Source organism: Neomonachus schauinslandi, chromosome 2, assembly GCF_002201575.2.
Source record: "Neomonachus schauinslandi chromosome 2, ASM220157v2, whole genome shotgun sequence".
Classification (NCBI taxonomy): Eukaryota; Metazoa; Chordata; class Mammalia; order Carnivora; family Phocidae; genus Neomonachus; species Neomonachus schauinslandi.
In genome coordinates, this window is record NC_058404.1 from 82101011 (window position 1) to 82161958 (window position 60948).

General features: G+C 38.0%; 2 pseudogenes; one reads left to right on the top strand and one right to left on the bottom strand.

Annotated features, from left to right (window-relative positions):
* Positions 1 to 1361: 1361 nt before the first annotated feature.
* LOC110571248 lies at positions 1362 to 3125 on the bottom strand (annotated as a pseudogene).
* A 32139-nt stretch (positions 3126 to 35264) lies between these two features.
* LOC110571205 lies at positions 35265 to 36853 on the top strand (annotated as a pseudogene).
* The last annotated feature ends 24095 nt before the right edge of the window (positions 36854 to 60948 follow it).

The window sequence follows — 60948 nt, forward strand, 5'->3', positions numbered from 1 at the left end:
CATCTGGCCCTTTGCCAAAAGCTTGCTGACACTTACCTTATATAATAGGTTGAAATGCATCTGCACAATATTGCGTTGTTTAGCCCTTACACTTCATATTTTTAGCTAGTTAAGTGTTCAAAGTGTTGCCCTTTTTCCTAGTTTCCGAGATGGGAGAAATGGACATGAAGTTTTTGGATCAAGGCTCTGAACTTACGTTTTACTATCTGATGGGACGTTTTCCACTGGGGTTGAATCAAAAAATTTTGATCTGAGCGTATGGACAGTTTCTGATTATTTTAACACAAGTGTTGAAAGTGTGTGCCTACACAGAATGCCATGAGACCACTCCTAAGCCCGCTTGAATATAAATATAGAGGGTTACAGTGTTTTGCACATTTTTGTTGTCTGAAATCTTATAAGGCAGTAGATGAAGTATAATATGAATTGTTTTGGCATTACCAGCTTCACTGAAAGCCTTCATGCATCTACACATCTGTGTCTGCAGCAAGAAGGGATAATTGTTCTGCTCTGCTATTGCTGTTTATGAATCAGAAGAACAAAAAGGCAACAGAATAAACAAAGTGTCATGTTCATACAAATCCTGATTAGGGTAAAATCATCTGGCTGGCATTGCTTGCGTACAACATCATCAACGGGGCTGCCAGCTAGCGAGGGGAGCCTCACATTTCCCCTGTCTCGGGTCTTCAAAGTTTGTTTGAAGGTTTCACAAAAGCTAGACCTACCCAAAATAGTCAAGATCTAGTCTCTGAGTCTTTACCAGTATTAATCAACTTGTCTTTAAGAATTCTTGAAGTCCTGGGATATTTCAAAATAACTGCAGCATCCATGATAGGGTGCTTGCAAAAATGTACTTGATTAATATCCTAGAGCAGGGTTTCTCAACTTCAGGGCTATTGACATTTGGGGCCAGATAATTTCTTTGACTCCTGTATACTGTAAGATGTTTAGCAGCATCCCTGGCCTCTTCCCACTAGATGCCAGTAGCACTCTCCCAGTTGAGATAACATAAACTGTCTCCAGACATTGCCAAAGATACCCTGGTGGGGGCAAAATCATCCCCGAGTGAGAACCAGTATTTCAGAAGGTGGTTCCACAGTGTAATCCAAGGAGCTCTGAGGAACATTTGGTCCTGAGAACAAAACTACTGGCAGACCTCAGACATATAGGTTTCGTTCCAGACCACCACAATAAAGTGAATATTACAAAAAAGTGAGTTAAATGAATTTTTTGGTTTCCCAGTGCGTATAGTGTATAAATTTACACTATACTGTAGTCTATTAAAGGTGTAATAGCATTACATCTAAAAAGAAAAAGAAGCTACATACCTTAATTTAAAAATATTTTATTGTTAAAAACTATTAACTGTCATCTAAGCTTTCAGTGAGTCATAATCTTCTTGCTGGTGGAAGGTCTTGTCTCGATGCTGACGGCTGCTGACTGATCAGGATGGAGGCTGCTAAAAGTCAAGGTGGTTGTGACGATTTCTTAAAACAAGACAACAGTGAAATTTGCTGCACTGATTGGCTCTTCCCTTCCATGGGTGATTTCACTGGAGCATGTGATACAGTTGGATAGCGTTTTACCTACAGTAGAATTTCCTTCAATCTTCTCAAACCCTGTCGCTGCTATATCAACTAAGTTTATGGAATATTCTAAATCCTTTGTTGTCATCTCAACAATCTTCACATCATCTTCACCAGAAGTAGAGTCCATCTCAAGAAGTCCCCTTCTTTGCTCATCTATTAGAAGTAACTTCTCATTTGTTCAAGTTTTATCATGAGATCACAACAAATCAGTCCCAGCTTCAAGCTCTACTTCTTATTCTAGTTTTCTTGCTATTCCCACCATATCTGTGATTACTTCCTCTTCTGAAGTCTGGAACTCCTCAAAATCATGCATGAGGTTGGAATCAAATTCTTCCAAAATCCTTTTAAAATTGATATTTTGATCTCTTCCCATTAATCACAAATGTTCTTAATGGCATCTAGAATGGTGAATCCTTTCCAGAAGGGTTTTAATTTACTTTGCCCAGATCCATCAGAAAAATCACTATGTATGGCAGGTATAGCCTTATGAAATGTATTTCTTAAATGATAAGACTTGAAAGTCAGAATGTCTCCTTGATCCATGAGCTGCAGAATGGACGCTGTGTCAGCAGGCATGAAAATAATTTTCATCTTGTCCATGTCCATCAGGGCTCTTGAGGGACCAGATGCATTGTCAATGAGCAGTCATATTTTGAAAGGAATTCTTTTTCTGAGCAGTAGGTCTCAACAGCTTATAATATTCAGTAAATCATGTTATAAACAGATGCACTGTCATCCAGGCTTTGTTGTTCCATTGATAGAACACAGGCAGAGTAGAGTTAGCATAATTTTTAAGGGCCCTAGGGTTTTCAGAATGGTAGGTGAGCACTGGCTTCACCGAAAAGTCACCAGCTACATTAGCCCCTAACAAGAAAATCAGACTGTCTTTGAACTTTGAAGCTTTAAAGCCAGGCATTGACTTCTCCTTTCTAGCTGGAAAGTCCTAGATGGCATCTCCTTCCAATATAAGGCTGTTTTGTCTACATTGAAAATCTGTTGTTTAGTGTAGCCACCTTCATGAATTATCTTAGCTGGACCTTCTGGAGAACTTGCTGTAGCTTCTACATCTGCACTTGCTGATTCACCTTGCACTTTGATGTTTTGGAAATGGCTTCTTTCCTTAAACCTCATGAACCAACCTCTGCTAGCTTTAGGCTTTTCTTCTGCAGCTTTCTCACCTCTCTCAGCCCTCAAAGAATTGAGGAGTGTTAGGGCCTTGCTCTGGATTAGGTTTTGGCTTAAGAGAATGTTGTGACTGGTTTGATCTTCTATCCAGGCCACTCAAACTTTCTCCATATCAGCAATAAGGCTGTTTCACTTTCCTAGCATTCACATTCCCTAAGGTAGCACTTTTTATTTCCTTCAAGAACTTTTCCTTTGCACTCTCAATTTAGCTGTTTGACACAATAGGCCTAACTTTTGGGCCATCATGACTTTTGATGTGCCTTCCTCACTAAGTTTAATCATTTCTAGTTTTTGATCTGAAGTGAGGGATGTGCAACTAGTCCTCTTACTTGAACACTTAGAGACTATCATAAGGTTATTAATTGGCCTAACTTCAAGATTGTCATGTCTCAGGGAATAGGAAGGCCTGAGGAGAGGGAGAAAGATGGAGGAACAGCTGTTCACAGGAGCAGTCAGAACACACACACATTTACTGATTAAGTTCACTGCCTTATATGAGTGTGGGTCATGGCATCCCAAAATAATTACAACAGCAACAATAAAGATCATTGATCACAGATGACACTAAAAAGTATAATAATAATGAAAATGTTTGAAATATTTTGAGAATTACTGAAATGTGACACAGAGACATGAAATAAGCAGATGGCACTGGAAAGAATGGCACTGATAGGCTCGTTTAACACAAGGTTGCCACAAACCTTCAATTTGTAAAATATGCAATGTAAGCAAAGCACAATAAAATGAGATATGCCTGTAGCTTAAAAAGACTCAGAATCTGTGTTTAAGGACATAAAATAATTATCTAAAAAGTGAAATATCTAATTATGTATCCAGATTTCCAAAATAGTCCTTGGTTTGCTTATAATAAACAGGAAAACAGAATCTTTGGTGGATCTCTCACCTGTTTTGTTTCACATGCTTTGTGGATGCAAGGACTGCACCTTCAAACTAGTGTCCTTGTCTCCATCATCCCCCATCCATTCATTCATTCAACAGATGTTGATTGAATACCTCCTGAGGGGTTGGACAGGCTCACTGCTAGGTGATGAGGCCCAGAACTCACAGAGTTACCTTTTGATTACACAGCCCCAGTCTCTGGTTAGAAACTATTCATGGCCTCCCTCAGCCTAGAAAATAAGTTAAAAACTCAAACTAAAATAAGGCATTCATAGTGTTCTCTGTCATTTACTTCCCAACACCTATTCCATCTCTATCCATCTAAGTTAGCATTTCTCAATTCTGGCTGCACATTAGACTATCTTAGGGAGATTTTTTAAAATACCAAGGCTGAAGCCAGACCAGTTAATCAAACCTCTGTTCTTGAGCATCAGCTTTTTAAGAGAGCTCCCTGGGAGGGTCCAACATGGAAACAGGATTGAGACCTTATGATCTATGCCACATACAGTGAACTCATTTCTTCTTGCCAATAATTGTTTAGAAATGGGCATATGGCAGGGCATCCTAATGAGCTATGAGGAGAAGTCTATATATGTGGGAACATGATTCTAGGAAAATTTCCCTCACTCAAAGTACTGGTCATGGAGGAGATTAACTTTTTGGCCCCCAGATGCTGTTAGATCTGGATATCTTGCCCAGAACTGCTATAGCCTTTTTATTTCAAACCTGAGGATGAAGTCAACACAGGGAAGAAGAAAGAGACAAGAGACTTCATTACACAAAGGCTTAGTAAATATACCCAAAGCCCAATTCCTCAGAATTTCTTTTTATTAGATAATAAACTGTCTTTTAAAAAATCCAATTTTAGTTCTCTGTCACTTGCAACCAAAGCATCCTAACTTATACAGCGTTCCAGGATCTGCTCAATCCTCCCTGTCCCATCCTCTAAAACAGTCCTTTTGTCCACACAGGCCCTACTGATGCTATAATCACTCCTAACTATTTGCCATCCCTGATGATATCTCCATAATTTTACTAATATTTTCTCTCTCAGTGGAAGAACATTTTTTTTTTCACTTCTGGTATTGTACTATAACCCTATTAGTTAGGGTAGACTAAGCTTCTGTTTTAAACAGACTCAAAATATATAATTGCTAAAATTCCTTAGAGGTTTACTTCTTATGTACTTAATAGTCCAAAGATGTAATAAGTCAAAAAACCAGATTTCCACGTTGAGAATCTACCATTCCTGGAGTCTTGACATTTTTACTTGTTTGCAGCCTACAGAAAGATAAAGAGAGAGCTCATAGATGGAAAACACCCACTTCTGAAAAGCTGTGGCTCAGAAAGAGCATGTATCCCTTCTGCTCGTGTTACACTGAGAAAAATTGATCTTTTGGCTACATGTAATAGTAAAGGAAAGTGGGAATATGGCTCTGCTCTGTGCCAAGGAAGAAAGGAAACAGGGTTTTTGTGAACAGCTAGTAGTCTCACCCACAAAAACCCATGTCAAGTCTCAACTTTCCCATCACCCAGCCAGACAGGATCTCTATCTATGGTCCTGTGCAGACTGGGAGGTAGTATTTAGCTGTGCTGGAATCATGAATGATCTTTCCACCCAGTTCGCTTTTTTCTCCAACCAGATGGTAATTTCTTTGAGAATAGCAGTTGTTTTTACATTCTTGCCTGTCTACAGCATCTAGCTTGGAAGCTTTATTCTGGAACGACAATCCTCAAACTTGAGGTGCGTCAGAATCCCCTGGGGTGGTTGTTATAGCGTGGGCTGCTAAGCCCCACCCGTAGAATTTCTGTTGCAGTTGGTCGAGGATAGGGCCTACAAATCTGCATTTCTAACAAGTTCCTGGGTGATTTTGGAAAACTTGATCTAGACTATACTGGTTATTGTTTTACAATTAACAAACAGTAAGGGGCACACTTCTGAATTTGTAGGATAGGATGGAGGCCCAGAAGTTAGACTTACTACCACCTTTTTTTTTTTAAAGATTTATTTATTTATTAGAGAGCAAGAATGAGAGAGAGTACATGAGAGGGGGAGGGTTAGAGGGAGAAGCAGGCTCCTTGCTGAGCTGGGAGCCCCATGCGGGACTCGATCCAGGGACTCCAGGATCATGACCTGAGCCGAAGGCAGTCGCTTAACCAACTGAGCCACCCAGGTGCCCCTTACTACCACCTTTTTAAACAGTACAAACTCCTCTCTCCTGCGTGTCCCTCTTGTTTGCACTTGTCTCTGAACCACCTTTTTGGAGCAGAGAAACCTGAGTAGATAACTTTTTGCCTTGTTTCTTTTCTTTCTTTCTTTCTTTTTTTAAGCATAGATGGATTAAAAAAAAGAAAAAACAGAAGAAATTTTAAAATCCATTTTGAAAAGTGACTTCAGTTAAAAGGTGTTAATTGCATTTTAAAAATCTTCAAATTTGTCTTAGGGAAAAGAAGAGAACATACTAGCAAATTTATGATAAAAAGAATTCTTTGGGTCATTGTTATTTGTCATGATAACTGTAAGATTCCCAATAAGGAAAACAATATGTCCTTTGAAGTGACAGAGAATTTTGGTTATATTTTAAAAATTAATTTTTTTAAGTACAAACTCATTACAGTTTTATTCCACACAATAATGAATTACCTTTTGAAAATTAATTGTATCACCAGATGCATAATTTTCTCTTAAAAATAATAAAGGCATTTATTTTGACAAAACATTTCTAAGATTCTAACAAATTAACTGTCTTACTTAGATTTTCTGGAAAATACTGAGTAAAATAATAAAAGATTTATGGGTCATATGAGTTGCTATGTCACAAGAAATTATGATAGAAGATTGTCCACTTGAGTCATTTAAAATTGAACCAGATCTGGAAGAAAAGAGTACTATATAGCATCAGTGAGAAAGAGGTGCAAATGAGACATGCTGATCTGACTTGTCCTTCTAGAATTGGGGTAACACTTCACCCTAAGCTGGGTTTACCAAGACTCAACCTAATATTTGCTTATGGCATGTATAAAATTATGGAAAGCCTAAAATGAAGGGAGCTCCAAAGGAGTGACCATATTGGAAGAGAGAAAATATAACTCTTTTCCCTAACAATGAAAACTGCTTATGAAGCTTTAGTACTAGGTGCAGAAAACCCAGAATTGCTGAACACTGGCAACAAGTTCAAAGCAGCTTTCATGTTAAAGTAGATTAATTAAGGCAACCACTATAACATAGTGTAATTAGAAGGGCTAACTTACCTTTTTTTTTTTTTTTAACTGTATCTAAGAAGCTCTATTTAGGCTATACTGGTGTCCACTCTGAGGGATGGAGCTTTAAGTTAAGCAGAGCATGGAATAGAATAGCTGGCAGTAGAGAGTAAAGCCTGAGGGAAGTGCTTTTTTGGGGCAAGTAACTTTGATAAAGAGTGTGATGTAAGTCAAATTCCTAGCAAGTGAAGCCATAGTTTGGACCCCAAACAATGTAGCCTGAGATGGTAGAGGCCAAGAGACCCCTGAAAGTAGGATGGGAAGATATGCCATCTAAAATGCAACACTTTTGGGGCATCTGGAGGGCTCAGTCGGTTGAGCATCTGACTCTTGATCTCAGCTCAAGTTTTGATCTCACAGTTGTGAGTTTGAACCCTGAGTTGGGCTCTGCACTGGGCATGGAGCCTCCTACCTAAAAAAATTAAATAAAAAAATAAAATACAACACTTTTGAGAGTGAAAGAGGGTGCTATTTATAATCTCACCAGGACAATAGACACAAACTGGGACTGTGTCTACAGAACTTGGGGTTCTCACTAACAAGTTAAAAAGAATGCTGGATATACTGTGAGAGACTATGATAGTTGAAAGAAATTTGGGCAAATCTTAGTTCACTGGGCTGGCTGGAAGTCTAGTGATCATACCTCCCAAATTATGTGGACCAGTTTTGAATCTTGATTTTTTTAAAAGACTGTATTTATTCATTTGAGAGAGAGAGAGAGCATGATCAGGGGGGAGGGGCAGAGGGAGGGGGAGAAGCAGACTCCACACTAAGCAGGGAGCCTGACACTGGGCTCGATCCCAGGACCCGGAGACCATGACCTGAGTTGAAGGTAGATGCTTAACCAACTGAACCACCCAGGTGCCCCATTGATGTTTTAGATTTTTAAATCAACATTATTATTTCTCCCATATTATTAAAACTTTCAAGCATGTCTTGATCAAACAATGTGTGAGAGATCAGACTGCATGAGGGTCAGCATGGTCTCAGTACTCAGACAGACCTCAATAAGAAGAATGGTCCTAGTATTTTCTAGCTGTATGATCTATCCCAACCCATTTCCCTGTCTGTAAAATAGGGACAGGAATAACTATTTGTTCAGCTGTTGTAATGATTGAATTAGATGGTGTACACAAGTATGTGGCCTGGTGCTTGACATGCACTCAATAACTCTAATAGTTCCCATGCTTTAGAATCTTTTTATTTTTCATTAAAGTGTGGTTGACACATAATGTTACATTAGTGTCAGGTATACAGCATAGTGACTCAATGACTTTCTACGTTATGCTCCATTCTCTACAAGTGTAGCTACCATCTGTCACCACACTATGCTGTTACAATACCATTGGCCATATTCCCCATGCTGTATCTTTCATTCCCTTGTGGAATCTTTCAAACCTAAACAAGACACAAAAATATTTTATCAGTTTCTTTGTCCTAATTATTCATTTATTCAATAGATATTTATTAAGCCCCTGGTACATGATAAAGAAGACCCTGTTTGGCACCAACCTTAAGAAAACAAAACCATCCTGGCCTCAAACTCACAGAGATTTCAGAATAGTAATAAGATGAACAGTGAGGAAACAGAATATCAAATAAGGAAACAATCATATGTAAAATTTCAGCTGGGATTTCCATTACTTATCCTGTACCTGTGAGTGTAGGATTTGACTGAGTCTTGGAGAATGAGACAGATTTCCCAGTTCCTGAGAAAATTTCTGTGTTAAAAAGATCACTTTGACTGAAGTTTCAGAACACAATGGAGGGATATCATTAGAGTGGCTGTGTGTGAGTCATCCATTTAATAGCGTGTCACATTTGCTTAAGAAAGAGATGATTCTGTTTTTTCCTCCAGAAAATAAGGTGATCACACTACCAACCTTATAGCCTGCTTATGAGATAGCAGCTTGTTTGGGGTTCATTAGACAAAAGAAGCAGATTTATGTCTTTGATATTTGTTGGGTAGATGGTCAAATAGATCTTATCATGCACATTCACATTTAAAGCAAATTTTCTACTTAGAATACCGTTACTTTATCATCATGTGCTATTTATTCAAAGGTAAAAATTGTAACAGCAGAGGAAAAAAATTAGGCATAGAAGTTTAAAAACAGTATTTTTCTAGCCAATAAATATATTGCCCTGCTGTATGCAGACTATATGAATATTACATGGGCTAGATTTTCAGAGAAACTTCATGTCTCAGACTTGCCTTCGGAACAAGTTCTCATGAAATTGTTTTGAATGTAGATTCTCCTTAGCAACTCTCTCTAGTAAACTCTCAATGATTTCATAATTTTGAAAATGGTTTACTAGAACTCCATATTCAGAAATGGGGGGACAGGGTTGTCTTCAACCTCATTTGCACTTCACCTCTTAACATTTAAACACATGAATGAAGACCCTTTGTGGCCAATGCCGAGACTGTGGAGTGTGGAGATCTTGGGCAGACCCAGCAGCTGGTGAAGAGGACAGGGCAGAGCGCATGGCAGTGCCCAACAGGAACGCACGTGACAGTGTGGCGTCCACTTACCTGCGTTCTGCTAAGCATCTACTGTGTACACCACCCATCAGCAAAATATTCAAAAAAGAAATGGACCCCAAAGCAGTTGATGTTTTATCAAATATTTCAGAAAAGAAAATGCATACCATGGTGCTATGTATCCTTTCTCAATCTGCCTCATGTCAGACCCTGACAGTCAAGGAAGATTCTGAGAAACTGTTCTTTTCCTGTACTTCCTACTCTTGCTCAGTTGCATAAGATTCTGGACATCATGTGACTTGAAAGTCTTGCAAATTATGCTTCTTATTTTATTTTTTTAAAGATTTTATTTATTTATTTGAGAGGGAGAAGGAGAAGCAGACTTCCCGTTGAGCAGGGAGCCCAATGTGGGGCTCAATCCCAGGACCCTGGGATCATGATCTGAGCCAAAGGCAGACTCTTAACTGTCTGAGCCACCCAGGCACCCAGCTTCTTATTTTAAAGACCTTTATAGCCTATGGTTTTTTTAAACATGAGAGAGAAATAGACCTGGGTTTGAACTCTCCACTCACTAACTGTTTGACTCTGGGCAAGATATGTAACATTTTAACCTTCCATCTGTTTCTCAAGCAGCTAAAAGTGAAGAAAGACAGCTATTTCATGGTGTTGTTGAAAGAATTAAATGAGATAATGTAAGGAAGATTCTTTGCCATAAGGTGCTCTAGAAATGAATAATAATAAAAATAATAAATTGGACCTTAATAATTTAAGTGTTAGATAACAGATTTTTATCATTAAAAATTGCCACAGCATAACTTCTGAATCAGAATATAGCCACCAATTGACTTCATTCAAGGAGACAGACTACAGGCTGCATTTCTACTTTGTTCACTACTGAATCCTGAGTGACTAATGCCATGTTCAGAACATATTATATGCTTAATAAGTTATTGTAGGAGAATTAATAAATGAATTTCCCAAGCTGAAAGATACCCTCTTGTTTTATAACTAAGCAGAATTAGTTCATGTAACAAACTCCTGATCAATACGCCAAGCAAGAGAATTAATTAGAAAGAGATTCTAGTAGTCAGAAGCTATAATGTTTCCTCAAAAGACATGCCATAATATTTAGTTGTATGGATCTTTAGTTTAGACAAGGATAGATGGGATGATCGATAATTTATAACTGTAAATCTCTGTTCTAATGTGTATCATCTATTTGCTAGCTTAAATATGAATACGATTCCTCTGATCTCTTTCTACATTTAGGTCAACTGGTTAGTGATATTACACTCATAAAAGAAACAACAATGTCTGTTTCTCATATTTGGATCATTGTACCCAGTTGTGTTTGTAGTATATTGCCTTGCAGGCCTGTCCTGCATGCAGAGCTTTCTGGATAGTGATTAGAATGTGTCCAGTCCTGCAATGGAAGTCATCATAAGTTCTGTGGTGGACTCCACTTTGTACCCTCATCTCACTTCAATATGGAGGGTTCCCATGAACTTCAAAGACCATTCCACGTGTAGAAAAACTCTGATGAAGTGGAACAAAACCTTAGTGTATGTTTGAAGTTTGTAGGAATATTAATGAGAAGAGGTCATGATTATTACTATGTTAAAAAGGAGGGGGGGAGAAAGTTAGCATCTTGCTGTAGTCACATATGTTTCTTCATTATCTGTCACAGACAAATTCACCCAAGATATACAAGGACAAATAAATACAACTCAGTAAGTATCTTCTAGATTTATTTATGGTGAAAAACACTACATGTTTGATAACCATTCTTTAATTAGGGCGATAAGTTTGTAACTTTCCTTGGTTTCACATCTAAAGCACATTTGTTTTCCATTATGAAATAGTTTGTAAAAAGCACTGCACCAGAAATTTAACTGTAAGCAAAATATGCTTTCACCTTTGTCCAGCACTGTTTGTTAAAGCATGTCTCACAGGCAATTGTACCCTTATTTCCAGAGCATACAAAGGAGGACCGCCTCCCCTCTAATGTCACCTAAGCCTTCTGTGGAGGAAATATAGAGAGTAATATAAGATCTACGAGAACCTATGATAAACTGAGAACACAGACATCACCAAACAGATTCTTGAAGTAGCAAATAATGGTAAGGAGAGCATATATATTGGACACACTTGACCCCATATGTTGTTGCACTGATTGGAAATACTAATAGCACAAAATATAGCCCAACCATTTTTTAGCAGAATGGGTATGGATATGCATAATGACATGGGTAAAGCAGTTTCTTATTTCAAATAGGTTTTTATCTCAGGGCTCTGAGGTGGTGCAGCGAAGACAGATCAGTGTGCTTAACATGAGCCTTTGGAGCAAGCCCACAGGGCACAGTGAGGATGGTGCACTGAAAGGCATTTGGAACTGAGATGAAAGTAGGAAGACCTGGGGTCCACTCTCGGGTCTATCACCTCCTACTCTGTACTCCTGGACAGGTTATTTAACCCCTCTGAGTATTGCACAGTTTGGTTTCAGAGACAGAATATAAATGAAAGTGCATTAGAAACAATATGAATATTATGTCAACCAAGACACTTTGTCCTTTAACAGCAACCCATAAGTTTTCTCATAGATGTGTAATTTTATCCTAGATAGTTAAATCTTATCCTTTAAAGAATTAGAAAGACAATCTAGGGCATAACTTGAACTTTTGTTAGCATGATTGTTAGCAGAAGTGTTCAATTTGAAATTTTGTGAGATATATGTATGCTTTTTGGAATTAAATTTTCCAGAAAGAAAACACACAATTGAAACTTATATTTACATGATAACAGACATTTAGAAGACAAATGGAACTTAGGTGATAAAGAAGGAAAAAAATAATGAGAAATAAAAAGAAACCAAATAATCATTAAACATCGGCTATGTAAAAGGTGATGGAGTCAAAGAGATTCAGGTTCAAATCCTTTTCTGCCATTTTTATCTTTTTAAATTTAGGCAACTCAATATAAACATAGCCTTAGTATCTACCTTTGTGAGAATTCAATCAGATGTTACATGAGAAGTGCTTAGTACAGTAGCTATTACATAGTAAACATTCAATAAATAAAATTGCTATTATTATCATAATTCTTACTGTTAGTCTGCGTAGTTTTAAACAATAAGTGCTCAGTGAGTATTGACTGACCATGATGATTACCAAATGTAATATAATAAGATCTATATAAAAATAAAGTTGAATAATGGTATTACCAAAATGGCAAGCTGACCTAGCAGAAAGGAAAAAATTAAAAGATCAAGTAATCTACTGTTGAGTAGATGGCAGAAAAGAAAACACTAGGAAAGTAGATTGGGTACCAATCAGTTTAGATGAAGTAAGAATTTTCAAGAATGTCTGTAGTTACACCTTTCAAAATTTTGTTCTATTTATTCTTTATGAAAATAGGAGCTAAAATTCCCATTACCTTTAATATAAAAAAATCTTTAAATTTAGAATTTTTACTTTATAAGATGTTTTTATGCATTATCTCTTGGAAATAAATGATTAATCCATGTTCATTAACATGGTATTATATAATATTTATTTACACATAAATAAATATAAAGCAATTTTTATATGCCAAACATTTATTATAATATCCTGATTCCCTCCAAGTTATACTATACTTCAATCAATTTACATTCATATCTTAGAAGTGTGCATGGAACTAAATTATTGTTTGTTAAATTTTTTGCCACAAAATATAAAGGCCTTTGATGTTTTTGTTTTTTTGGATGACCCCTAAGTCTCTGACTTAGGTACAATTTAGAGAGTTCAGAAGTGGTCTTTTGGTTTCAAGATGATATAAAGAGCACAGTGCCATCTCCTTCCTTATAGAAAACTCAAGATACGATAGAAAACATTTCTCAAGTGACTACAGAGTCACCTTAAAGAAAAAGGATAAATCTTAAAGAACTGGGAACATTGAGGAGACCATAGGCCAAGTCTCTACTACAGAATGGCAGCATCAAGGGAAATTTGTCCTGAACATGGCAGAAGAAGAGTTAAAAAGAGGCTGAGGAGCAATTAAAAAGGGATGGGTTGGAGAACCACAGTGGTATCAGCCAAGCCATTTTGCCCCTAAAGGTACTGACACCTCTGTAGAGTGAGAAACTGCAACAGGAATATCTGTCTTCCAGTGGTCGAAGTGCATAAGGCAAGTTGCAGAGCAGTGGCCTGGCGGTTGATAACACTACAAAGGAACAGTTGCAGTTTAGCGCAGAAAAACACCCACAAAGCTCTTCATTATGCAGCATATCTCTCATCAGGTCCTCTCCTGCATCAAAAAATAGCAAAGAACCAAAGCTCTTACAGGTAGTTTCTTTTACCACTCCTCCCAGAGAGGCTGGTTAAGGAGAAGGAGCTGCCTATGTAGCAGAAAACTTCAGTCACAAAGTTGAGGAGTCAAGAATAAACATATACTTTTCACTGATTTCAAGGAGAAAGCCATTTTTAATGTGTATGTGGTTTATCATTTATGACCAATACTGTAAAAGAAAGAAACAAACAGGAGAATTTACACCTCAGTTAATAGAGAATCCAAAATTGGACTTTAAATAAATATAAGTAATATTTTGGGGTAGGAAAAGGAAGATAACCTTGATCCAAGAAGGAAGAATTAACAGTTACAAAAGTGAAAATGTAATTGTTAAATTTGTAATTTAAAAACATGATAGACCAGATGAATAGCATCATGGATGTATCTGAATAACAAATTGCCAACTAGAATATCAAGCTGAAGAAGAAAAATAAATCAAGAAGCAATGATAATCAAATAAATTATTTGAACTAAGTGTTGTCTAAATAAGAATTGATAGCATAAAAAGGGAAAACCAACGGGGTTTGAAAAAGGGAGTAGAAAATAAAAGAAAAAGGTAAACATGTTAGGAATGTTTAATTTATTGTCTCATGGTTCTGGAGGCCAGAAGTCCATAATCAAAGTGGCCTGCAGGGCCATGCTTCCCTTGAAATCTGCAGGGAGAATCTTTTCTTGCCTCTTCCTAATTTCTGATGGTTGGCCAACAATTGCTGGAATTCTTTGACTTGCAGCTGCAGAGCTTTAATTTTTTCCTGTTGTCACACAGAGCCTCATGTGTCTGTTTCCTCTTCTTACAAGGATATCAGTTACAGCTTGGATTAAAGGCTCTCTCTACTCCAATGTGATCTCATCTTAAGTGTTTACACCTGCAATGGCCCTATTTCCAAATAAGGTAGTGTAGTTAGGAGTTCAACACATCTTGTTGGGGGACACAATTTAATCCATAACATACATATACCATGTTCATGGAATAGAAGAGTCAATATTGTTCAGATCAATTTTCCCTAAATTGATCTATAGATCTAATGCAATTCCAATAAAAATCGAAGTAGCTTTTTTTTTAAAAAAAGAAAGTAACAACTTGAATCTAATACAGAAATGCAAAGGAACTAGAATTTACAAACAATATTGAAAAAGAATAGTCAGAAGACCTACACTGCATGGTTTCTAGACCTAGGATAAAGCTGCAGTAATCAAGACAGTATGGTTTTGGTGAAAGGGCAAACAAGTAGATCAATAGAACAGAATACAGAACACAGTATTTATTTATTTATCCAATAAATACTGGGTGAAATTATTTTTGACAAGGCTACCAAAGCAAGTCAATGAAAAAAGGTAAATTTCAACAAATGGTACTGGAACACCTGGATATTCATGTGGAAAAGTAACTTTATGCTTTCCTCATACCATACACAAAATGAAGGTAAATTTCAACAAATGGTACTGGAACACCTGGATATTTACATGGAAAAGTAACTTTATCCTTTCCTCATACCATACACAAAATTAATTCTAAAAGGATCACAAACTTAAATGTAAGAGCTAGAACTGTAATGACCTTGGGAATCAGTGAAAATTTCTTTAAAAAAATACAGAAAGCACTACATATACAAGATATTACTTTCATGGCATTGGGAATCAGTGAAAACGTCCTAAAAAAATACAGAAAACACTAAATATACAAGATAAAATTGTTAAATTTAAGTTCATCAAAATTTAAAACTTTTGGTTATTAAAAGAAACCACAAAAACCACTGAGTGGGAGAAAATATTTACAACACATGTCTGACAGAAGACTTGTAGCCAGAACATATAAAGAACTAAACTTGACAATAAAAAGGCAGAAAAAAAACAAACACATTTTTTTTAAAAAATGGGATAAAACAAAGTATTTTATTTATTTATTTTTTTAATTTATTTTTTATTTGAGTATAGTTGACACACAACATTACATTACTTTCAGGTACACAACATAGTGGTTCTACAAGTTTAAACATTATGCTCTGCTTACCACAGGTGTAGCTAACATCTGTCACCATACAGCACTATTACAATGTCATTGACCTTATTCCTTATGCTGTGCCTTTTATTCCCATCCAACTCTTTACTTAAGTTCTGTATACTTCACTGTAGGTAAATTATACCTTAGTTTAAAAAAAATAAAGTAGGGCTAGAAAAAATAACATAAAAGAATTCTGATATTAAGAAAGATCACTGGTGACCTTAGGCAGAATAGTTTCTGGAACACATTAACAAAGCATTCTTTACTAGACTGTGGCTCAAGTGAAAGCAATACAAAGAGCTCTGAGATAACAGGATGGATATTGTTCAAATGCTGATGGACAGGAGAGAAGATAAGGAGATTCTTTGGCATGAGATCTTGCCAAATTTGTCAAACAGCATCACAGTATGGAAATGAAAGAGGGTGACATTCCCTCCAAAATTAACTACCTGCTGAACAGTTTTGATCTGGAGGAGAATTTATCGGCAGCAGAAGCTTCATGATGGTCACCATCACCATCATAGCAGTTCTTACAATCTCGTGGTCAATCTTACATGTCTTGAGTACGTCTGGGTTTTTCAGAGTCCAGCCTCCAGGAACAATAGGATTTCTCTGAACACATGGGATCATAACTCCAACTGAGGACTTCAGGGAAAACCTACCCTGACAGCAATCCCACAGTGTGGTCTGGCACTCTTGGTAGGCAGGTAAAATAAGCACTTAGGTACTTCAAGGCTTGGTTCATTCATCTGTTTGTTCACTTATTCAACAAGCAATCATGTGCCAGGCACTCTGTCTGGATGCAGCAATAAATGAGTATCTAGGAACATGCTATTCAGAAGAAGAGCAAGGTAGCTGGTTTGCAAATTGTGAGCCAAGGACTGGTGATCTCTGTAGGCCTAGAGAAGAGTAGAGGTTGGGTCTGAAGGGAATGAGATGAAATACATGCATTGAAATGAATTCCAGGAGTTTATGAAAGAAGTAGCTTTCCCTTCTATTTGTTTTCCTTTCTTGTCTCCATCAATTCCCAGATCCTATCACCAGTCGGAGTCAGCATTATCCACCACTGCCCGTTCCACCGACAACTAATGTTACATTATGATACAACTCAGTCTTGGAGCTCTGATGGGAGCCGTAGGGTGCAGATTTAGGTTAGATATTCTGATAGAGAAGAGGACTGCTACGGGGCAGGACTCACGCACTGAGAAGTGGGGTAAGGAGAGAAAATTATGATAACAACAGGTAGTAGCTTGAGATTTTCCCTTTCCTCCCCTTCTCCTTTTCTACAGTTATTTCCCATACAATTCCATTACTTCCCCCAAGCTTTCTAGGGTGAAGCACAGCAGGAGCAAGAACTGGACAAAAAGGAGCAGGAGTCTGAGCCTGGGGCAGAAACGTGAGAGTAACATTAGTGGGGCCAGCTCTGGCCATGGGCCTATATCACGGGCAGGGCTAGCAGTCATCAACAGGGTTGGTGGCAGGATTGACAGGCCAAGAGAAAGGCATGAGGTAAAGGAGTGGCAGATAGAAAAGAGGTGTCCCAGAAGACACCACTGGGATACCATTGGAAAAGTGAGCCCTTAACTGGGGTATGGACATGACAGTATATACATGTGTATGGCATGTATGTGCATGGTGATTCTAACATAATGTTCATAATATGGGGTATTCTTGTACAGGCAGGCAGCAATGAAGGTTTTGATTATTTTTGTTTTTCTCTTTTTACACACAATAGAACAGCTCTCACAGACTGATTGGCATTAGATCACATAGCTTGGACATGGCTTGATAGCCTTTAAAATCAGTCTATTTCTTTTGGGCTTAAGACTAAGCCACTTTTAATGGTTGAGGTTTCATATTCAATAGAGTTTTACCTAAAACTATTTGCAAATAATTTTTTAACTTAATGAAAATATAGTTTCCAAGTGTTTTTTAAACTTATGCAAGCTCTCTCTCTCTTTTTCCCTCCCTCCCTCTCTCCCCTTCTGTCTCCCCTTCCCCTCATAACTCCTTTCTTTACCATCTGTAAAGAACAATAATTACACATATATATGTTAATGGACAACAGAGAGAAGGATCCATATTTTTTTAACTCTATAGGAAAAATCTTACAATTATTTAGTCATCTTTTCATAAATTTGTTCTTAATTTACATTGTGTACAAATCTGTGTCTATCTATCATGATCTATCATGATCAGAATTTGTACCTACCACCATATTGTGAGTTTCCTGGGGGCAGGAACTCTGCCTTCATCCTCAAATTCATCCCTCTATGAACAGCACCTCACCCATTCTTGAGTGGTATTCCTGAAATAGACAATGCAAGATTTGCAAGGGAAGATATATTCAAAAGAAGAAAAGAATGATATCTGTAGCCACTAGGGAAATGATGCAAATCAAAATGATGATGAGATATCACTAATATACCCCTAGCTCTCAGGCAATTCTCATGCTGCATAAATTCTGAGATTTTTATCCTCAAGGTGAAAGTGAGTGGGTAGGTGGACCTTTGGCCACCTCTTCCCCCTTCTCTTCTTCCTTATTCTTTCTCTTCTTCCTCTTCCTCTTTCTTCTCTTCCCCACCTTCCTTTTTCTCCCCCTCCTCATTCTTAGCATAATTATTTATTACCATCATTATCTTTACCAGAGGAATGAGAGGGTGGGGATTTTTCTACAACAGGCTAATTTACCTATGAGCCAAAGATTCAAAAAGAACTATAAAAAGTGGTATTATCTAGGTCTCTCCCTTTACCCTAATTAGGGATGAAAAGTTGCTGTATTACATGCTCCCAAAAGAGAATACCATTTCTATAATTAGGGATGCTGTCTCCTGTGAGCTGCCATGGTGGAAGAATCATTTTATACAAAGTCTTGGAGAAAATCTCTTGCCTGGTGAAGAAGTTCCACATTAGATATGTGAATCCAGTAAATGTATCTGTCAGCAAGAAGAGCAGTAAGAATTCTGTTTACATGTATTTTTATGTGCAGTCATTTTCAAAAATTAAGTTTTGCGCCCTAAGTATACTGTCTTAATACATGAATATTTCACAATCTGGAATATTTTCCAAATATTTTCGATTGGTGATACCACTTTTTTTTTTAACATTGTAACACCCATCTTCATTCTTCTCTGAGTGACCCAGGTTATAAACTTCAACAGTATTCAGGGTAGTTCTACTACATTTTTAAGTTTAATGTTTTATACTTTTTAATGGTTAAAATGTACCCTTGGTCTTGACAGGGAAAAAGTAATAAAAATATGAAACAGTTGAACTCAGGGAGGAAAAGTGCATCTCTTCTAAATGTGCAGGAGTTCCCTAAGTCAAGTTCAAAATTGCTCATTATTATATGCTTTGTCCATAAGAATATGATTCATCTATTGTGTTCAGTTCTCTTAGAAACCTTGTGCATTAGAGGAAACTTTTCAAAATCACTTTGGGAGAGATTCCTTTTGCTTTAAAATAATATCTTCAGGGACGCCTGGGTGGCTCAGATGGTTAAGGATCTGCCTTTGGCTCCGGTCATGATCCCAGGGTCCTGGGATCGAGCCCCGCATCGGGCTTTGTGCTCAGCAGGGAGCCTGCTTCTCCTCTCCCTCTGTCTGCCTGTCTGCCTACTTGTGATCTCTCTCTCTCTGTGTCAAGTAAATAAAATCTTTAAAAAATAATAATAATAATATCTTCATAGGTTTAAAACCTATTGGGTTAGGGAATATTAGTTTAGAGACATTTGTTTTATTTTAAAATTACATCCGGACATCTTGTAACTTTGACATATTTATTGACGGCCTCCTATGTGCTCCACAAAATATATTCAGTGAATGAATGATATTTTTTAGATAATTAAAAACACCTGCATATATTGAATGCCAGGCACTTGACATAAAATAACTCTTTATCATTACATCCTAACATTCTATTTATTCCCATTTTACAGACAGAAATACTCACAGTCAAAGAAGTTAAACAACTTGCCCAAGCTCCCATACCCAGGGTGAAGCAACTGGGTCTCAGGCTCAGGTCTGCATGACCCCAAAGACTTAATCCAAATTCGTCCAACTGCAAAGCCTGTGCATTTTAGGGATTGTCTGATTTTGTGATTACTCCCAATCCTTGTATGCTATGATTTTACTAAGTCCAGGGAGTATTTTTAATTTGTGGGGTTTTTCTTCTAATAAATTCCTGACATCAGCTTGTTGTCTTTGACTTGCCTCTTTCTCTAAAATATCAAGTAATTGAAAATAATCAGTTAATTAAATATTCCAGACTCATTAATCCACTTTTTAAGCATACTAAATAATAAAATAATTCACATGGGCTGGGGGTAGGGAGTGGGGAAAAGCGGAAACAAATAAAATTTGTTTAAAGACCAATTGCTTTTATTTCAACTCAGCAATGTTGGATTTTAAACCACAATATAGCTCTTTTGTCTGTTTAGGTGTTTCCTGGTTAGTTTTTTTTTTTTTCAAAATTTTTATTCTATTGTTTTTTGTTTTGTTTTGTTTTATGTTTTTTGTTTTATAAAACATAGGATTCATTAGTTCTTCCAGAGGTAGGCTTTTGCCATAATACCATGTGAAAATTATTTACTTACTGTTATTTTTTAAATTGGTTTTATGTCTGTTCAGGCCTTTAGATTGTAAGGTTTAGGAGATCTAAAAAAGTTACTTATTTTTGCATGAAGGATGAATTCTTGCAATAGGAAAAAGAATGTATCCCATTGGGATAAGGAATATAGGAAAGACAGACGTTCTGGGGAAAACTCAGACTGAATCAGTAAGCTGCTCCAAGATGATAAACAACTTCAAAATGGTGTCACCAAACCAGGTTGTTCCTGGCTGAGGCCATTTAACATTTCTTTTTAACTAGAAAAGTCTAGTAATCCCAAACAATATGTCTCAATAGATCTATGAATGTCACCAGTTTCATAATTTAAAAAAAAACAACAACAATGTGTTCTGGTGTTCATTTCTTTTTTTACTATCTGTGTTTATGTCTCATTAGGCCATACAGGAAATCCGCTACTTGTTTATATTGCTGTGCCTTGGGAAAAGACAAAGAGACAACATTTTTTTCTAAAGCTATTTCACATTTTTCAGCCTCTTATTATAACTCCCCCAAAATTATCTTTGTGAAGATTTTTTAAAAGTTCTGTCACTTCAAAAGAGTTGTCATTGACTCAATTTGAATCTCTTGTTAAAAATTGAATGGAAGGAACCAGACCCATATTGGAGAGCTTCACTTAATTTTGTAATAATTTTGGAAAATATTTTCCCTCTACACTTTATTCAGGAGAAAACCTACAGCTGGATCTCAGCAGAAATAAAGGAAAACCAAGAACAAATACTTTTGTGATTGATTAGATGCTAATTAAGCATCTTTCATCTAAGACATTGCCCTTCTTTTTCTGTTGTGCAGACTTGACTTCTTTTCTCGCTGCTTGAAAACTGCCACTTCCTGTCTCCTCCCTAATTTGCCTCTACTTGGCTGTAGTCATGTTAGCCTTTCACCAAACATAATACACAGCCGTATTCAGCACATGTATGCGTGTTTTCATGGGTTTCAGCATTTGCACATTTTTTTCAATTTTTCTTTATTTACTTTTGCATTTGACCCCCTTTACTGTATTTTAAACTTGGTGAAGAGAGAAACTTTGTCTTTTCTCGACCTTAAAAACTTGTCTATATATGGTATTCTCTTCATCCATTACTGATTGATTAAAAAAGAAAGAAAAATACTCCATATTCCTCAATTAACAGAAGTCAAGCAAGGAAAAGAACAACCCACCTTATCACAAAAGACTTTATAGTCACCTTTAATCACTTGATCAAATCTTTATTTTTTATCATGTTCGATAAGTGTTAGGGTAGTCTTCCAAGTGAGAAGTTCTATTAACTATCATAGGCCCATGTCATTTAGAGCAAATATAAAACTAAAATATAGAATTACATTAGAAATCCATAAAAATTCTAATTTCACACACACACACACACACAATGTGTAGTCAGTCATGGGAACTTATGTAATATAAATCCTGCTAAAACTTAGCTAGTTTGTTCATTTCAAGATGGATAATGTGTTAGCAATATAATAGAGGGATTTTGTGCCACATAAACCAAGAATTCAGAATGCAAACCATTGCACCCACAAGATGGGTTTGTTTTTATCTGAGCTTAGAAGAAAAGGACCTATGAAAACAAACCAATTTGCTTCCAATCCAAATTATCAACTGGAGATATTCTTCAACAAATACCAGAAACAGATGTGAATGCCTTTTCTCCATGACTGCAAGCCAGTAAATGATTTCTTGCCATTTTATCCCTTTATGATAAAACCTCAACCTCCCATCCACACCAGGAGAGAGGAAAACCCCAGAAGAAACATAATACTATTTGGCTCAATTTTTTTTCATCTTCCCTGTAGATACTGGATGAGTTACCAGGTCTCCCAACTGTGGATTCTGTACTGACAGTGTTTTTAGGATATTTCCTCATTAGAACATATTTTCTTCAATTTGCAAAACAAACTTGCTTTCTGAGTTTTGGAGAGATGACATTAAGCATCTTTCCACTTTTAAAAGGGAGTGGGTTCCTGTAGGAATGATTTGAAGTTTCAAAATGACTGAATTTTCTTTTGTGAGTGATTTATTGTTCTGGAGTTTGTATTTTCTAAGAGAAGCTAGTGTACTAGCTTTTGAACCTTTGGAAGCATGAGTTCAAATTTGGCCCATAGTAGGCAACGAGCAACAACGTTTGGCCTGGTCTCAAACTATTCTCCGGGTTTCTACATCATCATACCCCACGCACAACTCAATACCATTAACACAACTGAAAACATCTGCTGGACAAAAATCCCAGATTTGGGAAGAAAGGATAGCCAAATACTTTTAATACCTCACTATTAGAAAACCAAAACTTACCACTGATGCTCAAAAGCAAAGTCAGGAAACTTTGAGATTCACAAAGATTATAGGACCCTAGCCAAGGGGTTCTAGAATTCTTTATACAAATCTGGATTTTTTTTTTATGGTGCCATTCACTTATGCTTACAACTATTTGCCCATTTGGGTGGGCCCTCTCTGAAGCTAAATTTGTGGAGCCATATCTCCTCAAAAAGCACATAGGTGGTAGGTTTCAAACTGGTGCAAAATGTCTTAGGCCCTTATGAACATGGACACAACCACAGATGTTCTGGAATGTGGAAAAGAGATGTGTTTGAAAACACGCAGAGGATAGAATGATCATAGTTTAAAACTACATGAAATCATTCTCAACAACTTTCTTGTCTTGTTTTTAGAACCCTTTTCCTCCACATTCCCCATCCTTAAAAAAAAGACAGAAAAAGATGAAAATCTTTGGGCACTTAAATATCAAACCTAAAGTTATTTCCTGAGAGAGTATATTTTTGAAGTTTGACATTTGCCTTAAGTATGCAGTCAATTATCATATGGCAGACTATGAGGGCACCTCAACTCTCAGCTAAGCTGCTCATAATTATGCCCATTTTACAGACTATTTCACTTTATATTGTCTTATAATCCTATAACAGATACATATTCTAGTTTATGTGAAAGAAAACAATGGTCATCTTTCCTAGGAAAATGTTCTTACATGAATGCATAAGAACAAGTGTACATGGATGTATGTTTAGGACCAAGGGTAAAGTAGAAAAGAGGAGAGTTCAAACTTGTCAAGCAGTTTCACCTGAAGGAATATACCAGAAACCCATGTGTCAGGACATTAAAGTGATGGGCTGTTGTGTTTGAGAAACAAGCTGTGAGCAGAGGTGCAGAGGTCAGAGTGGGAAATGGTGGAAAGATGCCTCATACTACACCTGTGTACCCCATTCCTCCTGGTTAGGGTAACTGCAGAGTCCGGCAGCCATACCTTCTTTTTCACAGACACAATTCAGTCAGGAATCTGATCGGGAGCACAGAGCAAAAGTCGTGCTGTATCAACATCCGTCCCTTGGTGCAAACAAAGTAGGGAGAAACAGAGATAATGGAGGAACTGCAGCGAGTCAGCCCATCATCAAAGGGCCTCTGGACAAATTCCCACAGCTCCTCAGCAAGCCCGTGGATGACACTGAGCCAGGCCCCAAATTGTCTGCTGCTGAGTCTTGGGATGCCAAAAGAAGGGCAAAGCAGTCAGGTGATCACAGACTATAATTGAATAGTGGGCACATCCTGGCATCTTGGCAAAACTCTAATCATAAAATCCAAGGAATTTTAGAGCCAGGGGGATAAAAATTACCTACTCTTATCTTCCAACTTTTTACTCTAGGACACACAGTGGAGAAGGGACAAAACCAGCTGTGGAATCTGGTCCCCAGCTCCCAGTTCAGTGCTATTTCCCCTGCGTTATGGTGCTTGTGTGATTTAGTGGATACTGAATGGGTCAAGCCACTGGCAGGCCTGGCGAAGCCAATGGCTAGTGCAGGGTTGGCCTGACATAGCTCCGTGCCTTGAAGTTTCAAGTAAATGAAAGGCCCACAGCCCTAAATGTGTCATCTGCTTATTTCGGTTTCCTTTGTGTGGTGTTGGAATGTGCCTGATTTCCATAGCTTTAGGGAGCTGATAAAAACTATAGTTTAAAAAAGAAAAATATAGGGGTGCCTGGGTGGCTCAGTCATTAAGCGTCTGCCTTCAGCTCGGGTCATGAACCCAGGGTCCTGGGATCGAGCCCCACATCGGGCTCCCTGCTCGGCGGGAAGCCTGCTTCTCCCTCTCCCACTCCCCCTGCTTGCGTTCCCTCTCTCGCTATGTCTCTCTCTGTCAAATAAATAAATAAAATCTTTAAAAAAAATAAAAAAGAAAAAGAAAAAGAAAAAATATATATAGTGAAAGCTGAGTAAAGAAAAAGCCATTTTACAAAAATGGCTTCTCAAAAATTAATTTGCCAATTATGAGTTTTCTAAATAATCTTTACATACTTTCAGTTGGGCCTGAGTCAGCTTCAGACAGTTTTCACCTCCTTGTTATAAAGTAATGATGTCATGTAACAACATTTCTCTGAGTACTCTGTAATAATTCCTATTTACTCCACACTGGTGGTCAGGGCAACAACCAGTAGATGTATACCCCCCAAGATGCAAGAAAAGTGAAAGGAAAGAAATGTAAGAAAATAGTTTTGCAAAAAGCTAAATTTTCCCTGATTGCCAGCATCTTAACTCCCAGACAGCAAAATGTTGTTTCATCTAAGAAATGTAGAAAATAGTAGATAGTAGACTTGTTTCTAATGTTACATTTGGCAAAATTGAGTACTAATATTTCCATTTATTAGTAATTCCACCTACCTGATCTTCCATTTCCTTATTAATAAGTGCAATAATAATAATTTCCCTGTCAATCTCATAGAGGTGTTGTGAGGTCCAATTAAAATAATGAATATAAGAATAATGTAAATGAATTTAAGTTTTTAATATATGGTTGTCTATTATGGTTATGGCAACCAATTAATTGTGTACTATTAGGGGAAGGGGGAACGATAGAAATGTTCTAGTTGAGATGAATAGAAATATATTCTAGAATAGATTTAATTCCATTGGTAAGATAAATGCTGTTGGAATTTTTAATGGGGGGAGCATTTCAGTTAAAGTTCATCTGGAAAAGCTGCATGGAGGCTATGCAATCTGGGAATGTTTTGGCTTTGTCTCTAGAGGGAAGAGGGGGGTATGCTTCTCCAATGAGCAGAAACTCAAGTGTAACGACAAAGAGACAGAAATAAGCAAACTTACTCCGAAGAACGGTGAGGGACTGCCCAGCTGAAGGAGGAAATTTAATATCAGGAGAAGTGGGAGATAAATTTCAATACATTAGGTGAAACCAATTGCTGATGGGCAATGAAAGCCAAACTCAGGCATTGGCATTCACCCTGAAGAACATGAGTCATTGACAATTCCTCTGTCGGAGGGGAAAGGAGAGGCAAACGGAAGTGATGCTTATGCACATAATTATCACATAGGACATAAGGGCGGTCTCCTACAACATGAGTGTAAGTGAGGAAACCGTGGAGGTCTCCTGGGGTCTCACCTTTAGGAGACTGGATGAGAAACATATACAGCAAAAGTGTGAAGAGGAAGCAGATCTAAGAATTAACAGACTCGGGAATATAAAGGGGAATTTCAAAAAGAGCTTAAAACTATAGTTTAATGTGTGAGGATTTTTTAAAAGGTCACTAGAACTCTCATAGCTTTCTCAATATACGAATTCTCTGTCATACACAAGTCAAACTAACCAACTCTTAATATTCAACAATTTCTGTGTATTTGGCAATAAATGTATTCTCCAAAATACTATGTATTTACTCAGGTGAACAAACACAAAAACATTGCTAGTATCTTTCTCTCCAAAAGAATATTTAGAAAAGATACATAAATGAAAGACTAAATTGTAATTATCCCAAGTCTTTTCATCTCATTTAATCCTTTTTGTTTCAAGTAATGAGAAATAGCATGTACACCGGCAGAAACACTAAGTTGGGAAGCAGAAGACCTGACTTCCTGCTTTAGTTCTACACTAAGTAGCTGAGAGGGAATATCATTTAATCTTTCCATGTTAGTTTCCTCCTTTTTAAAATTATGAGGTTAAAATATGTTAATCTCTAAGGTTTATTTTTAAATTATGAGGTTAAACAAGTTAACCTCCAAGATTTCTTTTTTAGCCCTAACATGTCCCGACTATAATTTCTTAGTCCTATGACACTGTAGTGAGTTTTTGACTTCCTGGTTGAGGCTGTCATAGATAAAAGTATTTTGGGAAAAAAGAAATGAAGCAGTCTATAAAACTTTGAAAAATGGGGACTTTTTTTTTTTAGTTTTGTATAAAGCTGTTTTTACAGATTGGTTTCAACATTATTCAGGAGTTGAAACCAATGGAATTCACTCTGCTAAATAAAATAAAATGCTAAATCTCATTTGAATCTGTGGAGACGGATGATAAAGGGAAGAAAGAATATTTGAAATGAAATAAAGTACAGTTTGTAAAACCTAATCGTGAAAGCTATCGAGTTCTTGCTGCCACAAATTCTGTTTACAGAATATTTTCCATTAGGGATATATACATATAAGCATGTATATACACACATATATACACACAAATGTGCAGAAACTGAACAGAGTCAAAGTGTGTGTGTGTGAGAGAGAGAGAGAGAGAGTGTGTGATATGTGTGTATCACAGAAAATAAAGTTGAGCAGAGTACCTTTCATTCCTGGAGATATGAAGCCTATCAAACTTCTGGATAAAGAGAGAATTATGTTCACTAAAGGTTTCATTTTACTCAGAAAAATAAAGTCAGTTGTTTGCATATTGAAGGTATCAGAGTTGGGGGTCCAATTTCAAACTGATGGTTTACCTTGTTTTTAAGGAGAACTTAATATATTTCCCAAATTTAGACTCTTAAGAATGTTTTGAATGCTTCTTAGCCTGTGGGAAATTGTTCCAGGAGTATGACCTAATCAAAAGATGAGAGATTATAGTTGATAATAAACTAAATTAGAAGATGTGTTTCTGTTACTATTTGTTTGGCTGTTGTGGTGGTTAATTAAAGAAAGACAGAGCACCTTGAAATGCTTAACGTGGAGCCATAGTTTGTGGGAGCTAAAAAAAAAAAGTTAAATATCTAAATAAATTTATCACATTACTTTCATGACATTGGATGCCGTGAAACTTAAACTTGGGCTGTGCAACTTATACAGGCGAATTCGATTGGATTTAGAGGAAATGGCTGCAGGCATCTGTGAGAAATAGAGAAAAACAGTTTTTTTTTTTTTTTCTTAGCGAAAGTCTTGCATTCTTCAGCTCTGGCACGGTGAGTGCCAAAGGTCATAGATGTTCCAGGCTACTGATGACCCCCCGTGCTCCCGGCTGTGGGCTGGACCTAGGGCCCTCAGTAGGTCAGACGCAGCCTCAAACAAACCTATCTACCCATCCCAATGTGCAGAACAAATATTATCATCTCTATGTTCTATCCACAGAGGATTGGGAAGTACGGGTTCAGCCTCTACTTGAGAAATACACAGGACACCCTATAGGCCCGTGTTCAGAAGATAAGCATAAATTATCATAGTTCTACCTCTTTCTTAACACCTGAACATCTATTGGCATCAGGTAAATGCACATTTGGATTAGCTCTGAGGTCCCCACAGACACTAAGTGTCACCTAGTAATGGGACCAGCTGCTTTCATCACTTCACAGTACAGAAACAATAAACCCATCCCCGAATGCCTTTTGCAAATCTACACAAAGACATCGCATTGAGCAGGGTCTTGCAGCATTGAGCATAAAGCCTCCTATGAAATAGGAGTTAAGATGTACACGAAATCTTGCCTCATGTGCCACACGTGCTCCCGGAAAGCCATGACTCAGAATCCATCCCCGCTTGCTCTTTGTGAGGGCCTCACACCTCAGTCAGCTAATTGGAACTCTGATAGGGACTTGTTGGAGTAGCAGCTAGAAGGGTGAAGATCTGAGTTGTTTTCTAGTTGCGAGCTAGTATCCTGAGCATGTAGAACACTTATTAATAATGATTACATTACAAGAGCACATTTTCCATTTCTACATCAGAAAGATTTATGAAGCTGTGTGGTCATGCCTTGTAGCTGATGTTTCCAATACAGAATAATCTAATTTCCTAATGCAAATCACACTGATGTGACCTAGAGACATTTCTGTTGTGTCACAACAGCATTTAATTTGAACTGAAATTAGCCAGAATTACACCATGTTCCTGGCAAACAGTCTGATCCAAAAATATCACCATAGTAACATGTGTATTCTATCAACAAGTCCCCTTTCATAATGTTTAAGGTCTCATTCTATCAATAATTCTGAAATGCATGAAAAAAATCATCTTGGAACACCATCCTGTTGCTAGAAGGTATCTGTAACTCAATTTAAATGACATATAGGGTTTTTAAAAAATATATTTCCCTTTACTTAAAGAAACATTTAAGTGCTCATTAGGCCAGATCAACTTTGCAGATGTAATGAGAGCTTCCAGAGATGTTTTATATGACCAAGTGCTGAAATTCATTTTCTTTTTACTGTTTCTTTCATCACCTTCTAAGAAATTATATGTTCATTCCAAGGAGTTAGGTCTCAACTGACCATGGAAAGGTAATTTTTAAAAGTTTGCTTCTTTAAGCTAAGAGAAATCATAGAGGAAACACCGAAAGTTCATATTCTCAAAGAGGCTTTAGTTTTCACTTCAGCAATTGAAAGAGAAATCCCTTTTGATTATATATCTATGAAACTGTTAGAAACGGCCCTTCATAGGTTTAAGGCAGTTCCTTTCCACCCTTCATCAGCTAGGTTTGTTAAATGTTGATAGACGTAGCAATTTGGACAGGGACGTATCTGAAAAATGGTAATTAAATTTCAGTGTCCCAGGTTGATGTGTATGTGGTTAGAGAGGGGAACTACGGGTGAAGAGATAAGGGAGCAGATAGAAAAAGGGAGAGGGGAAAACATTTCAATGTCATTGATTGCTACCAATAAGCATTGTATAACAATTGAATTTTAAAGAAAAGAAAGGCTTTTTCTTCTGATTTTCCTGAAAAAAAAAAAAAGGAGTAAGAGTTATATAATGCCAAACACCAGTGCTTGTGCCTGAAAGATAAATAATGATGCTAGAGGACAGGAGAGCATTTCAAAAAAAAAGTTTCAAACATAATTTCAAGAAACTGGGAAAGGAACGGTTGCAAATTACCTTGGTAAAGGTTTGAAAGGCTCTCATCTGCAATAGTGGCCTATCGTGTGCAGATCATGTGTGAACACTTCAGTTTTTCTGTGTATAATAAGCTTCAGCTTGATACCATTAAAAATGAAAAAAAATGATTGTTTTGTATAAAAAAGATTGCATTTGATTAATCATGCTCAGGGGGCAGCATAGGAACAATGAACTCTTCAAGGATGTTGGCTTTATCTTTATGTTTTGTCACTGTCAGGAGATTAATGATCTAGAAAGCAAAGCAGTACGTGTAAAGTCATTTGTTTTTCAGTTTGACTTGAACTCTTTGACTGTATTGCAACTCTATGTTGGCATTTTCACTTATAACAACATACTTTGTGAGCTCAATGGCCTCATTTGAAATAACTTTTTGTTTGTTTCTCTCTGTGTTTGTTATCTTTCTGGTTGCTTGTATCTCATTCCATTAAGTTTATAGCAATGAGGACAGTGACCCATATTTTATTTCCTTTAGTAGAATTATTTTTTATTCTATGATAAACAGTCATTCATAACTTGTGGGAAATTTTGACATAGAGAGACAGGACCGTTTTTTGTTTAAACTATGACAACAGAAAGACTTTCTTGGGTATAATGTTTAATTAATAACTATGCTGTACTAAGTATTGTGCACATCAGTGGATAGACATGTGTGAGCAAAACAGACATGGTCCCTCCCCACTGAGACAGATGCCAGATAAATGCACAGCAACACTCCTAATGATAAATATCAGTAAGTGTCATAAACAGGGGTGGGGCTCAAGGATAAAAGGATGGGACATAAGTGGGGATCTAGGAAATCACCTAACCCTTAATCCAATCATTGAAGATGAGTCAAAGGTAGTCAGAGAAAGACAGTGGGTGCAATGGTAGCTGGGGAGGGGGAGATAGGGATGTGTACCGTAAAGACTTAGAGGAGAGCAGTGAGAGATGAGGTCAAAGAGAGGGGCAGGAGTCAGAACCAGAAGGGCCCTGCAGGCATTGATAAGAGGTTTGAATTTTATTCTAAGAGGGGCATGGCATTATTGGAGAATAGCGAGAGTGACATCATGTGATATGTTTTCAAAAAACTCACACTGGCTATCCTGAAAAATGGATTAGAAAGAAGCTTGAGTAAAGACAAGAAACCCAGCAAGAAGACTTCAGTCCAAGCAAGATATTAGGGTACCTTGATTGGAGACATGGCAGTGAAGATAGGGTGAGGTCAAATTATTTGAAATATATTTTGGGGTAAATCAACAGGATTTGATGAGACAATGAATCTTGGAAGAAAGAAGATCAAAGATTACCCTGAGATTGCTTGCAGTGGGAGGCAGCCTCCATGATGGCCAGTGATTTTCCCTACCTCCTGGTATCCACACTCTTGTGGGATTCCCTCCCACGTTGTAAGGGTCGGTCTGTGTGATCAGTAGAATAAAGCAGAAATGATGGCATGTGGCTTCCAAGGCAAGGTCGTAAAAGACATTGTAGCTTCTGCCTTTTCTCAGATCGCCTGATTTAGTGGAAGCAGCCCCATGAAGAGGCCCATGTAGCAAGAAACTGAGGCTTCTTGCCAACAGCCATCAAGGGATTAAGGCTTCTTGCTAAAACCCATGTGAGGGGAACAGCTCAGGAGGAAGTCTTCCCGGTCTAGTAGAATCTTCAAATGACTGTAGCCCCAGCCAATATCTTAACTGCAGTTTCATGACAGACCCAGAACCAGCTAGTTGAGCCACTTCTGTACTCCTTACCAACAGAAACTGTGAGATAACAAATTGTTTTTCTAAACCACTAAATTTTGTGGTAATTGGTTACACAGAAAAAGGTAAATAATGAATTTGTTTAAGTAATGGGTGCTACTATTTACTAAGCTGCTAAAGACCAGGAAAGGAATAGATTCGTAGGGAAAGATGAAGAGTTAGTTTTACACATGTGGAACTGTGTATGCCTTGAAATAGTCTATAGTTAATGCTATGTAGAGAACAGAATAAATGAATACGGAATTCAGAAATGTCATCTGAGCGAATGATATAAGTGTGGGAATAATAAGCTTATAGATGATAATTATTACCATAAGAATAGATGTGATCACCTAGGAAGAATAAGACTTATTAAAAGAGTATAGATTCCAGGAACCCCAATATTCAGATGTCTGTATATTTGCACCTCTTTTGTACCACTTTAGTCCATTTGACCTCCCTCTTATTCTGGCCACTGTCATGGTGGACTGGTTCCATGTGCTCTTCCGTAATCCTTCCATGGGTATAAACAGATAAGGCCTCTCATCAGCCCACACTGGAGTGTCTCTGCCGTGCTGCCGAAGGAGTCTCTCAGGAATCCTTCAGTACTCACGCAAGTTCACTCAGGAAGTCAACAGTTCCAAGTGTACTCTGGAAGTCCCTCCGATGGGAGATCAAGAGATAATAGACAAATGCTTCCCCTTCTTGTCCCCAAGTAGACAGTTCTGAGATACATTTCATGAGGCTCCTCAAAAGTTCCTGTAGGATTTCCGACTAATTTCCCAAAGTGGTGGACAACTCACTTTTGAATTGGTCCTCCTTCTTTATCTATTGTCCTCTCCTGTCTCTCAATCTCGCTTCCTGGGATCGCTGCCCAAATGAATTATCTGCCTGCAAGCTTGTATCTCCTTTCTGGGAAACCCAGTCTGGTCTGGGAGAAAAGGACCAGCTGAGCCAGTTCAGGAAATGTTAAAGAAGAGGTCCAAATGGCAGAGGAAAACCAGAAGATGAGTGCCATGAGGGATCAGCTGTATTGAATGGCACTTGGAGGACTAGTCCAATGAAGAGAATTGCACAACAGTTTATTTTCCTCAGATTTTCACATCATCTGGCCTTTGTGGCAGTCTCATGAGGTAGGTAAGATACATGTTATTTTTCTCAAGGTCCGGGTGAGATGAAAAGCTCGGTGATATATCTAAGCTCCTGTGTTAAGGGCCCACATGTTCTGACTCTAGGACGTTTACTTCACAAACCATTGCTTATACCATAGTCGCCGGAAACCAACTTCACTGAGTATTGAGTAAACTCCATCATTTATAAGAATTTAATTGCAGACACATGTTGGCAATCTATAAATAGTTCAAATTCTAGAAGTTCTCTGAGAAATTTTATATTGTAGAAAATTGGAGACAGTTTTAAAGGACTTAATTCTGACAAAATAATCATAAGGTGTTATAAACTGCAACTATTTTACAGCTACTAAAAAGTCCCCTATAAAAATTGTAGGAAAGCGGGCGCCTGGGTGGCTCAGTTGGTTAAGCGACTGCCTTCAGCTCAGGTCATGATCCCAGGGTCCTGGGATCGAGTCCCGCATCGGGCTCCCTGCTCTGTGGGGAGCCTGCTTCTCCCTCTCCCACTCCCCCTGCTTGTGTTCCCTCTCTCGCTGTGTCTCTCTCTGTCAAATAAATAAATAAAATCTTTAAAAAAAAAAAAAAAAAAATTGTAGGAAAGCAAAAGGAAAGACTTTTCAGATTCTTACTGAAGACTGAGCCACATCGACCTGAGATTTACTTCAATACTCCATTATTTGAGAAAATCTTTAAGCTAAGTAAATGAGTGGGCTAATTTGAAAATTTGGACTATAGTTGCTCACATAATTGTTGGGATTTGAGGATGCACAGTAAAAGATACCCCTTTTCCCTGTCTGAGTTCTGATCAATTGCCTAAATTCTGAATATTTGAAAGAGCAAATATCAATTGCCTAAATTCTGAATATTTGAAAGAGATGAAAACACCAACTTTATGTAATAGCTAGATTAGAGGACATGGCTTAGATATGCAGCCCTGGGTTTGTTTTTTTTTTTTTTTTTTTTGCCATTCAAAATTCCCACCACCCTGAATGTTGGGTCTTGTGAAAATATGCTAACACAATATCCAGAATTGCTACATTGGATTGTTTAGGTAGGGGAGAAAAGAGGAAATCCCGTGTATGTACAGGCTTTTAATCGATTTGCCTTCCCTATGAAGAAATGTTGGCTAATACACCAATCAGAGGGAGGAATGGCCAAGGAAGAACAGTGTGTAAGGGATGAGGCTAGGAACCAGGCATGCTACTCTATTGAGTAGCATTCCTTCCAGACCAACTTAATGACATCTAAGTATCCCAAGCTGGTCCTGGTCACCTGGAGCGCCATCTTGCAGTGAGAGGATTGGGTTAGAAGGGAACATGGGGCAGGATAGAGATAAGGTGGCATGAAAAATACTATCTAGCCTCTAAGGAAAGTACAATTTGGATGAACACAATTGCAGATGTAGAAACACATACAAGATGATCTGGAAGCCTCCTGGGAAGTACATATTTCATCTCCTACCAGCTGGCTAACCAGCAAGCCGAGTGTCCCAGGCTTTGCTTCCTTCATGTCAATAAACATTGCCTGAACGTGCTTACATCCAATACTTTTTGATACCACAAAACACATCAGCTTTAAAAAAACTATGTTTGCAAAGCTCATCTTTCAGACAATCATTTCTGATATTCCAAAACAGGCACTGATTTAATCCCTGCTCAACTTTTGATTTTCAGTGCAAGAACTTTTGTTTTTTAAAAAGAAGTTAAGTCTTTTACCTGATTCTGGAACCTACAGTGTTCCTTGCAACAAATGCAGTGTAAAATTACCATAAAAGGGGGTTAGAGATAAATACAAATACCTGAGAAATATTGGAACAAATAGCTGAAATAAAGAAAAGCATGGGAAAAAATCCAGTCTTCACTTTTTATAGTTAACAGTAAAGCCCATGATGAGTGAAGATAGTGTTGTTTTATCCATGCAATAAAACACAAGCAAGCAAAATATTTCTTCCCATAGAATTTACAGGGTTGTCCCTTAAATATCATGAGCAAAATTTCAATGTAATAATGATGGTCATCTTTGAGGCTAACAACATATTCAAGCTCCCCAAATTACCAATAATATTTAGTATACGCATCATAGTTTTACCTTTCCTTTCTCTGGCTACATTCTAAGACAACTGATGTAGATTGTGAAGATGATTTTAGTTAAAAGACTAGAAGGAAATACATACTTGGATGCCTAAAGGCGATCGAAGAAAAATGGCAGGATAAATCTCTAAACCAGTAAAAATTGTGATTATTGTTGAGAATCTATTCCTGGGACTTTTTCCTGCCTTTTGAATTTCAGTACTCTGAAATATAATCCGTGTATTTCAAGTCTGCCATAGCTCATTGATGAAAGAAAGGATTTCATAAATCTGTGTTAATTAACTACATTGTATTGAAACAAAAAACTTTCCATACACGTAAACACCCAAAGAGTTGTTTTTTAACTAGTGGTGGTTGAGGTGTGCTGCTCTCACTGCGCCTTTATATCCATTTTTATCCCCCCCCCCTTTTTTTCTCATCAGGGTTACACCCTGACAGCTGTTTTCTTGTGAGTATCTGACAGAGAAAAGCTATGCCTGTTGGGGTCTTACAATTGCTAGATAGTCTAATTAATAATTAGGAGTCAACAATGATGAGCAAGATTGTTTTAGTTACACCAGTTTGAAGAATACTTTGTGTATAAACTAAGCAATTCTTTCTGAATGTTCTATCTGACAGCTTGCATGCAATTTCAGTGCAGGGTCCTACAGAGTGTTTAGTGACTGAAGACCAGCTGAAGACCTAGCTCTATCCTTCGAGTTGGCATGCCCTGGGATCAAGAGAGGATGTAGGTAACACCGTCTTTGGGGTGATTCATGGTGGATGTTTTGAGGGCAGCTGTCCCGCAGCCTGCACGCCTCGGACTGCCTCCTGTGGAAGCCTGAACCGGCTGTCTTTCTCCCTTTGTCTCATAACCATGTCCACCAACGAGAATGCTAATTCACCAGCTGCCCGCCTTAACAGATTCAAGAACAAGGGGAAAGACAGTACAGAAATGAGGCGGCGCCAAATAGAAGTTAATGTGGAGCTGAGGAAAGCTAAGAAGGATAACCAGATGCTGAAAAGGAGAAACGTAAGCTCGTTTCCTGATGATGCTACCTCTCCACTACAGGAAAACCGCAACAACCAAGGCACTAAGTTGGTCTGTTGATGACATTGTCAAAGGCATAAATAGCAACAATTTGGAAAGCCAGCTCCAGGCTACTCAAGCTGCTAGGAAACTGCTTTCTAGGAAGAAACAGCCCCCCATAGACAACATAATCCGGGCTGGTTTGATTCCAAAATTTGTGTCCTTCTTGGGCAGAACTGATTGTAGTCCCATTCAGTTTGAATCTGCTTGGGCTCTCACTAACATTGCTTCTGGGACGTCAGAACAGACCAAGGCTGTGGTAGATGGAGGTGCTATCCCAGCATTCATTTCTCTGTTGGCATCTTCCCAGGCCCACATTAGTGAACAAGCTGTATGTGCTCTAGGAAACATTGCAAGTGATGGTTCAGTTTTTCGAGACTTGGTTATCAAGTATGGTGCAGTTGACCCACTATTGGCTCTCCTTGCAGTTCCTGATATGTCATCTTTAGCATGTGGTTACTTATGTAACCTTACTTGGACACTTTCAAACCTTTGTCACAACAAGAATCCTGCACCCCCATTAGAAGCTGTTGAGCAGATTCTTCCTACCTTAGTTCGTCTCCTGCATCATGATGATCCAGAAGTATTGGCAGATACCTGCTGGGCCATTTCTTACCTTAATGATGGTCCAAATGAACAGATTGAAATGGTTGTGAAAACAGGAGTTGTGCTCCAGCTTGTGAAGCTTCTAGGAGCTACTGAATTGCCCATTGTGACTCCTGTGCTAAGAGCCATAGGAAATATTGTTACTGGGACAGATGAACAGACTCAGGTTGTAATACATGCAGGAGCACTTGCTGTTTTTCCCAGCCTCCTAATGAACCCCAAAACTAATATTCAGAAGAAGCTACGTGGACAATGTCAAACATCACAGCTGGTCGCCAGGACCAGATACAGCAAGTTGTGAATCATGGATTAGTCCCATTCCTTGTTGATGTTCTCTCTAAGGCAGATTTTAAGACACAAAAGGAAGCTGTGTGGGCTGTGACCAACTATACAAGTGGTGGGACAGTTGAACAGAGTGTATACCTCGTTCATTGTGGCATAATAGAACCATTGATTTACCTCTTAACTGCAAAAGACCCAAAATTATTCTGGTTATTCTGGATGCCATTTCAAACATCTTTCAGGCTGCTGAGAAACTAGGTGAAACTGAGAAACTTAGTGTAATGATTGAAGAATGTGGAGGTTTGGACAAAATTGAAGCCCTACAAAACCATGAAAATGAGTCTGTGTACAAAGCTTCATTAAACTTGATTGAGAAGTATTTCTCTGTAGAGGAAGAGGAAGATCAGAATGTTGTGCCAGAAACTACCTCTGAAGGCTATACATTCCAAGTTCAGGACGGCACTCCCGGGACTTTTAACTTTTAGATTGTACAGCTGAGGCAGAAAGTTGTTTGTTGGGTACCCTGTTTGGTAGAAGTTTGTCTTACTGTTTTTCTACTAAGAACTCTTTTTAAATGTGTTTTGTTGTTGTAGCACTTTTTACAATGAAACTCTACTTGACCAGTTCCAAACTGTACAACCTGTATGAAGCTCCTCCTCTCAGTGGGTTTCTTATTTCTATGTGGAATCTCCTCTCTTGCAGTGTCCTGTAAATAAAGATTAAATTCCACTCTTAAAAAAAAAGAGAGAGAGAGAGAGGATGTAGGTAACAGTATTCTGCATTGTGTGGGCTTGCAATTCCTGCTTTCCCAAAATCAACTTATCCTTTATTTTCTCAGCATGCATGTACAAGATTCCAATCTGAGCCCTAGTAATAAGGTATTATTTTTTACCTTGCTCTGGTTTCAAGTCAATCAAGAACTCTATTCATTCTTACTACATTTGGCTTAGTTCTGAAGGAGATTGGAAAACCCTTTCCAACATAACCCCTCACTTTAAAAAAATCTATAATCCAGTTTGGGGGAAAAGACCCTTATATGTAAACAGAATCACTGTACTTTTGTATATATTTTATTGATATTAGTACTAATTGCTTAAAGTTATTGAGCAGTTTTTATGGACTCTGTGCTAAGTGCTCTACATACTGTACCTTATTTAGTCTTCATACTGACCTCTGAGATAGGTTTCATGATTATCCCCATTTTATAGGTGAGCAACCAAGACTTGTAAGAACAAATCTGCTTGAAGTAATTCCACTAATAAACACAAAGCAAAGGCCAGAACTTAGCATCTCTGATGCCTCTGCCCATACCCAGAGACCGGCAGGAGCAAGACAGAAGGTGCTGAAAGAAAGAAGAGATTTCAAGTCCAATACTCAAGGTCAAAACCCATTGTTTGGCTAGAAAAGGCAAGGCCAGGACCAGAGCAATGTGAAGTGGGTCACTGTGATGATCTGTTTTGGTTAAAAAGATTACTCTTGAGGAGGCAGGACTGAGCCTGTCAGGGGGTCAGTTGGCCCTTGAAAGTGTGGAAAGGAGGGAGAGAAAGGCCAGAGGCAGGCAGGGTCTGACACACCAAAACTATCTTCTCAGGATCCCTAGGGTTTGGCCAGTGCTATCCTGACTGAGTATCTCATGAGAACCTAGTAAGCTGGGTGTTCACTCAACCAATGAAATAGAGGGTTGTCATAATCCTAGATGGCAACCACTTAAGATCATGACTATATCCAACTTTACAGGCTTTTCAAGACAGAAGATAGGCTTTTCCAGGCCCTGGTAAAGTGGACCATTTTCATAAATTGTTCTGGAGGAAATTGCAATGGAGAATCATAGGGCTGTGAGCCAGTTTCTTCTTTCTTTATCATCACTGACCTGAGTACCTCAAACACTTGCTTACTCTCTCTTACACAGTGTTAGAGGCACCCCAAAAGGTGTAAATGTCTTTTATGTTGCAGAATATTCTCTTATCTCTAAACTTTCCTTTAGAAAGCTATAGCTGGCTTTGCAAAGGAACATTCCCATTACTCCGAGGTTTGCACTTATTATACAATGCAAAATGAGTGAGATCATTTAGACTAATGCATTTAATCCACTAATCCCAATAATGCTCCTCTGAGCATGTTCAGGGTTTGAGAAGATATTTGTTCATTGCAAGGGATTATTCCTTATGTCCTGTGCTTATTTGTAGACTGTGCTTCAGAGATGCCATGGGGTAAGCCTACTACAATGTGAGAGATCCCTGGTAGGAGCTCCAGAGTCAAAGATGCTTATCTACGGGTGGCGCTGACAGTGGAAGCCCTTTCATTAGACGCAGCCAGATTTACTGCCAAATTCTGGAAAGCACTAGAGGAGAGAGGGAGAGAGAGAGACCCAGCCTAAGGAGTCATGGGGTATGCAAGACATTCCTAGCCTACTGACTCAGTATTTGACTGGGGACAAGTGGCTTAACTGTACTCAGACTCTTCAACCTTAAAGTCAGAAGAAAATAGCAATTGATATGTTTCAGTGCCTTAGGCATCCCATCTAATAAGCTAGTTTTTTTCTCACCTAGAGAAGTGAAGTGACTTGTTCAAGGTCAAGAGTTCCTTAATGCCCAAGATTCCTGTCTTACAGCCCACTGCCCTGTTTCCTGTACTGTCACCATGGCACTGCTGCCAGCCCTTGTTGAGGGAAACGTTTTGAAGCAGTGGAAGTTTGATTTTGCTGATTTCAGAATTTTAGAGTTATAGACCAATGTTTCTTTTTAAGGCAAATGTTAAAAATATATAAATAAGGAGGAAGAAGAAGATGGTGAAGGAGTAGGAGACCTAAATTTCGTTTGGTCCCAGGAATTCAGCTAAATAGGGATCAAACCATTCTGAACATCTAGGAACTCAACAGGAGATTGAAGAAAAGAATAACAGCACCTCTCTGGACAGAAAAGCGACCACATTCTGGAAGAGTCATATTCTATCCCTTCATTGTAGTTAAACTTATTTTTGGTATATATATAAGTTGTTCTCTCTTTAAAATTTTGGGATACAGTTTCTTCTAATGACCAAAATATACCCTAAATCTCTAGTGTATGGCTTTGTTCTAGTCTCCTGCCTGATCACATTCTCTCCCCCCCCCTTTTTTTTAAATTTCTCTTCTTTCTTTTTTCAACCAACTTCTTATTTTATCAATTCCTTTTATAAAATCTTTTATAATTTTCATCTTTACAGTCATATTCCATCCCTTCATTGTATTTACCCTTATTTTTGTACATATATAAGTTCTTCTTTCTTTTTTTTTTTTAAAGATTTTATTTATTTATTTGAGAGAGAGAGAATGAGAGAGATCACATGAGAGTGGGGAGGGTCAGAGGGAGAAGCAGACTCCCCGCCAAGCAGGGAGCCCGATGTGGGACTCGATCCAGGGACTCCAGGATCATGACCTGAGCCAAAGGCAGTCGCTTAACCAACTGAGCCACCCAGGCGCCCTGAGTTTTTCTTTCTTTAAAATTTTGGGAGGCAGTTTCTTCTAACAGACCAAAATAAACCCAAAATCTAGTGTGTTGCACTGATCTATGCACCAGCCTGATCATATTTGATCATATTCTGGTTTTTTTAAATCTTTTCCTTTTCTTTTTCTTTTTCTTTTTTCTTTCTTTTCCTTTCTTTTCCCCTGGTTTCAGGTGTTTTCTGATTTGTTTAGAGTATATTTTCTGGGGATGTTGTTACCCTGTTAGCATTTTGTTCTCTCACTCATCTATTCTCCTCTGGACAAAATGACAAGATGGAAAAAAAATCACCTCAACAAAAAGAACAAGAGGCAGTACCGACAGCCAGGGACCTACTCAATATGGACATTAGTACGATGTTGGACCTAGAGTTCAGAATGATGATTTTAAACATACTAGCGGGGCTTGAAAAAAACATGGAAGTTATTAGAGAAACCTTCTCTGGAGAAATAAAAGAACTAAAATCTAACCAATTTGAAATCAAAAAGGCTATTAAAGAGGTGCGATCAAAAATGGAGGCTCTAACTGCTAGGATAAATGAGGCAGAAGAGAGAATTAGTGATGTAGAAGACCAAATGATGGAAAATAAAGAAGCTGAGAAAAAGAGAGATAAACAACTACTGGATCACGAGGGCAGAATTCAAGAGATAAGCAATACCATAAGACGAAACAACATTAGAATAATTGGGATCCCAGAAGAAGAAGAGGAAAGACAGACAGGAGCCGAAGGTATATTGGAGCAAATTATAGCAGAGAACTTCCCTAATTTGGGGAAGGAAGCAGGCATCAAAATCTGGGAGGCACAGAGAATCCCTCTCAAAATCAGTAAAAATAGGTGAACACCCCGACATCTAATGGTAAAACTTACGAGTCTCAGAGACAAAGAGAAAATCCTGAAAGCAGCTCGGGACAAGAGGTCTGTAACCTACAATGGTAGAAACATTAGATTGGCAGCAGACCTATCCACAGAGATCTGGCAGGCCAGAAAGGACTGGCATGATATATTCAGAACACTAAATGAGAAAAATATGCAGTCAAGAATACTATATCCAGTTAGGTTGTCATTGAAAATAAAAGGAGAGATAAAAAGCTTCCAGGACAAACAAAAACTAAAGGAATTTGCAAACACAAGACCAGCCCTACAAGAATTATTGAAAAGGGTCCTCTGAGCAAAGACAGAGCCTAAAAGTAACATAGACCAGAAAGGAACACAGACAATATACAGTAACAGTCACCTTACAGGCAATACAATGGCACTAAATTCATATCTTTCAATAGCTACCCTGAATGTAAATGGGCTAAATGCCCCAATCAAAAGACACAGGCTATCAGATTGGATAAAAAAACAAGACCCATCGATATGCTGTCTGCAAGAGACTCATTTTAGACCCAAAGACACCTCCAGATTGAAAGTGAGGGGGTGGAAAACCATTTCCCATGCTAATGGACACCAAAAGAAAGCTGGGATGGCAATCCTTAATATCAGACAAATTAGATTTTAAACCAAAGACTGTAATAAGAGATGAGGAAGGACACTATATCCTACTTAAAGGGTCTATCCAACAAGAAAATCTAACACTTGTAAATACCTATACCCCGAACATGGGAGCAGCCAATTATATAAGCCAATTAATAACAAAATCAAAGAAACACATCAACAACAATACAATACTAGTAGGAGACTTTAACACCCTCCTCACTGAAATGGACAGATCATATAAGCAAAAGATCAACAAGGAAATAAAGACTTTAAATGACACACTGGACCAAATGGACTTCACAGATATATTCAGAACATTCCCTCCCAAAGCAACAGAATACACATTCTTCTCTAGCGCCCATGGAACATTCTCCAGAATAGATCACATCCTAGGTCACAAATCAGGTCTCAACCGGTACCAAAAGATTGGAATCATTCCCTGCCTATTTTCAGACCACAATGCTTTGAAACTAGAACCCAATCACAAGAGGAATGTCAGAAAAGACTCGAATACATGGAGGCTAAAGAGCATCCTACTGAAGAACGAATGGGTCAACCAGGAAATTAAAGAAGAATTTAAAAAATTCATGGAAACAAATGAAAGTGAAAACACAACTGTTCAAAATCTTTGGGGTGCAGCAAAGGCGTTCCTAAGAGGAAAGTATATAGCAATACAAGCCTTTCTCAAGAAACAAGAAAGGTCTCAAATACACTACCTAACCCTACACCTAAAGGAGCTGGAGAAAGAACAACAAATAAGGCCTAAACCCAGCAGGAGAAGAGAAATAATAAAGATCAGAGCAGAAATCAATGAAATAGAAACCAAAAGAACATTAGAACAGATCAATGAATCTAGGAGCTGATGTATAAACTACCAAAACTGAATCAGGAAGAAATAGAAAACCTGAACAGACCCATAACCACTAAGGAAATTGAAGCAGTAATCAAAAATCTCCCAACAAACAAGAGCCCAGGACCAGATGGCTTCCCAGGGAAATTCTACCAAACATTTAAAGAAGAATTAATACCTATTCTTCTGAAACTGTTCCAAAAAATAGAAATGGAAGGAAAACCTCCAAACTCATTTTATGAGGCCAGCATTACCTTGATCCCAAAATCAGACAAAGACCCCATCAAAAAGGAGAATTATAGACCAATATCCCTGATGAATATGGATGCAAAATTTCTCACCAAAATACTAGCCAATAGGATCCAACAGTACATTAAAAGGATTTTTCACCATGACCAAGTGGGATTTATTCCTGGGCTGCAAGTTTGGTTCAACATCTGCAAATCAATCAATATGATACAATACATTAATAAAAGAAAGAACAAGAACCATATGATCCCCTCAATAGATGTAGAAAATGCATTTGAGAAAGTACAGCATCCTTTCTTGATCAAAACTCTTCAGAGTATAGGGATAGAGGGTATATACCTCAATATCATAAAAGCCATCTATGAAAAACCCACAGCAAATATCGTTCTCAATGGGGAAAAACTGAGAGCTTTCCCCCTAAGGTCAGGAACACAGCAGGGATGTCCACTATCATCACAGCTATTCAACATAGTACTAGAAGTCCTAGCCACAGCAATCAGACAACAAAAAGAAATCAAAGGCATCCGAATCGGCAAAGAAGTCAAACTCTCACTCTTTGCAGATGATATGATACTTTATGTGGAAAACCCAAAAGACTCCACCCCAAAACTGCTAGAACTCATACAGAAATTTGGTAAAGTGGCAGGATATAAAATCAATGCACAGAAATCAGTTGTATTTATAGACACTAACAACAAGACAGAGGAAAGAGAAATTAAGGAATTGATTCCATTTACAATTGAACCAAAAACCATAAGATACATAGGAATAAATCTAACCAAAAAGACAAAGAATCTGTACTCAGAAAACTATAAAATACTCATGAAAGAAATTGAGGAAGACACAAAGAAATGGAAAAACGTTCCATGCTCATGGACTGGAAGAACCAATATTGTGAAGATGTCAATGCTACCTAGAGCAATCTACACATTCAGTGCAATCCCTATCAAAATACCATCAACTTTTTTCAAAGAAATGGAACAAATAATCCTAGAATTTGTATGGAACCAGAAAAGACCCCGATTAGCCAGAGGAATGTTGAAAAAGAAAAGAAAAGCTGGCGGCATCACAATTCCAGACTTCAAGCTCTATTACAAAGCTGTCATCATCAAGACAGTATGGTACTGGCACAAAAACAGACACATAGATCAATGGAACAGAATAGAGAGCCCAGAAATGGACCCTCAACTCTGGTCAACTAATCTTGGACAAAGCAGGAAAAAATATCCAATGGAAAAAAGACAGTCTCTTCAACAAATGGTGTTGGGAAAATTGGACAGCCCCATGCAGAAGAATGGAACTGGACCATTTCCTTACACCACACACAAAAATAGACTCAAAATGGATGAAAGACCTAAATGTGATACAGGAGTCCATCAAAATCCTAAAGGAGAACACAGGCAGCAACCTCTTCGACCTCAGCCACAGCAACTTCTTCCTAGAAACATCGCCAAAGGCAAGGGAAGCAAGGGCAAAAATGAACTATTGGGACTTCATCAACATAAAAAGCTTTTGCAAAGCAAAGGAAACAGTCAACAAAACCAAAAGACAACCGACAGAATGGGAGAATATATTTGCAAATGACATATCAGATAAAAGGGCTAGTATCCAAAATCTATAAAGAACTCATCAAACTCAACACCCAAAGAACAAATAATCCAATCAAGAAATGGGCAGAAGACATGAACAGACATTTTTCCAAAGAAGACATCCAAATGGCCAACAGACACATGAAAAAGTGCTCAACATCGCTCGGCATCAGGGAAATCCAAATCAAAACCTCAATGAGATACCACCTCACACCAGTCAGAATGGCTAAAATTAACAAGTCAGGAAATGACAGATGTTGGCGGGGATGCGGAGAAAGGGGAACCCTCCTATACTGTTGGTGGGAATGCAAGCTGGTGTAGCCACTCTGGAAAACAGTATGGAGGTTCCTTAAAAAGTTGAAAATAGAGCTGCCATATGACCAGCAATTGCACTACTGGGTATTTACCCCAAAGATACAAATGTAGGGATCCAAAGGGGTATGTGCACCCCAATGTTTATAGCACCAGTGTCCACAATAGCCAAACTATGGAAAGAGCCAAGATGTCCACCAACAGATGAATGGATAAAGAAGATGTGGTATATATAATCAATGGAATATTATGCAGCCATCAAAAAAAAACCCCAAAATCTTGCCATTTGCAACGACGTGGATGGAACTAGAGGGTATTATGCTAAGCGAAATAAGTCAATCAGAGAAAGACATGTATCATATGATCTCACTGATATGAGGAGTTCTTAATCTCAGGAAACAAACTGAGAGTTGCTGGAGTGGTAGGGGTTCGGAAGGGTGGGGTGGCTGGGTGACAGACACTGGGGAGGGTATGTGCTATGGTGAGCGCTGTGAATTGTGCAAGACTGACGAATCACAGAACTGTACCTCTGAAACAAATAATACATTATATGTTTAAAAAAAAAAAAGATAGTAGGAAGGGAAAAAGGAAGGGGGGGAAATTGGAGGGGGAGATGAACCATGAGAGACTATGGACTCTGAGAAACAAACTGAGGGTTCTAGAGAAGAGGGGGTCTGGGTTAGCCTGGTGATGGGTATTAAGGAGGGCACATATTGAATGGAGCACTGGGTGTTATACGCAAACAATGAATCATGGAACACTACATCAAAATAAATAAATAAATAAATAAATAAATAAATAAATAAATAAATAAATAAATAAATAGAAAGGAAAAATATATATATAAATAAGCTGTTTCAGGCTTGCAAGTAAGCTTTGTAAACTTGAATTTCAGTCTTTAGAAGTTGACTTGGGCTGGATTTTACGCAAACTTGTTCTAACTTTAAAGAAAAATGGTTTCCAAATGTTAGTCTCCCGACACTCGTGCTTCACACTGGCCAAAAGTTCCTGGGATTTCAAAGGTCCCTTCAGCTCCGAAGCAGAGAACAGTGCCTTAAATATAAAAAGCTCACATTAGGTTGTCAAAGACCATTTGTCCATTTATCTATAAATGACTTTGTAAGTCAAGGTTGTCTTGATAGGTTTAGACATGTAGCTATCAGTGTATTTCCATCAAGTAGGAGTATCAATCTATCTTTTATATCCTTAAAACCAACTACACTTTTCTGTTCTTTGCTGGTATAGGATCTGGCAGGCATCATTTTCCAAGAGTCTGGTATTGTCTACATTAATGATCTGTAGAGGAAGTTTACTCCTCCTCTTGGTAATTTCCACAAGCTTGGGGGGGCAACTTCTTGTCCACTTTGCTGTCTAAACTGACTGCCTTGCCTCTGACTTGATATAGAATCCGATCAGTAGCACTCTCAACACACTTAGTCTTTCAGTCCTCAAAACAATGCCTGCCCACTTCTTCAGTTAATATTAGGCTCACAGGCACTTGCCATTGATACCAATCCTTTGGCTACAGGCTTCAAAATTTCCATCTTTTTCTCTGTAGTGAATATGATCAGTTGCTTCTTCCTTCATACAGAATCTTAACTGTCCCTCAGTAATCACCTCTCTATCTTCCAGGAAGCTGATTTCTTGCCTCACCCCTGTCACCCCATTTTAAAGAATGGGACTGAATAATATATTTAAACTTTCCAATTGATATGACTGATTCAGAAATAGGGGTGGACATAAAGCACAGAAGTATGAGCCAAGTAACTATATTATAGGGTAGCTCAAAACTCAAGTTGAACATCTGCATGACTATTAGCAGCATCTACACTGATCAATATTAACTTAACATCATCTTTCTCTAGAGAAGCTTTTGACTGAAAGGTCCTAAGAAGAGGCTGCTATATACAGTTCTTAGCCAGTCTGTGAGATTTCATGGGGAATTCAAAGGATTATTTTTACCCTCAGGTAACTCACTTTGCTCAAATAGGTTTATATCTCTTATCTGTGGGGTAAAGATGAAAAGTAAACTATTTGATGGTATGTGGTGTGAGGTTAGCAGGAGGAATTGCACTATAGATTTTGATATACCTTAAAGGATAGGGGGTTCTATATCTTAAAATTGCTGGCATATTCCCAGATATTGTGTCCATTAGATTGAAGAAGATGCAAAAATGTTAATTGTAAAAAACAAAATAATGAGAGAAAGAGAGAAAAAAACTGTATATATACAGCAAAATTATTAGTAGTAAAATTATCAGAGAAGAGCAATAGTATTTTTGTTTATTTGCTTTCCTTTGTTGCATGTTTGCTGGAATAGCTTTTAAATGTTAAATATATGGAATAAAAAATAAATATATAGAATAAAATATGATAATATTAACTGGTCCTCTCCTCCCTACCTCACACACAGTATTTCCCTCATCCCTTTGGTCCTTCACCCCTTCAGGTAGTTAAGTTTATCTGTAGATATTTTTTATATGAGGGAAGGAATGTGACAACAAAAGGCAGTGTTCTTTCTGCCTCTTTCTAGCTTTTGAGTTTCAAAACACTCAAGAGCTCAATGAATGGAAAGGACTCATGGTGTGGATAAAATATTTTAGATAAGACTTCATGAGTCAGAGCAAATATTCCTCATCCTTTATTTCCCACCCCACCCTGGGCCTCAGACTAATGACAAACAAAATCCTCAGGTTGAAAGGAGAAATGAACATCAGAGATAAGCTATGAGACAAGTAGGATGGTTTTAAAACGTGGCTCCAAAATTCTTTGACACGCTCCTCCTATTGAGAGGTAGGGGTCTAGGTCCCCTTGCCTTGAATCTGCTTGGGCTTTTGATTTCTACAACCAAGAGAGTATGGCAGAAGTAACTAGTGTGACTTCTAAGGGTGGGCCATAAAAGGTAATGCAGCTTCTACCTTATTTTCTAGAACAAGGGCTCTTGGTGCCAGAAACTGCCATGTAAGAATCATGGCTCCCCTGAGGCCACCATGCTCTGAGGAAGCCAAGCAACATAGAGAGGTCATAATCAGAGCTCCAGTCATTAGTCCTTGTCTTCAAGCTCTCCCCATCCAGGCTCCAGACGAGTGAGTGAATGCATCCTCAGATGATTCCAGCCCACAGCATTGAGTGTCCCCAGCTGAGGATGAGACATCGCAGAGCAGAGCCGGCATACCTGCTGTGCCCTGTCTAAATTCTCAACCTATCAAATTCTATGAGATAATAAGAAGTTATTTAAGCTGCTAAATTTTAAGTTGATTTATTATGAAGCAATGGTAGCTGGAACAGAGATTGTTTCTCTATTTCTCATGAAAGATAAACCTCTCGGATGTGTCTATAGAATCTGGGAGCAAAAGAGACTTGTGTGCATCTCTAGGGTACAGCCCCAGGAAGACAAGTCTCCAGTGAAGAAACACTGCCGTCTGTCCAGGCATAAAAGGCCAGAGATAGGCTCACAGAGTTGCCCTGGTCTCTGTGGCACAGAGGGACCTCTATATATCCCCAGATAGCATGGAGGTAAGAGAGAGAACCGCTAGACCTTTCAGAGCCTGAGGATGTGCCCTAGAGGGGCCTGGGTACCTTTGTTAGCCCTGCAAAGCCTATACACAATCCTGAAGTGAAGAGGTAGCCCTTAAGTGACTGACCAATATTTTGTCACCCTGTAGAATGGAGGTATAAGACAGAAATTATGTTGAATTATTGTAAAATTAAGACAATAATCTTTCTTATACTCTCAAGTGTGTGCACTGAGATACATTCTCTCTCCTTATGCCTGTGGTATCACCTTATTATTCCACCAAAATTCTACTTCAGGTTCACTTCCAATGTCACCAACTGCTTGACCACCACTATTATGAGTACCCTGATCAAGTATATTCAATGATCCAACATTGTCAATTTATTCCTAACTCCTTGGCATAAACTTTTATCACCACCTGGCCCTACTTACACATGCAGCCCATTTCATAATACTGTCTACTAAAACCTCAGTACCATTAAACCCTTCTGAACTCCCATAGGCTGTATTCTTTCTGACTTCCATGCATTTTTGTGTACTATTACTCTCCCTTTCTAGACTGTCCTTCCTTCTTTTCCACAACCAGATCATGTACGCCTGATAATCCTAATAAAATCCTCTCATCTATCAACACCCAGCACCAAAATTACCTTATTTGTGTAAGTTGTGCCATTACACCCAGGCTAAGCAGAGTTAGCCATTCCCTTTTTTATTTTATTATATTTTTTATTTTTTAAAGATTATTTATTTATTTTATTTGAGAGAGAGCATGCACACAGAGTGAGTGAGAACACGAGTTGGGGGGAAAGGCAGAGAGAGGGAGAGGGAGAAGCAGACTCACTGCTGAGCAGGCAGCCCAATGTGGGACTCTATCCCAGGACCCTGAGATCATGACCTGAGCAGAAGGTAGATGCTTAAACGACTGAGCCACCCAGGCACCCCTGCCATTCCCTTCTTTAGTGCCCCTGTAGCACTTTTTTTCATGCTTTGGTTCTAACACTCCTCATAAGAGTATTGTAATTATTTATATCCCTCTCTCTTAGAATTCTGAGCTTCGTAAGAGCAATGTCTTCATCAAGTGTGTTGTAGCGATTGCTAAGCTATTATCCCCCAGGGAATCACACCTCTCCATATCCATCATCTTGTGTGGTTCACCCACATTGACTCTAAGCTTGGCTATAGGATTTATTTGGGGCAATGCAACACTGGTAAACGTGATTCATGCAGAGGCTTTAAAGATGCTTAGAAAGTGAAGCTTGCCTTTCCTTTCAAAGACATCCAGGCTGTCCCCCACCATGCCATTAACATAACATAAAAAAAAAAAAAAGGACATCCAGGCTAGTGTGCTCGAAACATGGCTCAGCAAACAGCCAGCACCAACCACCAGACTCATGAGAGAGGCCCTTTGGTACTGGCCAGCTTCCACCTGACTTGCAAACTGACCATGAACCCATGAGCGATCCTAGCAGTGCCTTGAGGAGACAGATGGGCCATCCCAGCTGACCCTTTTCAAATTGCTAACACAGAGAATGCTTTTGTGCTAAGCCACTAAATTTGGAGGGGGGTTGTTATATAGCAAATCTTACATTTGACTAACTGCTCTAATAAGCAGTTAGAGCATCTTAATGGCCTAATGCGATGAAACTTATTTCTTGTTTAATCACATTGCAATGTCGATTGACAGGATCAGGAAGAATCTCCGTACTACACAGCCATACAGGAACCCAGGCTCCTGTGTTCTTGTGATTCCTCTCTCTCTATTCTAGGTCCTTTGAGTCCTCTTCATTTACATGGCAGATGGAAAGAGAGAGAGGTGAGAATCACACATGGGTTTTATTTATGGGGAAGGTCTAAAACAGGCACATGATACTTCCACTGGCATTCTGTTGGCATGAACATGGTAGAGGAGACTGGAAAATGCAGTCTAGCTGTGTGCCCCCAAAGAAGAGGAGAACACAAATACTGGTAAGGATGAATGGTTACTGCCATAGGCAGAAATGTTTTATTCTACTTTGTGTGTTCCTCAGCCTAACACAACACCTGGCTAATAATAAATACTTCATAAATACTTATGGAATGAAAGAATGAAATATTCGGTGATGCTGGAGTGCCTTATTTAGGATAAGATCTGAGAATTATGCATGAAGGAACATCTGTCTCATCCAGGCTCCTAAATCTTTGAAGCACTGATTTTATGATCGAGCACTCACTAATTTAAAAACCAAGCCAAGAAATAGATATTGATGTTGTACTGTAGCTGGGTTCCTAATACTGAGATGATGATATAATAGTATTTTCTTGTCCTGGAGCTTGAAAGGATATCAAATCTAAAAAAACACATTGAAAGTATATTTAAAGTTAAGTCTCTGATTCCCCAAGTCTGTGTGTGTGTGTGCGCGCGTGTGTGCATATAACATTAGTATACTATTCAATCAAGCTACCAGTAACTTAAGCACTTTTAATGAAATATGTTACAAGTAATACAGTTAGAAAATTCATGCAATCTAATTTTCACTACAGTGTATGATCCCTCATAAGTACAATGAATTGAAAAGCCAAAAGGTCTTTAGTTCTAGTCTTCATTCTGTTATTATGTCTTAAGTTCCTTTAGTTTCTTACTAGCTATAAATTCTAGAATTCTTTAAATCTTCCTTATAAAGTATATGTTGGAGGTGTCCTTCATTTCTCTCTACCCACAAGTGAAAACAAATATAGACCAAGCTTCTTTATTCAAACTCTACAGAATAGTCTCTTTCTTGTTTTATTTTACTTGATAAATGAGAATAGGAGTAAACAAACTGTAAGGTGTAATCTCTGAACACCAAGCATCCAGGTAAAGAAGATGACATGGGTTCCAGGCAGCATTTAACAGAGAGTCAGGGTTCAGCCATGGGGTAGAACATGAGGGGTAACTGGTAACCTTCCTTTTCTCCTTAATATCATCTTCGATGTTTGTTCATTATGATTGATTAATACATTTTAAGGCATGATCTTTCCAAGCATTCTATTTCGAAATACACGAAAGATGGTTTGAGTTAACTATTATTATGTTGGCCTGACAGAGCATTTTTAGATTATCAAGTCCACTAGTAAGAGCTTTAGAGAAAGGGATGGCAAACAGGAAAGTTTTAGTGAGGAAGAGTGGTGAATGTCTGCCCGCCAAGTCGGGGCCCTGAAGGGCCACCAGAGAGCAGAAGGAAGATGCTGGGCACCAGACAATGATGCCAGAAGCCCCATGCTCTTGGCTATGCCATCCCCCAGAGGAAATTAACAATAAGAACCACTGCAGCAAGTAGAAAGACCACACAGATCACAGGTAACCTAATTGGGCAAGTGGAAGGCAGAAAAGGGAAGCGATGCTCTTGGTTGTGAAGAAGGCACTGTGGAATAGAGACCAGAAAAGAAACAAAGAGTGGAACAAGGATGAGTGGGAGTGGCTAAACTCAGTCATTGATTCACGTGTTTATTAGTGCATATCCCAAACTTTTTTCTCCAATATTGCCCTTCAGCCGTTGTCAGGTATACTCTCTCAGGTTAATTTCAGCCCATACCTATGACATTAACTTGTCAGTTCAGTGGAAGGAAAGTAACCCAGGTAATTCAAAGAAAAGAATAATGTACAGCATGGATATGCAGTTTGTATAAAGTTTTTACCTTTGATGGGTTACTTTGATGCTGTTAGGGACAGTGATAACCCAGCCCTAGAAACATCTGATATTAGGAACTGTTTTGATAATACTGGTATCACCCTGAAATTAGAGCCCATCCCTCATTTCCTCCCTATTCCATTCCTTTTCAAAAGAACTCTACAGAACAGATTAATGGTACATTGTTCTTCTATAATTCTCTGGTTACTCTCAGAGAGTCAGGGTAAATTGGAAGAGAAGAAATGCAAACCAGCTTGAGGCAGCACTGCCCAATTTGATCAAAATGAAATGCAACCATCGTGGGTTCGAGTTTGGTGGTCCAAAACATTGGAATGTTTCAAAGACATCTAAAATGCAATGCCAGTGTTGTTTTATTTGGTTTGGGGTTTGCTATCCCTTTATGTTAAACAGGAGTTTGGAAAAATTGCACAAAAGACTCACTGTCTATTTTCATGGATGCCTACATACTAAGTAGCCAGTGTTACTGATAAAGGAAAACATCAAATAGATGTGGACAAAGTCTCCACTCACCTACCTCATGAGCTTAGAGGAGGCTGAGGACAAATCACGTCTGATCTTTATTTAGCACACTTCTTCACAGTAGCAATCCTGTCTGAGGAACTAGATTCTGACTCTTCGAACTGCACTTAAAACAGATACTCACCTGGATCCTCCTGCAGCAGCCCCACGAATACCTGTGTTGAGTTCTTTGTGCATCAGGGTGGCTTTCCTTGAGGCTGGGCCAAGGGATGAATTGAACACTATCCAGATCTCCTTAAGGAAGATACAGGTACTACCAGCTCTCTCTGAACCCTGGAAAAATACTACACTATAAACCAATTTTGGAGGAGGGGAGGTTAAGTTTAGAATACAGAACAGCAAATTATATACCTTTGTGATTCACCAAAACATATTCTTCCAATATACTCATTTAAAATGTTTTATTTTGTTTGTTTAGCCCAGATAGCAAAATGCAATCTTGTCAGTCAAGACTGACTTCAAACTGCCTGCGCCCGTTAGAAACGTTTCATTAATAACATGTGTTTACCATTGAGAGAAGTAGACTTCGTGTGCTAAGATTTTGTTTGTCAGTCATTCATTGGAACCCCACTGTTAATAGCATACAATGGTTTGTGGTTATGCCACAATTTAACCCAGGTTTAAAAATACAAACTAGAGCCCCGGTGGTCTAGCAGGAACAGGGAATGAGTGAAGGTATTGGCTCAACCTGCTTTGTGGGCTGGTGGCTTGGAATGCTTTACAAACTAATCAAATTTATTGACTATGATCCTGAGGAAAAAAAAATATCACGTGCCAGGGTGTGCATCCTGGTTTGCCTGCAGTTTGGTGAGGTTCTGAAAGTCTGAAGGGGGAAACAAGGCAACTATTTGGCATTCCTTTCCCCAAAGACAAATTAGAAACAGATATCACAGAATAGGAGATTCTTTTTTCAACAGTCTAATAAGAAAAAGAGATTTTCTTTTCGAGTTTTAATTCCACTGTATGTGGAGGATAAGTAAACAGAGTTAATATTGCACTAGGCTGAATGGGCAGCAAAAATTCTATTAATTCAGTAGTTTGAACAGCAAGTGTTCTAAATGCAACACATGAAAAAGAGTCGAGTTTGCCTGTAATATCAGTTTCCTTCGTAGGGCCGACTGAAAGTTAGCTAGGATTAAACACCACTAACTACAGATGCACTCAATGCAGATATATCATCAGAGAGATCTGTGTGCAAAATGTCCGTTTAGAGCACAATGAAACATAGCTGTCTCAGCTATGGATAGAAAATGTCTTCGTATTTAATAAACCACCTCAGTTCTATGAAAGTGAGCTGAACAATAAGTAGTTGCTCTAAGATGTTTATGAAATCTCATAGTCTTGGAAATAACACCATGATCCTAAACATTTGTGAAATCTTATATCATATGTGCTTAAAACCAATTTTCCAGTTGCTTACAGTGTATGCTTTAAAAAATATTTGTATTTCAAAATAAAACAAGATCACATTTAGAGAAAATGTAACCCATAAAAAAATTGCGTTAGCCTGTCCTTAAGTTATCTCTTTACACATTCCTACAGGAGAGATTTGATACTTTAAAATTTTTTAATGGTTTGAGGGTTTTTTTTTTCCTTTCTTTTCATCATTATTTTTTAAGGAAAAGAACATACCTAGAGAGAAAAGTTTACTATTAGAAGAGCCATCTTCCAAGTTGTGAGTACTTAGAAAATGAAGACTAAGAGACAACATCTGTTAAATGTGCACTTTACATTTTCAAAAGTTAAAGCTGACATTCACTTAGTCCACAAGTATAAATTGTGTGTGTGTCCTATGCGTGGCAATATGTCAAGGACAATGAAGGACATAAAGATGAATAAAACTGGATCTGCCTCTGAGGAGCTGGTGTTTTTGCAAAGTACACGAACACCCAGTGGTTCTTAAATCCTTCAGTATCTGAAAGAGTAGGGTTTTGATCTCATTTTTACAATTATATGATTATTGGAGGTATTTCCTGTGACACTTTTGTTTATTTTTACCAGGACTTTGTGTATAACAAAATTTTCCTGTAATTGGTTTGATGGAAATATAAAAAGGGCACAAATGGTATTTAGTGTAAATGGCCCTTTCTCCAGGGAATGGGGGTAGGCAGCACACATAGACAGTAAACCTGAGGCTTGCCAAGTGATCCTTGATATCCAGAATGAAGGAAACAATTCTAGAAACTATGTCCTCTGCTTAAACTCTGACCAGACCGTAATACGGTCGGCTTTAATTCTAAATTCTAGCTGGCCCACTATAAAACAGCATTTTGAGGTTGTAAAATGTTTAATAATATGACAAGAATTTATTTTGTCTTATGAGGAAAATAATCATTTCACCAAATCGCTTAACAGCCAGGATTTTTTTTTTAAATATGCCTTATTTACAAGATTTCACATAGTAAATTCCATTTTTCCAGGGAATATGTCCATTAATTTATGTTATTGAATAGAGAGCTATAATTTGCCTTGTTTATTTGTTTTTTCCAACATGAATCTTATGTTGGATTTGAACCAATTTTAGACATTAAAATAATGCTATAATACTATTTAATGTACTGATTTTCCTTAACTAAAAATATCACTGATTACAGAATCTTCCAACTCAGGTCCTAAGAAGAGTCTTAGAGGTAAATTTTAGACTTAAAATGGTACCTTTCCCTGCCATCCTCACTGTGCTGTCAAAAATTGAAATTGATTTTCTCATTTATTATTTTCCAAAGACTGACACTTTCCTGAAGGAGTTGTGGCTAGTATCAAGTTGACAGTGAAAACTATACAGTACCCTTACTGTTAACAATCATCTTTGCTAAGATTTTCACTGTTTAAGTCTTCAGATTGGAATCCTTGGATAGTAGTATGATTTCAAAATTTTCCCCTTTATTCTCATGACCCCTAGGAATAGCTACTGCTTTTCCAACATAATGATTGAAAAGAGCAAGTTGCAAAAAGATACCAAGTGACTTTCGGGAGTTTGATACACAGCCTAATAGTGCTGTGAATCCTAACCCCAATTCTATGTATGGAATCAAACTGCCTCTTTTCCAGGCTTAGTATAGTTTCATTCTTGCTTTATAGTTTTGTCTAATTAAAATTAAGAACTTCTGTTCATCAAAAGATAACATTAAGAGACTAAGAAGGCAACTCACAGAGTGGATAAAGATACTTACAATATATCTATCACAAAGGACTATTATTTGGAGCATATAAAGAACTCCTACAAATCAATGAGAAAAATGCAGACAACTTAATAGAGAAACAGGCTAAAAGACTTAAAGAGGTACTTCATAAAAGAGGATATCCAAATGGCCAATAAATATATGGAAAAATCCTCAAGTTCATTAGTTGTCAAGAAAACGGTGATTCAACCACAATATAATGCCATTAAACACCCACCAGACTGGCTAAAACAAAAAGGTAAAAAATTCCAAGTATTGGCAAAGATATGAAGCAATTTGAATCTTTATCCACTGCTGGTAGTAGTGAGAAGTGGTATACCTACTTTGAAAAACTGTTTTGTGGTATTGGTTAATTCTTTTAGGAATATATATATTTTCAACAAAATATATATATATATATATATATTCAACAAAAATACATACTTGGATTTACCAAAAGATTTAACTGGAATGTTCATAGCAGCACTATTCATGATATCTCCAAACCAAACTGTATACTATCCAGATGTCTATCAGCAGTAGAGTGTACAAATAAATTGTGGCATCTTTACTCAATGGAATTTTATACAGCAGTGAGAATGAATGGTCTGCAAGTATATGCAACAATGGGGTAAATCTTGCAAAAAAGTATTCAGCGAAAGAAGTCAGACAAAAAAAGAGTACCTACTGTATGATTCCATTTGTATAGATTACAGAAAGGCAAAACTAAGCTATGCTATTAGAAGTCAGGATAGTGGTTAATTTTATGACTGGAAAGGAACGTCTGAGAGGTTCCACAGTGTTGGTTCTGTTGGCTTGTTTTTTATCTAGGTTCTAATTTCAGAAGTCTTTTCAGTTTGTGAAAAATTCATCAAGAATACACTTAAGATAAATACACATTTCAATATATGTATTTTATATCAATGAGAAGTTTTAAAAATAGCTTTGTCTCTTCAGTTTACATTGCTTAGGAAAAGAGTTGTGATATATCTTCTGTAGTAATCAAAGTAATAATCATGAAAGATGAGCCTACTAGCTGACAAAATTAAACATATGGACTCCCAGTTCATTTCCTTTTTAAACATCTTCCTTCCTTCCTTCCTTCCTTCCTTCCTTCCTTCCTTCCTTCCTTCCTTCCTTCCTTCCTTCCTTCCTTTTATTTATTTACCTAGTAAAAGAACTACATTAAACAAATTTTGTCTAATTCTGGGAAGGAATATTGTGCCAACTTACCCACCTGGATTAGTACAATATTAAGTCATTCATAGACTAGCTGCCCTTTCAAACCAGGGAGGAAGTGAAGGTTAATGCTTGCGGTGAGGTATATGACAAAGAAGAAACAGAGCTGGTATGAATATTTTCTGCCTGTCTCTACAACTTTATAAGGAGACAAGGAGAACATCCCTGTCCCATAAAAAAGCCCTTAATACATTAACACAGGGAATCTACCAAATTAATGCTTTCTTTCTCAATGGACCTACTTAATCTGCACGAAGATGAGTAATAATTTGTTTTACTAAAAGGCAAGCCATGAATATTAGAAAATTAATAGACTTCTTTTCAAGGTTTATAAACAGAAGTAGCAGCAAAACAAATTAGGTAGAGCACCTACTACACTATCTTTGTTTAACTGACAACTGGGGTCCTGGGGGTATCCCAAACAGCTGAGTCCAGTGACCTCAACCACATTTCAGCGAAAGGCATTCATACATCCTTAATCCAGGAAAGTGCAAGACATAACATCAAGACAAGAGTCGGTTTGGCCTGATTAGAGAATTCCAACTACCTATAAAATCTTTATCCACAAATTCTTCTCATTTAACTCTTTTCTGGATAAACAGGGACCTGTCTGTATATATATATATATATATATAAAAGCAAAAGAGTTGTATTGATTGCTTTTATGAGATTACATTGAAAATTATAAAAATACGAAGTATCTCTGACATTTCCTCTAGTCCAAAATATCTGCAAAACTATTTCAAAATTTCCACCAAATCCTTGTCACCTAAAATTTTACCGAGCTATTTCTAAATATAGGTAACAGATATTTAAGCAAACCCTAAATTTGCAGTGACTTAATCTAATGGAAGTTTATTTGCAATTATTTGAATTGTCGGTGTTACCCCTGAGGATAGCAAGTGATTTTTCTCCGCATGGTGAGTCAGAGACCCAGGCTCCTTCCATATTTTGGGTCTACCACACCTGGGATCTTATTACCATCATCTGCACTGAATTGGAGGAAAGGAAAAAATGTAGAAAGCATACTTGCTACTTAAAAAGCGAACTCTGAAACAACTTCCTTTCTTACTCCATCATTGAAAACTAATTGTGTGGCTGCCTCAAGATGCAAGGAGAAGGTTTGGGAAATTGTAGCCTTGCTGAGCAGTACCTCTGAGCCATATGCCTCAGTGTGGAAGGAGAAATGTGGATTCTGCTCAACATGCGGCCATCTGTGGCTAGACAATTGAAGACAATTTTCTTCACCTCCATTGGTAGTAAACTTTACAACTAAACAAGGTGATGAGTAAATTGAGGCTTGACATTTCAGTTTAATAATGGAAGGGGAAGTGGACTAGGGAAGGGTAGGAGTTAGAATTGGAGATTTGAGGCTGATCATGACTTTTTCCCTCTGCTTATGAAATATTCATAGCAACACACTCATTGATTCATTGACCAAACCAGTACATATAGAACACCTCTTAAATTTTAGACTTAGGCTCTATAGATATAGCAATGAACAAAACAAATTGCCTGACTCCATAAGGCATACATACATTTTAGTGTAAGAATCAAAAAATAAGCAAATAAACATACATAATATCACATAGAGACGAGTGCTGTGAAGAAAAGGAGTGAGGGAAAGGTGATTGCAAATAACAGAAGTCATATACTCAATGGTGAGGTCAAGGAAGATCTCTCTAGGGAGGTGACAGTTGAGTGGAGAATAGAATGAAGTGTAGGAGTGACTCATTAGGATACCTGGGAGAAAAGTAAAGTCCTCAGGCAAAAGCAAGCCTTACCTTTCCAAAGAAGGGCAGAGTAGCTGATTCCATCTTGGCCCTGCTAGACTGGCCAATTCATGCAATTGATACAGGGCTGCTGAGGAAAGAAGCATTGGGGAATGGAAAGAGATAGGACTTTCCAGAAAAGTCATGGAAAAAGACATGATTCAAAACTGAAGTCTGCCACTCACAGCTGGTATTAGTTTTAGGAAATCATTAACATATTTGACCTCTGATTTTCTCATTTGCAAAATGAGGAGACCTCTTTCTTTGAATGGTTATGAGGTTTACATGTGGTAATATACATAAGTCACTACTGTTACATAGTACATTGCAAACATTCAATAAATATTAATTGCTCCTCCTTTATACCTAGTCCTGGGGATGGTAAATGGGAAATGATCTCTTTCCTTTTTCCATTCCTCCTCAAACTGTGCAACTTTCATGCCTTGTCTATCTCATGAGTTCTGACATCTTTTTCTGATCTCAGAGAACTGGCTTTGCTTCACAACGATGATGATGAAGAGGAGAGAGTGACCAGTCATTCTAAAAGGAGATGGACATTGATCGAGTCATCCCTCGATCCCTCGAGTGGTCCCTTCCTTAATCATTTATGCCATGTTTATACATTCAAGGATTTGGTTGGGAGAAGCCAGAAGTTCATGGCTATGCAGCACAGTTTGAAGGTCAAAGTTCTAAGTAGGCTTCTTCCCTATTTTATTCTGTCTGTGCTCATTATTCATTCATTTAGTTTAAGCTCTGGGGCAAGTTGTTGTCTTTTGGAAAACTGTTGAGGAAAGATGAGATCAGTTGTTTTGTTGGGTTTTTTTCTTCTCAGACTCACCTTTATGGATTCTCCATCTGCCTTGTGACTTGACCATGGCCAAGACATTTCTGCATTCCTTGGTATACCAATTTGGTTTGGTTTAGCACAAATACATATTTAAAAGCCCTACTGAACTTCCATTGGAACAGGTCTGTATTAGCCCACAAACTAATTCTGAATTACTTTGTGTGCATTGCTTTACATGTCATTTTAAGAGTACAGTCCTCATTCTTTCAGAATGTATTTATCACCACAGTGTATACATGTACTTCTGAATTTGTCACTTGACAGTAATATCCTCAAAGCATGCCTCCCTCTCTAGTAAGTCCTTGGCTCCCTGGGAAAAAACTCAATGATTCCCATCTTCAGAGAAGCACCTAGTCACTCTCAGGAGTGCAAAACACCACAGGTTATTAAATACTTACTTACATGCACTTGTATTCACCTACACCCAAGAGTCCTGGTTGTAATTCCCTTTTCAGAGAGGTGGTGGCTTTATCACATGAGTATCACTTTGAGAACTATTTACAGAGCTCTTTTGACTAGAGTTTATGGTCACTCATTTATTTTGCCTGCTTGGAGTCAAATCAGGTCTTCCTTTTTCCTTGGTCCTACCTGTCCTATCTCCAGGTAATTTCATTTTTTAAAACACTCACCCATTGAAACACCAAATTGCAATCTCAGGACCTCAGTGAGACAAACAGAATATCCAAGAGTGTCATTGTAATTTGGATTTTGAAAATTTGAAAGAGTGCTAGAACATCTCTGGCCTCTGTAATAGCAAGAGCTCATTCTCATAAAAAAAAGTGAAGCTGTTTCCTAGACAACAGGTTATGCTCTCATAGCCTGGAAAACCCTGCCCAGCTGCCTTCCTCTCTCTCGCCCTGACAGCTCCCTTCAAGTTTTGCTGCTTCTCTCAGCATCTTGCTTCAAGTAAATCCTGCAAAGATGCTTTCAGGAACATCTGCACTCTCTCATGCGGGAACACAAGCAGAGAGGATATCCTGCAGAAGGAAATACCAGTAAACATTAAAACACCAGGAAAGACATTTGTTGGGGTATCTGCAGACACTTCTCAGGACTAAATAAGTCCCTAAATATGCCCTACTTCATGTAGCTGGCTATTGAAACTCTGTAAATGCTGCAGAAAACTTCTGTATTGCTTTTTATATCTCCAAATGCCAACCTCTGATGTGTTGGGGCAGGGCCTAGATTTCATGGTGCAAATAAAAAATAAACACTTGCACCAACTTTTCTTTCCAAAAACACCTTTAGATTCCTCATGAATCTTGGACTGTAGTACAGTTGACTAAGAAAGCACTGTGCTTTGTACTTACAAGGTGTTTAATAAATATCTGCTAAAATCAATGAATTTTAGAAATAGAAGTTTCCTTAGAGACTGTCTAGCCTAGGCACATAGTACCTTTGATAAAGTGGGCCACCCAAATCTTAATAGTCAGCAACCACGAAGCCTAGTTATTACATTTGAATTTCAACAAAATACTCCAGGAAATATATGGAGCTGTTCAAAAAGAACTCAAAGTATAATCTCTTGCTCTTAAGCTTAACTAATTGAACTAAAATTAGAATACTTCAGTATATTTTTTGGTAAATGACTTGAGTTTTACTGGAACATCTTTGAATCAATGTAAAAAATAATATTAAAAGCTCAATATATTTTCTGAGTTTTTGGCATTTGTAAAGAATATAATGAATGAAATACGTGCTAATTATAAAAACTGTGTGAAATATCAAAGACTATAAAGAGGGCAATAAAAGTAGTCCTGCAGCAGAGACATAAATTGTTAATATTCCCGTATCTTCACATTGTCTTCTTTCTCGGAATTTTTTTAAATAATTGAGGTCTCTTTATATTCTTTATTTTGCTTAGTTAATATTTTAGCATCAGTACTGTCCTACTGTGAGAG